The sequence below is a fragment of the Pinus tabuliformis genome, chromosome 5_1 (assembly GCF_031772625.1).
Source record: "Pinus tabuliformis cultivar Carrire ecotype Pingquan chromosome 5_1, CPIR1, whole genome shotgun sequence".
Lineage (NCBI taxonomy): Eukaryota > Viridiplantae > Streptophyta > Pinopsida > Pinales > Pinaceae > Pinus > Pinus tabuliformis.
This window is the reverse complement of record NC_142305.1, coordinates 701999864-702071952: the sequence shown is the minus strand read 5'-3', so window position 1 is coordinate 702071952 and position 72089 is coordinate 701999864. Positions and strand designations below refer to the sequence as shown.

General features: G+C 37.7%; 1 pseudogene; it reads left to right on the top strand.

The window, feature by feature from the left end:
* The first annotated feature begins 40270 nt into the window (after window positions 1-40270).
* On the top strand, window positions 40271-69794 carry LOC149166870 (monodehydroascorbate reductase-like; annotated as a pseudogene).
* The last annotated feature ends 2295 nt before the right edge of the window (window positions 69795-72089 follow it).

Below are 72089 nucleotides of genomic sequence, written 5' to 3'. Positions count from 1 at the left end.
GACGATGCACATATAAATCTTGTCTCTAATGAAGATGCCTCAAGTAGATCCTCTTCATCATTTCGTCTCATTTCCTGTTGTCCTCCCATCTTCCATTATGATGAAGACATCATGGAATCCATGACCACCACTGATTATCCTTGGGATGAGATGCACCATTGTGCATACTTCCTTTCATAGCACACCGGTGATCAATATGTTGTGGAGTCCAAGGAATTCATCCATGGTGAGGTTGTCTGGTACAATAACCCCTTACCCAAAACCCATGAATTTGATGCACATCAACCTTGTGTCCATTCAATTGATGCCCGATGTTTGGGTAAGGGGTCATCTACTTTTGAGAGTCTAGGAGAAGAAATTCTCCCCAAATCTCCTAGTGCATCTGGTAGTCTTGATTCAAGTACCAGTATTATTCCCCATTCAGAAGAACCTCTAGGGTCTCATATCACTTCAGATCACTCTTTGGATGATCCACTTAAAAATTCCTCCATGTTACACCAACAACCTAGTCCCTTAGAAATTTTTGTTGTTCAACCATCGTGTCATGTATGTGAGTGCCAGTTCATTATATATGAAGCCACTATTCTGCTTAGTGAAACCATGTATGTGAACACATAAATTTAGTCCATTTGATTCATATATGTAGTACCATGTGAGATTATTAATCCACCATTTCCATTCCCCTACTGTATCCACTAGTTCTTCCCAAAAGAAGATATCCATAACATAAACAAATGGAAAACCACATCATAAAAATGTATTTAGAGTCCATTATTCTTAATACATTTCATATGCACATAACATGCTACATCTATCCATATAAAACTAGGGGGCACATATGCCCCTACATATCCTCATCACCCTATAGAGAATCCTATGCCCATAGGACCGAATGCTCAAATCCCTTATTTGATCATTTGGAACACAATGGTGCTCCATAAACTCATCCAGATGGAGGCATCATTCCCACCTTTTTCATACCCAATCCATTCCCTTGCACCACATATGCTGACAGGAAATATCTCATGCTTGGGGGCATGATGGCACCCCTGGTCACCTTCTCATTTGGTCAACATAAATCTTGGCCTAGACCCCAATGATCTAGGTATGGTTAATTATCCTCTCATTCCTTGGATATATTTTCCTACTAGCCTCTTCGACGAACCATGTGCACATCTCATATCGTATATGCTTGATACCATATCTTCAACTATTTTACTCTATGTGATACCACACTTACCACCTAGTCCCCATGTTTGACTTGGTGGGCGGGAGTGATCCTATACCCTCTCTAGTAATTTATTGATGAATTCCTTTCTTACCTTGGTTCTTCACCAGGAACCATTCTTCTAAGAAATATTAAGAAAATCTTGAGACAAGTAAGGCCACCTACCTAAAAGTCGCAGATCTGAATTCCTGTGGCCATTTTGTCTGCTATGATCTCCAAAATATTTAGGGCCTTCCCCTCCTCTCCAAATTCTCCAACAACTCACTATGAAAATGCGTTGGATTTGGTGGTAAGAAGCCCTTTTATAGGAAAAACCCTATTTGTTTTGTCGCCCTTTTCGACCAAACAATAGCTTGGTTTGTAAAAATTTCAAGACCATTGGAAAGATATCATCGAGTTATATAATGGGTCTCCCTTTGTGTTTGGTAATTTGACACTTCACCACGAAGACATTTTTTCCACGAGATCTCACTTTGCCACCTATTCAAATAAAATTTCTTCATTTGAGCCACATGTACTCTGGTACCACTTTACCTATGCACTGGTTGATTCATGTGTCAATTTTCATCATGAGTAACCTTTATCTTCTCATGTTTTTATGGTCCCCTTTGGGTCTCCCCCATGTGGTATCATCAATGAGTCACGCTTGTTCAAAGCATCCAAGATGAGTCACTCTTGCATATATGGAGTTTGTTCCTAGTCCCCTTGAGTCTTTTTATTGTATATCATCCATTTTTATGTCTTATTCATCCAATCGTGCTCATATTTGGCCTCTAGCTACACTGGTCCATCTTTGAAAAGCCCCCATATGAGTACTTGATCATCCCATCTAGAATCAAGCTTCTATCTCAACCATGCATATCATGATCTGACAAGGGAATTCGTGAGTCTGCCTCTCATGTTTCTCTCTTTCCATAATCATCACTCGTGTCAGTCCATCAATCACTTTACTATGATCCCTCATTCCTTTGTTGACGATTCCTCATTTCCACATTTTTTATGGGCCCTATTTTGTTGACATCAACACATTTATTCTAGGAGAGTGGTTTAGAGGGTTTTGTACCTTGGTTCGAACCTTCATTATTGTTCAGTGCCTCTGATCAAGAAAAGGGAATCATAATTTCCCTTTGACTTGGTTGTTTCTCACATGCTTGATGTCAACTCATTATCACATGATCGATAATCGTACACTCAATAGTCCAGCGATCCAGCAGATTGTACCAGTGATTCCTGGGTGTGTGTTAGATGTTCCAAACCTCCACATGCCCAGATGTTCGTGGATGTTGATTCAACCTCATCTACGGTTTAAAAAATTTGATGGGCTCGGTTTCAACCACTTGCAGCATTCACAACATGCATGTCTCCTTCAGATGATCCATCATATCTTCAGAGCCATTTCATGTTCATCAAGGTTTCTTTGGTGGTGATCCCCCCTCACCATGTCAGCTTCAGGGGAATTATGTCTCATCTACTCAGATGTTATTGTATATAGTCATGACCTCTGTTTCTCCAGGCACATTATGTATATGGGATTCATTGTATCTCAATCCCACATTGTTGGGCTCACCATTATTTTTTGTACTCAATTATCTAAGTGAGTATGGGTATTTCTCCCCTGCCTCATTTGAGATCATCTACTCCAAAGTAAGAGGATACTTATATCAATTTAATAGGTCTCACCCCCTCCATTCCTCCATACTTCCTTGCATTTCTTCATTTCTCTCTCTCTCTCTCTCTCTCTCTCTCTCTCTCTCTCTCTCTCTCTCTCTGTGACTCCCCTTTGGTGTAATGTGGAACTGTAACCTATAACGTATTTCAATCATATGATTTTCTCCTAACACTCATACGTTGGGGGCAATCTGTAATCACTAAAAAATGATTACATAGCCATTTCTAACTAGGTGGATCGAAATACACCATTTGGGATTAATTTTACCATAGTAAAATCACTTTCACCATAGGAAATATTTTAATATAGGAAATAGCTTAGTAAACCATTTTTATTAAATTATTTCTGATTAAAATTAAAAATCCCAATGAGAATAATTGAATAAATCATTATTTATTTAATTTTCTCTAGGAATACTATTAAATCATTATTTGATAATTATTCCTTGACACATTTAACTAAATCACCTAGGAATAATTAAATAAATCACTATTTATTTATTATTCCTTATTTTTATTTTTACAATAATTGTTAAATAACTATTTAATAATTATTTGAAATTCTCACCTTTCTTAATCCTCACGAAGTGATTACTAAATTATTTTGTTTATTAATTATTTCTAAATAAAGATATTTAACCATTTTGAATATCTTTTCCCTCTCCAAAAAATATAATAAAGTATTCTTAATAGTTGTTAGCCCCCTAATTTGCTCTCTTTTGGTCATTTTTCCCTTCCTAAATTATAACCATTTACCATTGTTTTACCTCTCTTACACACCCTCATCTTGCACTAGTCCAGGAATGATGAAATATTTTGTATGAACTTTATATTTCATATTTTTAACTTAAATTAGCATTAATTGATTATTTATTACATGATTTCTTGCTTATGATAACTCTTGTAACTTATCGATATCTCCAATGTCTATTTGGTAGTCAAGTGCTTACCGTGACCACTGATCCTAGTGTAGGATCAGATCTTGCACTGGTGCCAGCACAGTGAATCCTTGCAATAGATCCGAACCTCCTTGATCACCACCTCGTTTTGCGCAGCTTCAGCCACGACAGCAAAATAGATCTTAAGGCAGTCGAGCTTCAGTGACGACAACAAGGTCGATCAAAGGTAGCTGAGATCGGATTTATGAAGAACGAACAGATGGAGATTGGCTACGGCCAGTTTTGTTAAACTACCTAATTTTGAAGGCCGAAAGCTAAATTCTGCATATAAATTATCTAATTGGTTAAATGATCCTTTTGGCCTTCGACCAACGATCTATATAACGAGGAATGTAAATATGACAAGATAGTTTTTTATAGAGTTTGTATAGAACAAAGATATAACTAGGGAGGCGGTAGTAGGCTTGTATTTTTTTATCGCCCGAATCTGGGCTGGACTATTTTCTGTAATCTTTCCTTTAAAGAAAGTAGGGATTGACATTAGAAATAGTCATACCATCTCTAACATTGTTGTATCACCCACAAGAAAATGGCTAGTTGGAATCCACAAACAAAGTGATCGAGTCCATTTTGACAAAGACAATAAATATGCATCGGAAGGACTAGGCTGAACGATTACCAGAGGCTTTGTGGGCATACAAAACCACTTGGAGAAATAGCATGGGACATACACCATATGAGTTGGTATATGGAAAATAGGTTCTGTTACCAATTGAATTCCAGATCAAAACATTTAGAACTATAGTTCAATTAGGATTAGATCTCTCTGAGGCACAACAACGACGTCTTCTCCAATTAAATGAGTTAGATGAATTTTGTAGGGATGTTGTTCAACAGAACATACTAATTCAGCAGCAACGTAAAAGGTGGCATGACAAGTCTATTCATATAAAGCGATTCCAACCAAGTGATTGGGTGCTCCTTTATGATTCTAGATTTAAAATCTTTGAAGGGAAATTCCATACACATTGGATGGGACCTTATGAAGTGACCCGAGTATTTGAGAATGGAGCAGTAGAAGTTAAAACTATTTATGGACAAAATTCAGTATTCTTGGTAAATGGACATAGGTTAAAGAAGTATTTTCAGCCACCTACCAGGAAAGATTTTACACAACAAGTCCAACAACAATTTGGGATGGTAGTGGTGAATGGTAATACCAACCTTTTGAAAACATGAATTCTCTTTCTTCTTAAAATAAAAAATAAAAAATAAGAAAAAGTAAAGAAAAAATATTTTCCTGTAATTATGAAAATTAGTTCGCTGACATGATTGCAGAAGGATCAACCTGAAAACCAACTTGCTGGCAGGAAGATCAAAAATTTCTAATAAAAAGAAAATGTTGCTTGATCTTTAGATATGCTAGTTACCACCAAGTAAAAGCAAGTTCAGCAGAACCAACCTTTATACAGTTGGGGTAATTAGCATGGATATTTTCATTCAAGTAACAATTAATTTTCACTGTAGTTATTTTTTCTTGCACCAGTGCAGGCAGACCTTCGAGAACATTTTTTGCCTTTGTTCATATTCCACTTTCGTAACATTCCCTTAGTTTTCTTCTTCAATCCCAGAATAATTAATCTTCCCACATTCTTCTAAATTTACCCTCTCCGAGTCGAAAAAAATCCCACTTTACCCTTGAAATTTTTTCCCTATCCCACTTCTGTTTATCCCCTCTTTTGGTACTATTCCTGGAATCCCCGTAATAGAATTCCTTCCCATTCTGAAAATTCTCTTTTCCCACTTCTTTATTCCCTCATGAATTTATTGCAGGATCTCGCACACAAAGAGGAAGAGAATATGCTCTAAAGCATCAAAAAAGGGCAAAGAAAATTTTCAGTATAAGTTGAGAAAGCCATGTGGAAATCCAGCCTATATTATTTAGATTCTCTACTTTTAGATATTATTCTTGCACTAGTGCAAGCATGTTGTCCTATATGATAAAGCAAGCAGAATGATACTAGCAGAATAGTATAATTTAAGCGGTGCAAGTAGATCAGTGCAAGTATGCACCCCATCAACAACATAGTACAAGTTATTATTTTCATAGCATACGGCATAGGAAAATGGTTATCATGAAAATTTATATGAAGTCCTTTCACTTAACTGATGAGTACTTATGCTATCATACTAGCTAGGAGAAAATTATTTAAAGTACAAGGTGTTTTTTAAGTTAGAAATCATGATCCTTTTTTCTAATGAATGCTAAGTTCTTTTTTTAAATTATGAAGGAATGCGGAAATGTTTTAACCATTGCTTGGACATAATTACCCCTCTCTGCCATAATCCTAGATGTCCTTCACTCATAATAATTACCTCACCTAGCCGTTAAAATGCCACGGCAAGTATCAATTTGGCCTACCCTCAAAGATGTCATGCATCTATGGCAAATGAACTAGTGATACGATGGAAAGGATGGTGGAAAGTTCGATCTCTATTTATAAGAACCGATTTCCCTGGTAGTGCATGTAAAATTTCAGAACTCGACTGTTCATAGCTGTTAAGCAGTGATACCGCCTGTTCGGAATGAACCCTTGTCTCTCAGTAGGATAGGACAGACTGCCGAGTATCGCAATAGTCTTGCACTATTGCGAGATTCGATTTTTCTTCAATTTTTGCAGAATTTTGACAGGCATGATAAAGAAGTGGCTTTACAGTTTTCCATGAGTCTCAGGAACAGTCAAGTGAAGATTGGGCCTCTCAAATTTAAAGTCATAGAGGAATTTATAGTAGTAGCGACAGGCTTGGAGAAAACTGGTGAATAGTGGTTTAAAAATCAGAAGCTAGAAAGGAAGTGATGGCACCATTTCGTCGTTGATAAAAAGATAGAGGTAGAGGAAGGTAGGAGTTCTGCACAGTGCCCTGCTGGGTCAGTGGAAAGACCTCATTTTCATCCTACAGAAGTTTGTGACCTGCGAGGGAAGATATACCCGCACCTTCGTATATAATTTTAGAATGCTACAACATTTTGAAGCCAGCTGGCATATCCGGTGGAGGATGAATTTCCCCTATTTTCTGCTTAAGAGCTTGGATAAGATGGTTAAAAGTGTGCAGGATGGACGGGTAGACTAGGACAACACAAGGTTATATCACCACTGCTTGATAGAAATTTTGATCCTGAAATAGCTAGAAGTCAAAGGTATGACATGGGAGATGCTATTAAAACAATTGCACAAAGGCACAACCAATGTAAAGGAGATAGAGGACCCTGCCAACACAAGCAAGGGCCCAAGCAAAAATGAAAAGGGAAGTCCTTCTTGCACCAGTACAAAAAGGAAACAATCTAAAAAAGTAGAAAAGGCCTCATCTTCAAATAAGAAGACAATTAGCGTACTAGTTGAAGAGACCCCTTCCACTCCATAGACCCCTAAAAATGACAACTTGTCAGTCCTTAAGGATGTAGCAAAGTTTGCAGAGGTCAAAGACGAAGCTCGGTTGGCCAATTTCATCAAAAAGCCTTGGAAAAAGAGTAAAGTATGTGATGCAGGCAAAGAAACATAGTCCCCATAGGGTGCGGAATCCCCTCCTGCACCAATATAGGAAGAAGCACAAGTGTGAGAAGAAGAACCAGAAAAATAAGCAGAAACGAGGAAGCAAAAGAAGAAGAGACAGGAGGAGAAGGACCAGATGACGAAGAATCTGAAGAAGAAGAGGAAAAATCGAAAGAAGAAGAGGCAGAACCCATAGAAGAAGAAGTAGAAGAAGAAAAAGAAGTAGGAGGAGGAGGACCCATAGAAAAAGAATCAGAAGAAGAAGAGACAGTAGGAGAACCAGACGAAGAAGAAGCAGAAGAAGGAGAGGTAGCAGAAGAAGAACTAGAGGAGGAAAAACCAAAAGAATAAGAACCAGAGGAGGAAGATCTAGAAGAAGAGGGACCAGAGGAAGAAGAGTTTCTTGATGTAACCATGTCAGATATTGAGGTCCCTGAGGAAGACACAACCCCTGCCGAAACAGAAAAGGAAAAATATTTGGTAACTCCTGCTGCTTGGGTAGTTGAACTAGAGCTTCATGTGCAAAACTTAGAGTAGCTTGTAGCCAATGCACAAGAGGATAAAGAGTAGAGTAGAGAAGAATTGACGGTGGAGATCCAGAAAAAGAAAAGAGAAGTTAAAGTCTAGATGTACCGAGTTGCGCAATGTTTCAGGTGACTTAAGAAGGTGACAAAGAAATTAAAGAACATCATAAAGAAGAAGTCTGAAACATTGCAGGCTGATGACAGTATGCCAGAGCAAGATTGAGCTGGAATGCTCAAATTTTTGAAGTTTTCTACAAAGGTAAAGAGTTGTGTGAGGACACACAACAACTTAGGGATGGGAGGATGTTAGCCCCCTAATTGTCTCTCTTTTCGCCATTTTTTCCTTCCTAAATTATAACCATTTACCATTGTTTTACCTCTCTTATACACCATCATCTTGCACTGGTCCAAGAACGATGACATATTTCGTATGAACTTTATATTTCATATTTTTAACTTAACTTAGCATTAATTAATTATTCATTAGATGATTACTTGCTTATAATCACTCTTGTAACTTATTGACATCTCCAATATTTATTTGGTAGTCAAGTGCTTATTGTGACCGCTAATCCTAGTCTAGGATTGAATCTTGCACCAGTGCCAGCACAGCGAATCCTTGCAGCAGATCTAGACATCCTTGATCACCACCTTGTTTTGCGCAGCTTCAGCCATGACAGCAAGATAGATCTGAAAGTAGCCGAGCTTCAGCCATAACAACAAGGTCGATCAAAGGTAGCTGAGATCGGATTTATGAAGAACGAATAGCTGGAGATTGGCTACGACCAGTTTTGTTAAACTGCCTAATTTCGAAGGCCGAAAGATAAATTCTTCATATTGGTTATGTAATTGGTTAAACAATCCTTTTGACCTTTGGCAAAGGATCTATATAACGAGGAATGTAAATAGGACGAGATAGTTTTTGATAGAGTTTGTATAGAATAGAGATATAACCATGGAGGCAGTAATAGGCTTGTATTTTGTTATCGCCCGAATCTGGGTTGGAGTATGTATTCATGCATGTATTTGCCTCAGTGAATCAATAAGAAAGGGAGCTCCACCTCATGTTTCATAAATCATATTTCTATGTTTGAAAGCTAATGAATTGACAAAGTACTGAGCAACATTTCTATTTGAAAGGGAAACGCGCTGGTTGGCTAGGGCCCAGCCAACCCAGCACATTTACCCTGTTTTTTGTTCTTGTAATTTATGCTGATATTGTCAGGTGTGATTTAATTTACAACACATGTATTGCTGTTTGAGTGAAAGTGGATCCGTTGTGTGAAGTAGTTAAATTTCCTTTTTATGCACCCAATTTTGGATTGGTTTTCCCACCTGGTACAAGCAGGAGAAATAAACTTGCACCAGTTCACGTTGGTGTGCTATTCATTTTCCTGCACTTGATTTCAGATTGGTTTTTCCCCCCCCTGGTCCAAGCAAGAGAAATAAACCTACACCAGTGCACATTGATGTGCTATTCATTTTTTGCAGTTCTGTTTGATTTGGTTTTCCCTGCTTGGTCCAAGAAGGAGAAATGAAACTGCACCAGTGCACGTTGGTGTGATGCAGCAAGCATTTTTAGTTTACTTCCAACAATTTTCTTACTTTCATTAAATACTTCATGACAGGATAAATTATATGGATTGTTTCTCTATTTCTGCACTCTGTTAAAATCAGAAACATTCATTTTTATGTGTGCAATTTGATTTCACAGTATAATAACACTTGCAGTAACTAAGCACTTATTTCAAGAATTAAATGCTAAGTGTAAGAAGCTCTGATCTGGTGCAAGAATTAGTTTCTTGCCATGGGATCTAACTGCTCTGAACCTAAGAAAGTTCAAGCCCTTGTACGAAGTAAAACGCTTTTAGTACAGACACCATTTATACCCTTTGCATAAATCTTTGTTCCTGCACTAGTGCAAGCAGACTGCGATAGTGCAGGACAAATTAGTGCAAGAAGGAAATCTCTACATAAGCAGGTTTGAAGGGCCCATCTGATGAAATTGCTAAAGTGTCTCTGCTAAAGAAAAACACACACTCAGTAGTTAATCAATAGTTAGCTATAGTGATTACCCCTTTATTTCTAAATCTCTTTTGCAAATGCATTCTTCCTTGTTCCAGTCTTAGATTATTTTGATAATTCAAGTTGCCTTTTTTCTCTTTTTAGTTTGATTTTGCAATCTTTCCTTTAAAGAAAGTAGGGATTGACATTAGAAATAGTCATACCATCTTTGGCATTGCATGTGCTTCGTCTCTAAGTTTACGAATCCCCCGGGTTGACAATTTAAGTGTTGAGGAGTTTGTCTAAATGTAATTCCTGCACCCAACAACAGTTAGATCTTTATTTGATAAATAATATTTTATTATTTTCCATTTTCAAGATCAACCCAATGCTTTGTTATAAATAAGAGGGTTTTTCATTCATTATTCACAAAGATCATTATCATCGTCACCATTATCTTCTTCTCAAATTTGAACTGCCTCTTGAGTTCCATTATTTGTTCTGGGTTTTCTCATATATTGAGAGAGAGAATAGATCGTTGAAGCACAAGGACGTCAAAGGACCGATCCCAAAGAGGGGGACTTGTAGACCATTTTTTTAGATCTCCTTCACTAGGTGTTATCATGAATAGTTTACATTTTGAAGGTATTTTCATATTGGGTTATTACATTCAATAGCTATTGTTGTTTACTTTTATGGATCGCATGCATCTTTTTACTATATGGTTTTATCATTTAATTTTTGTAGATCTAAATAATAAGAAACAACATATTATTATTAGGGTCACTTGTCACCAGATAATTAAGTGAATTATTTTTGGTACAATTGGTAAGAATTTTCATACTAACAATAATCCTCCCTCTTTCCTGTGACTAGATTGTACAGTTGATTAAGGATGTTAGTGTCCTTTACGTCTTCAACAAGCTCTATATATATGGGATCCTAATAAGGATTTAAAAGCTCCATAACTTGAAGACCATATACCTCGAAATTCATAGCTTCTCTCCTTAAATCAATGATGCCAGAGTTCTCAAAATCCCAGTCAATTTCTACTAGGGCTTGGTATGGATCTTTATCTCCAATAATATCAACAACTTTTAAATCTATATAAATTTTTACACTAGCAACACCAATGTCTACATCTTCTAAATGTCCATTTTGAAAGATGCAATATCGGTTCGCCATCCTTATCTGAATTGGAGAGAACACTAATTTAGGCCTTCCCAATGCTTCCCAGGTATTCTTAGGTACAATATTAAAATCAAAGGATAAATCTAGAATCTCTTGATTTGATACCCAACAACTTCAGTGTCAATTCATAAATCTCCCCCAATTCTCCTTTTGTTGTGTCATACTCTCACGTTATCTCACTCTTGTAAATTTGTAGAGATAGGCCATTTTGATAACTCTATAGCTTTAACAAATCCCTTCTTCGTTTTTCACAACTGATGAAATATTTGCTCATGATTCATAATATCGAGAAATAACTAGAACCAATTGTAATATTTTGCAGATTCTGCAGAAAATCGAGGACTAACTAATGATCTCATTTTAGGGAGTGAAAGTTGGGTCTTTCCTAATCCTATAGCTTTTCAACTACAAGAGGAAGAAGCTATCTCTCTAAAGATATTAACAACATATTTTTAATATCCCTTCTAATGGACATGATTCTATTTAGTGAGTGAAGACTCAACTTTTCTAATCATAGATTGCTTAGGAGACTCTCTTTTAACACTATTCCATGTGCACCCTTGTGTGTGAATATTAATATTTGGCTACTAGATTGATTCTAGGCTTCGAGGCTCATAACTGATTAGTTTATCACCTCTTTCTCGAATACGTTACTCCCACCGAGAAATTAGCTCTTGATAGTCTATAGTGACATGTGAACACCAAGATCTTTCTTAAAATGGACAATTTATAGTGCCATGTCCCTACTCATCACAGTTATAGCACATAACTAGCCCTTTACCGCTAGTTCTCCCCCCTCTATAGCATGCACCTCCTCTTCTAAGAGTGTGTTCATTCACGTGAAAATAAAAGTGATCCAATCGGTTAACCAAAGTACCCAAGGCTCTGCCTTGGTCTATCTTATGTATCTGAGATCCATAAAACCCATAGAAAATGGTGTTAGGAACATTGGCATATTCTTTAGTATAAGACACAATTGAGTTGAATGAACATAAGAAAGACATATCTCACAATACTCATTAGAGGATGTACCTTGTTGGTTCAAAGATGCATGAAACTGGGTATGTCCCTCAAAAGGAACACTTGTAGATAATTGTGCAACTCCTCCTTAAGGTCTTGCTTGTGGATGAAGGGGTCCTAGTAGAACACCAAAGGGTCCCACACCTCGTAATATAACATGATGTTCTTATGTGTCGAAACAAGTACACCAAATCTGAGGACACCAATTTTACAATATTCACCTCTTTCAATCTTCTAGTTAGAACAACAATTTAATTGTGTAGATCATTCAAAGTAGAATTAGTGGAAGTAGAACTTGCTTTAAAGTGACCAAGATATCATGGAATAACTTCAATATTCATTACTTTTTATAAATATTCTTATAAGGAATTGATCTTTTGTTTTGTCAAAGGTATCCTTGTTAAAGGAAATAAGGCTTGAATAAACCATTCTTTCTAATATCCTAGATGAATGGTATGAGTCAATTTCCCTAGAGTATATTTGTATCTCTGCATACACTCACATGCAATCTCTCCTTCTCTCTACATAATATTTCGTAACTCAGTTACACCCTTCTTCTCTGTTTGAGGCAAATTAAACTCCTTGATAAATTCCTCCCTTAATGTATCCATAGTTAAATTTTGAATATTCAGTGTGCCTTTTGTATATCATTTAATGGCTCCTCTCGTTAACAAAGTTTAAAACTCAACCAACTTAGTCGCATATAGAGTACCTCTAGACCTATAGATTCCATCACACAAATACCAATGTTTTTATACATCCTCATCACCCTGACAATGAAACTTAGGGTAATGGGTGAAGGAACTCGCTACATTGTCAACCATTGTAATAAAGGTAGAAGAAACTAAAACAAATCCCAGTGGATTAGTTTGAGCAGTATTTCCCAAATTATATTGACAACTACTAGATGAACTTATACGTGTACCTACCTTGCAAAACTTCAAATCCTTAGTGACCTTGGGAAGAAACATTACTAGATTATGATAGAGCACCATGGGAAGGGATGGAGGAGAACTAGCCATGTTGCTACGTTGCAGAGCATTGAGTTCCGGGGAGAGATAATCTTCATGGAATAACATGCACATCATGAAATTCATGTCTTCATATGGAGGGGTATTGGGATCAATCAATGAAATCATTAGGTCCGGTGTCTGGGATTCTTATGATTCTTGGTAAACAACACTATCTCAACTTTTCTCTCCTTCACCTCCTCTAGCTTCCCTTCCTCTACTAGATCTCTCATTTTTCTTTATTATTCAACTCTCTTCATCTCCTTCAAATCTCTCACATATTTATTTCTCTCCACTCGTCAAAAATACATATATTTTTCACTACCCTAAAATATCTCACATTCCACCTCTCTTCCCCATCAATCACAACTTTTTCTCAATTTCCACAACTGGCCATCTTCTCCCCCAAGACAACTCCTTGGTGTGAGGGTTTTAATTTTTCATATGATACAGAAATCTAATGGTAGAAGTTATGTTTAATTTAGGGTTTTTTTCCCTAGAAGGCAGTCCCTCATTATATATGTGGGAATTGTATTGCAGCTATGTAGATTTGTATTCTGAATGAGAAAGAGAGAGGATATTGTGTGAGAGTGAAGAGAGATTTACAGTGGATCTGTTGTAGGTTGTATTTCTTCATTTTGTTGGATAATATAAAAGGAAGTAATGGTTGTTTCTAGATGGATGTAGCCCTAATTGGGTGAACCACGTATATCTATGTCTCTCTTTCTTTATGTGTTTTCTTTGTTTATATTTCTACAATATATTTTATGTGTTCCATTACTCTATAGTATATAATTTTCTAACAAGAATGGCGTAGAAGGATTAGCATATGTAAATCTCCTGAATTTGAAGACCATGTCTATATGGATTGGTTCCATAAATCACTTTTGACCCCCATTGGTAAAAATGTTACTTCTCACTCCCCCAAGTCTGATGAAGATGTGCTCCAAGTAGATTTGAAATATTACTTGATCTATGCCCAATCAGGATATGTTTATACTATCATTCTTAGTCTACCTCAGCCAAGTGCTGCTAATGCACTAGGGGCATCTGATGTTGTTGATAGATTCATTGGAGCCATTTCACACCCTCAACCTAATCCATATTCTCCACCTCCAATGAGTTATGGTCAACCACAGGGGGGAATAGTTCCTCATACACCTCTCCCACTCCCAATCATTCTCATGGAAATTCTTATACAGGTCCCAGCACATCACACGCATATCCACATCTACATCAGTGATGCTAGGGCCATCTATTGCTCCAACTATTTATTCCAAAGTTTACCCGTCTACTTACTACCGATATGCATCACCTAGTGCTAAAGCTTCTCCGGCACCAGTACCCCGATGCCCCATGCCTCCTTCACCTCTACCTCAACAATAAACTCCTCCTCAAGGTCAAGTGTATGCTAAACATAGCACAACCAATCACACCAAACCAAAGAAACAAAATAAGGGGACAGGTAATTGGAATCAACAATCTCAAGGTAATCAGGGTAACTAGGGTCCATAACCTAATGCACCTTAGGGAAACCAACCTAGTCCCACAACCTAGGAATAGGGTGGCCAAACCAATGAAACTAAGGCTCTTCGTATGAGAAAACCTTGTGCCTATCGTGGCATATATGGAAATCAAGCCCATGAGTATCCCCTTTTACCTGAGATGCACCAAGAATGGGCAAACAGCTACTTCTAGACAACCTCAACCATGGCTCCACCTCCTCCTCCTTGTGTTTCATCTCAACCAGTTGCTCTTACCAATCGTTTTCCTCATCAAGGATATATTGCTATTCAACTTACAAAAGGTCATGCAGCTCCTCCACCTTCAAAATCTAGCACCAATGATTACCAGATCCTTATGATGAATTCTAATGAAGTCAATACTGAACAAGTCAACCTTCTGACTCAATTACGCCAATATGACAAGTCACCTTCTATGTCATTAACTAAGTCCCAACCTCAAGTTTCCATCGAGCCTTTATCATCATCAAATAACACCTTTTAGATCCCTCTTCCTAAGGTAGAAGTTATCCCCGAGATCTGCAAAGGTCCATTAGTTGAAATGTTTCTTCTGCTAAAGCCTTCCATACCTATAGCATAGTAGATGACTTGGTGTAGTCTCATGTTTCCATGTCAATGCTAGAAGTCCTCCAGACATGCCCATCCCAATAGAAATCTCTACTCTCTTCTTTGGATGTTTTGGATCCTTATGATGATCATATGATTATATTTGACATAGATAAAGCAGAACATCTCCCACTTCCTTCATCTGTTTGCTTTCAAATACCAGTATTCAAAAGAAACGTCATTGTTCAGCGATGTATCATAAACGAAGGAACCTCCACCTATGTGATGGTTGCTATTGTTTAGAAGCAACATTTTTCAACTGACCTGTCCCCATCTAGCATCACTCTCTATGTTTGGGACGGTCATCCATCACAGCCCCTCAGTTTATATTGCAACTATCCAATTACTATTGTTAACAAGACAATTTCCATTTGGATTGAAGTCATCGATGCCCACTTGGATTATAACATCCTCATGGGTCTTAGTTACAAATATGCCATGTTCATTTTTGCATCTGTGGTTTTTCATAACATGTGCTTTCCTCATAGTGGAAAGATATTTACTATTGATCAATTAACTCACTATGATCCTAAGTCTCATACTTCCCCCCAATCTACTATCTCATCGATGACTAGAAATAAGATTGTCTCACCCCTCACCAATGTATCACTTGGGGTCTACAGATATTCCACGCTGCTTGGTGCTTATTATGGTCGACCACCTACTCCTTCAGAGCCTAGCTCTTCCAGTGTTTGCATGCTTCAAGTGTCATGGGTTTCCCATAAGTGGTCAGGTACACCGTCACAGCGACCAACACCTCCACAACCTATTTTTCCCAACTCAACCCAACCTTCATGTATTACTCCTCAAGGTCCATTTCCTTTTGTTGGTATCTCTCCTAACCCTTTCTAGCCCTCAACCATTCTGTAATGTCGTAACCATGTAGAAGAAGTCCCCCTAGGTCATTACCCTTCTTGTCATATACTGTCTTTATTCCCCAAGTGGATTTTATTCTACACCTGTCATGGCTACGTTGAGTTTACTTAACATTACCTTAGGGATCCCAATCTAGTACATTGATCCTCAAACAAACACTTCAACCTGATCAACTCAAACCTTAAACTACTTTGATCCCAACTCAACCTATTGTTCCTACCCTTTCCTTTGCTTCAATTCCTCAACAACCTCAATAGGAACTTAATCTTGTTACAAAAGCATATAGAGAGGGTGGTAAATCCTAGAAAATGGGAACCAAAGGAAAGGTGAAACTGACTCTAGCTCCTCCTGAGGTACCAAAGCCTACTCCTCCATGCGCTTTGTGTGATATTTTTGGTCATGCCACTAATAATTGTCATGAGTTCCCTCATATCAAGAATGTGGTCTATGTTACCTTTCCTGAATCCAACATTCTTGAGGTCCATGTCACCTTACCTAAGTCACCTAAGAAGGATAAATCGTTACTCAAGAATCACCCTTGTGCTTTGTGTGATAACTATGGCCATTATTCTCATCACTATCCCTATGTCGAAGAACTTTGTGATACACTTTAAGTGCTTCACGAGTTAGATGTCAGTCATAGTGATTCCACCTCTCCTCTACCTGTGGGTTTTGGTCCCACTCTTATGCTAGAAGAGGAGGTCTCTCAACCATCCATCATGGTCCCTCCTCCTGATGTCAAGATGAAGGATAATACCACCCATATTATCTACCTGTCATCATTTCGGGGGTTAATCCATTGGGACTCTCTTGGCATTTCCTATTGTTATTTAGTCGAATGTTCTTTGACGAACACTTTGGTCTCAACATCGATGGATGTCACATCTACCAATAATTTGTCTGCCCTCATTGATGATGTACATATGAACCTTATATCTAATGTAGATGCCTCAGGTAGATCCTCTTCATCATGTAGTCTCGCTTTCTCTTATCCTCCCATCCTCCATTATGATGAAGAAATCATGGAATCCATGACCACCACAGATTATCATTGGGATGATATGTACCATCGTGCGTACTTCCTTTCACAACACATTGGTGATCAATATTTTGTGGAGTCCAAAGACTTCATCCATGGTGAGGTCGATTGGTTCAATAACTGCTTACTTCAAACCCATGAATTCGATCCACATCAACCTTGTGCCCATTAAATTGCTGCCTAGTGTTTGGGTAAGTGGGCATCTACTTTTGAGAGTCCATTATTCTTAAAACTTTTGGCATGTACATAACATGCTACATCTCTCCATATAAAACTGGGTGGCACATATGCCCCTACATCTCCTCATCACCCTCTCTAGAATCTTGTTCTCGTAGGACCGAATGATAAAATCCCTTATTTGATCAGTTGGAACACAATGGTGCTCCACAAACTCATTGAGATAGGGGCACCATTCCCACCTTTTTCATACCCAATCAGGTCACTTCCACCACATATGCTGACAGGCAATATCTCATTCTTGGCGGCATGATGGCACCCCTAGTCACCTTCTCAATTGGTCAACATAAGTCTCAGCCTAGACCTTAATGATCTAGTTATGGTCAATTATCCTTTCATTCCTGGGATATTTTGTCCTACTGGTCTCTTTGACGAACCATGTACACATCTCATATCATATATGCTTGATACCCTATCTTCAACTATTCTACTCTATGTGATACCACGCTTACCACCTAGTCCCCATGTTTGACATGGTGAGCGAGGGTGATCCTATACCTTCTATAGTAATGTATTCATGTATTCCTTTCTTACCTTGATTCTTCACCATGAACCATTCTTCCAAGAAACATTAAGGAAATATTTAGATAGGTAAGGCTACCTACCTATTGAAGCCCCAAAAATCAGGTCTACAACAAGGGGGATACCCACCCGGTCCGGACCTTGGTTAGCAGCTACTTTTCTGTTTGGTATAGTGGGTCCGACTGGGGATATGGGACCAGTTTCCCAATTTATGTGTGTGTGTGTGTGAAGGACTGATATTTCTCTTTCTAACAGTTTCTAAATGAAATACTTTTACTCTAACTCTAATCTAATAATATAGAAATTGTATTCTAATAAGCAGAAATATCTAAGTCTACACTAACCCGGGGTGTAATCTTTCCGTTATACGATCTAAAATGATTTCAAATAACAACTGGTAATAAAGATCATTCAATTGTTATGAGAAAATAATTCAATAAGGATGCACCACTACATATAAAATGTTAGACGAAACAGTTGTGAAAAATGTATTGCATAATAAGCTACTCATACATTAAGCATAAATGAATAGATATCATCGTACAAAAGTGCCAAATGATAACTCAAGCATTCACGCATCAATATATAAACAACTAAACATGAATATCACTTTAACACAAAGGCATAAATAGTTAAGAGATAGAAGTACCATTTATAACTAGTCCTGCTCATGAGCTTCAAGCGATAATGATTTATCTCTTCTTGATCTAACATCCACTAAGAGTAAAAAAGTGCAACATCAATAGCAGATATCAAATGCAAATATCAATAAATCTTGTTCCATTCATTCATCAAAACCTCCTCACAGAGTACAAAAGTGCATGTTCTGGGGATAAGTTTTTGACAAATTTCAGGACCCTTCTCTAAATGCATGAGAAGGGTTTAAATAATACTAACTAAATATAAAAATAACTTATTAAAAAAATGTAGGATGTGGTTTAAATGACCATCCTCATTTCAGGCAAAATAAAACAAAATTAAAAATAAAATTGAATCTAAAATTAAAAGTACTTCTGTATCTACTCCTTGAAATCACACGCATTTAGCATCTATTTGAGAAGAGTCAGCTGGCTGACTTCCGACTTTAGCTGAGATGAGAAAATAGAATCGGCGAGAGTTGGTGCCATCTTCTCGACAGAATTGATGATACACTTAAGAGTCATCCACTGGCTGTGCGGTTTTACCAAGTGTGCCTAGTAATAATCCCAATTCAACTTGGTTAACCCTTGGATTGATTCTGCCTTTTCTTGAGCTTTTTTTTCCAATCTGTTTGTAGTTGTTGTATTTTAGGTAAATACCCCGGAGTGGTTTCTGTGATCAAATTTTCCATGTACAAATTTTCATTTACATAGTAAATAATGCTATTTGCTACCGTAGCTGCTCCTTCTGTTGCTTGCTCTGCTTCCCTGATTTGTTCGTCCCATTTGTTAAAGAGCATTTCTTTGTGATTTTCATTGATTATTGGTGTGCCTACTCTTTTTACATCCTCTGTTTCTTGCCAAGCCAAATATTTAGTAACTCATTTATCAATTAAATCATAATCACTTCGTAAATCTACAACTTGAATAGTGATTTTATCACTTATTTCACAATACGAGTTACACTCTGATATTTTTTGGCACAATGCTTCCTGTTGTTGCAGTAATTGTTCGTTCAAGGAAATTGACTCTGTGATGAATTTTGTAAGTTTAGGGTTATCCTTGTGCATCTCCTGTACATCTTGTAACTTCTTTTCTTTCTCAGCCAAACTGTTCTGGTAGCCTATCTACATTTGTTGGAAGTCCTCTTGTGCTTCATTGTTAGCGTTGGCTTGTTGCAACTGTTGTTGCAAAACTTGTACTTGGTCTTCCTTTTCTTTTAGTAGTTGTTGTACCTCAGATGCTTTATCAATAGTTGCAGAGGCATACGCTCCTACGATATGAGATAGTTTGGTGAGATTCTTAGTGGGATTGGTAGTGAGATCTTGCCATAGGACGTCTAATTTTTCTGCGTCATGAGAGAGCACGTTTTCCAATTTCCTTTTCTTCCTTTGTCTTCTCACTACTGCTTTGTGCTGTGGGCTATGAAATATATCAAGAGGAGGGATTTCTTCTATCTTGAGCATAAGCTCAGAGGATGGGGTAATCGGAATATGTTCCATATCTAAAACATTACTAATTGTTCTTGTGACTACTTCTTTTGTTGCCTGTGCATTTCTCACAGGTGTCTTTATGGTTTGTCCTTCAAGATTGATAAAGTCATTGAAGGTTTCCCATTATTTATCTAGTTTGGTTCTGACTGATGATGGCTGAATGATGAGAGGGGGAGCATCTATTTGCAGGGAGGTAAAAATCTTTTGCTGTAGAAGTTCCTTTAACTAGGCAGTATCCTTCACTGACCCTTCGCTCTTGTCGTGTTCGATTTTGGATCTTTTAGAATGCTCAGATGTTTCTTTCCCAGACTTGGATTTAGATCCGTTTGTGCCTGAAATTCCACTAAGACTAAAACTTGGAGTTGGTTCCCTTATAGGTTCTAGGCGTAGTTTTTCCAAAGGAATACTGGCTAACCTTCTTTCCCTGTATATTTTGAACTGTTGAAATTCTTCTGGAGAGAATTGCATTTGGGCCGCATGCAGAATTTCTTCAAGTGTGCTTTTCTGTTGGAATATGTCATCGAACAGATCATCTTCTCCAGAAAACACCTTTATCTTCACTACAGTAGTGAAATTCTTAGCAATATCATGAGGGTCGAACGGTCTACCTGAAAATTTGAATAATTGTAAACATGTTATGTTTTTTACTTCTGTGAATGCATGGCCTACATCAAATAGTGGAAAGGCCCCACAAGCTACAGGAAATTGTGGCCAGATAGCCTTCGTTTTGTCTTTCAAATCTTTAGTCAAACCTCCTTCCCCACAGGTTTGATATGCAATTTCTCATGCCATGAGTTTATCAGGGACATACAAAGGTAGGATGTGAGGGGAAGCAAAACTTCCAAATACCCTGACATATGTAAATAATTCCTCCCCAAACCATCTCACGACAGGGAGTATGTCTACTTTTGCTTCAGGAAAGCATCTTGGAGCATCTTTATCTAACAACATTCTGTATAGGGGCAGCATGATTCCATGACAAATCTGGTAGAAGTGCGGAGCGAACTTAGAGTCCCACAATTCTTTATGATAGATATGAATGGGTAAGGGATCTTGAGTTGTCCATTTCCAACCCATCACAGGAAACTTAGACACATAACATATCACATCCATCACATACGCAAATAGGTAAAACGGGGGGTAAATTCTCTGAGAAACAGTTCTTTTAGACCAATAATTTACAATGGCTATGACTAGGTTATCAGACAATATTTTAGCCCAATCTACAATAATGGCATTCGTGGCGGCATCCAATAATGGTAGCCATTCAGATGAAAATTTATTAATGTCTGGCATTCCAAAAAGTCTATAGAGCATGGCAGCAACAAAGCAATATGGGGAGGTGAGAAAACTAGTACTATACATACCATGTTTATCATTCTTCAGCAGTTTGTCCCTCCTCGACCAGTCTTTAGTGGTTTCTGCCAGGTCTTGATTTTCTTTTACAAATTTCTCCATGAACTATTTGTTATAAGTTGCCTGTGGCTCTGCTAAATGATACATGAGCTTCAAATCCTATGCAGCTAATGAGCCAATAAGTCCTTGACCCTGAGTCTTAAACTGTCTATTTCTGATATTGACACTGTCCAGTATCTATTTAACCATGTCTGTGTATGGGAGAATTTTGGGCCTTGCTGCTATCCAGTGTAAGAATGAACAAGCTAGTTCTATGATAGATGCCTTAGAAGAACTATGTGAGCCCGCAGTAGCAGTAACTTCCATTACTCTAGGATTCTCCTCCTCAAGTAGATTATACATGCCTTCCCACGTAGCAATACCTGCGTCTCTGTTACAGGCTGTGTCTGTATACAATGGCGCTATTTCCTTCTCTTCAGAACTCAGAGCTTTGCTTTTCTTCCCCATAATATCTTGTGTACTGCTTTGTATCGTTCTCTGTTCTTCGTTCCTGCAATTTACAGGTGAAGTGAGAATAATGATAAGGAAAGTGATGGGAAAGTTTTAAATGCCGAAGACGTATAAAATATATCACCTTACGTGAAATGAATTTTCAATAAGCACGAAACCATATTCCATTAATAACTGGCAACTAACACATTAATTAGCATTAAAGTGCATACCCAGGTGTCAGTTTATGGAAAATACCTTTTTCAACCATGAGCCCGAAAGATCTGCAATGAAGTGATTTTGCGAATTGTTTCGCAATATCGCAGATCGCAACATCACAGGATCACGACATTGCTTGCTTGCTATATTGCAAAATTTCAATATCACATTATCGCATAATCGTGGTATCGCATTGCCGCTTTATCACAAAACTACAATATCGCAATATCGCAATATCGCATTATCGCAGGAACATAATATATAGCAATCTTCGTTAACTTGTTTTCTGTGAAATGTGATTTGCGATATGCGTCATTGCATATCGGAAAATTAAAGTATTTCAACGTAAGTTGTCTTTGATGTATGTGATGCGATATTTGTTTATTATCACGTATCTCGATCTCGCAATGTTATAATTCGGCTTGTAAGGAGATATCCTATTATCCTTTTGCGATGCGATATTTCCTAAAGAAATATTTTTTCTTACCTTATCATAGAACTTAGATTTTTTAGATTTTCCAAGGGGATTTCCTAAGCTTATGATGGTAAGTTTTATTCAAAAAGGAAATTCAAGCCCTAATTGATTTTCGAATTTTTAACTAAGGGTCCCCACTTATTTAGTATTAGGAATAACACTAAATAAGAAGGGGGGTTGTTGCTGGCCACAACACTACCTGAAAGTCACAGATCCAAATTCCCATGCCCATTTTGTCTACTATAATCTCCAAAATATTGAGCACCTTCTCCTCCTCTCCAAATTTTTTGACAAGTCACTATGCAAATGAATTGTTGTTATCATGAAAAAAATGATCATCTAGCCTAATTTACTAGATGGATTGAAGTACACAATGTAAAGCCAATTTTACCATAGTAAAATTGCTTTCATTGTGAGAAATTACTTAATAAGCCACCTTTTTTAAGTAACTTATAGTTAAACCCATGAAGAATAATTAAATAAGTCACTATCTATTTGATTTTATTCTAGGACTATCTAATTTAACCATTGTTTTATTATTATTCCTTGTCATATTTGACCCGATCATGAAAGAAAAACAGATAAATCATTAACTATCTTTTTTTTCTCCAAGAATAATTAATTATTATTCTTTGTCAAATTTGACTAAATCCCTTAGGAATAATTAAATAAATACTTATTTGTTTATTATTTCTTAACTAATTCATTGATATTATAAATAAATCATTTATTTACTTATTATTTCTAAATAAGAGTCTAAATACATTTTCCCTCTCAACCAAATATAATAAAATATTCCAAGTGGTTATTCCAAGAATGAGATCAATAATATTTTATTATTGTTCATTATTTGAGGATAACTCAATATTTTGTTATAAATAGAAGGGTTTTCCATTCATTATTCACTATTTGATTATTTTCATTGTCACACACCATATTTTTGTTGGGTTTACACATTATAGAGGAGAGAGACTCTACACAAGCTGAAGATGTTTGAGGATAGCCAAGAACCCATCCCATAGAGGAGGATTTGTAACATTTATTTGTTCCCTTCACAGGCGTTATAATAAAATTATTCTTTACATATTTGGTTTCCACTGGATGATTGGAGTTATTACTCTTTCTTTTTGTTGTTTAACTATGATTGTGGCATAGATCCAGGCTTTGGTAGGTTTTCTTTCTATCAGTTGCTACAGAAATACAATGTTTATAATCCATTTATATTTTTGATTGTGTTTGTCATCCACAATCTTAAGTGGGTTCTTTTCGTACATCTTTGAGAAGAAAACACTACAACAAAATTGCTGACTGCATAGGGTTTTATATTCCAGATCTAGAAACCTGCATGACCTTCAGTTTTCAGCTTAGGGTTTCTTATCTTTTCAATTCTATTAATGTTTCCTAGTTTTTTAACCCTACATCTAATAAATTCCTGACTTCCGCAAGCTTTCTGGTCTAGGAACCAGCCGCAACAAAGGCGACACTTTTTTATGAGATTTGTTTACCAAGATCCGCAAAGTAGATATCACACTTTTTGGCCCAAAAAGTGTGATCTAGATGCAAAAATGCACTAAACAACCCAAAAAGTGTGATCTGTGTGTGATCGCTACAGAGAAATAGGCCAGTACCTATGATTTCTAGGTTTTAGGGTTTTTCCCAGATCTGTTTCTTCGTTTTGCAGAGAGTCGTCTGTTGGGTTGTTTGAACTTTGTCTCATCCCACTTAGGCCTTGATCCACACTGATTTACTCATCAAATTCAAATTTAGCTTCCCCTAGGACTTCTAGTACGCTTCCACCTTTCTAGGAGTAGTTTATCTAATTGAGCAGTCAGAGTTTCTACAGCGCTTTCAACCAAATTTTCCAGATCTGTACCTTTCTATTTTAGATTTGTTAAGATAGGTTTTTTCCATCCATAGTTTCACATTTAAAATTGTTTGGTCATTTACCTTAGGGTCCCATCGGTTGCCCTAGGTGTTTCACCCATCTCCCTATCTTTTTGCAGTGATCTTCCCCTCTGGCTTTTTGTTGTTGCTACACCACGGGGGCTTCTCTAGGGGAGAAATACCATATCATGTGGGTTCATATTGGGGGATATTTATTGAGAAAAAAATGACAAAATATATTGGGGGATATATAGGAGGTTGAGGGTTTTTATATTGGTAGGTATAAAAAATGGATCCCAAAGTTAATGAAAAAATGGTATAAAAAATGTTAATGAAAAAATGGATACCTACAATATGTAGTGAAAGTAGGGTTTTTAAATTGGGAAGGTGTATTGGGTTCATATTGGTAGGGGGTTAAATAATGTGATTTTTAGAGATAGTTTCCAATATTTAGTCAAATTAAGGGTATTGTTTAATATGCCACGAACGCACGTGATATGTCAACGGTTCATTGAGTGAAACCCCGGTGTGCTGCACAACTTTTGAGCAGTTGAGTGTCACTTGATCCCAGTCACACTGACATTTAGATCTCTTGACCGTTTCAGTGTATTTTCCATTAGTTTAGCCACCAAGAAGTACAATGTTTGCAAACCCAGTTTGGGTGGGGTTTAGTTAATTGTTTTGTTGTTTATTTTTTGTTATTTATTTCAATTTATTTTCAGCAAGATTTTTTCTTTTTTTTACAAGCATGATCTGGGCTTAATCAATTAATACACATGCACACACAAGCACACCTTAAACGAAGGGCACTTGGTTTACACAACCAAGCCAAAACTTAACATAATAAATTTATCTCCCAGCATTGAGACAAAGATATGTTGTTGATCTCCCTTCACCATTTCCATGTCATGTATTTCCTATCACCATTGCGCCACCAAGGCATTTTTTGCGAAGACTATTAGGGCTTCACCCCTAGTTTCACTTAGGCATATTACCCCTCCCCGTCAGGTTCGAGTTCATAGCCCTCCGAGTCCCGACACTGACTCTTTTCCTGGTTCATCTGATTTTGAGCCTCCTTCACCACATATCGTCATCATGTCTAGACCCACAACTGGTGGAGGAACCCAACTTGGTGTTGGCTCATGTTCTATCCTGGTCCTCACATCAAGCAGAATAGTCTCATGAACCATTCTGGAAGCCCTAATGCTCCCCTTTATGGCTGGGTTAAGTATACCAGATTTTAACCAGTTGATAAATGACTCCATACACCATGATGCTAGTTGGCCCTCTATGCCGACTAAGCTCCCCTCAGACATCTCAAAGTTTTAGGGTAATGCTAGAGAGGATCCTACCAACCATGTTTGATCCTTCGACATGTGGTGTTTGTCCAACTCCATAACCAATGACTCCATTCGTCTTCGAATCTTCCAATGCACGCTCACTGGAGACGTTGGAAAATGGTATGTACACCGGCCCTCCACATCTCATTTTGTTTTCGTGATGCTTTCTAAAGCGTTCATTTCATATTTCCTATTACCTCTCTGATACGACACTGGTACGAAGCTATTGACCACATTTCATGAGTCCTCTGCCACTCACCTTTTTTATCATGTTCAAGAGTGGCGTCGAAGGAGGAGCACATGTCGTGCCTCCCCTTTCGAAGACCCTGTCTATCTAGATTGGCTTCTTAGGAGCCTTTTATCTCCTATTGGAAAAGATGTCGTGTCCCATTTTCCTCAGACAAAGGAAGAAGCTTTCCAAACCGCTCTGAGATATGATCTAATTTATGCACAATCAAGTTATGTTTACATTGTCATTTGAGACCTCGCTCATCCTGGAAGTGCCAATGCACCGGGGCATCTCACACCATCAACGGTATCATTGGATCCCTTTCACACTCTTCGCCATATACTCAACAAAGTTATGGCTACCCACAGGGGGGGCACCAGTTCCTCCAACACTTATGCCCCTCCTACTAGCAACATGTTTCCAGGGCCCCAACCCGTCTACCAAATTGTTTCTACTCCTTATGCATAGCCTGGCGCTCTAGCCCCTCAATAATTAGCACCACAACCTCCTATGCCTCCTTAGCCCAGTAGCCACTGCCCCCTGATGGTCACGTGTTTGCATAAAAAAGTGCTACCAATCCCCCAAATTCAAAGAAAAATAATAAGGGTAAGGGTAACAAGGGTAACCAAGGTAACCAACCTAGTGAACCCCAGGGAAACCAACTTAACACCAACAACCAACAATAGGGTGGGTAACCCAAGCAAAACAAGGCAATTCATACAAACAAGCCTTTTGCATGTTCTGGTTTATATGGCCATTATACAAATGAGTGTCCTCTTTTACCCTAGATGCACCAAATGTGGGAAGCTCAAGCAGCTTCTAGAGGTCAACAATCACCTCAGAATCTTGCGCCACCTCAACCAGTAGTGCTCAAAAATCCTTTCCCTCAGAAAGGATTTGTTGTTTCTCAACCTCAGCCACATCAAGCAGCCTAGCTCCCCCAACCTTCTGGTCCTAGTGGCTACCAAATCCTTATGATGAACTCTAATGAGGTTAACCCCTCCAATATCAACCTACAAACTCGATCGCGTCAATATGACAAGCCATTGACTTCATTTACTATCGAGTACAAAACCAAAGTATTTGCTGAGCCTCCTACGGCACCAAATGGTCCTTTACAGATGCCTTAACCTAAAGTTGAGGCCATTCCTAATATCCAAAAAGGACCATTATCTCGGAATGTGGCTTCTAACAAATCTTCCCATACATACAGTATAGTAGATGACTTGGCACAATCACTTCATACCATGTCGACGCTGGAAGTCCTCTAGTCACGCCCATCCCAAAAGAAATCTCTACTAACTGCCTTGGGTGCAGTGGATCCTTCTTAAGATCATTTGATTGTCTTTCGAGTTGATACATAATAGCATTCCCCATTGCCTTCACCTATTGCTTTCCAAATACTAGCTAGAGTCCATAATGCCATCATCTCTAGATGCATTATTGACAAAGGCATATCCATGTGTGTGATGTCCACTACTCTTTGGAAACAGCTTAAGTTAAATGGGTTTTCCCCCTCCACCATCAATTTGTGTGCTTATGATGGACAGTCCTCCCAGCACCTTGCCATCTACCGCAACTGTCCAGTGACCCTTGCGGGCAAGACTGTCCATGCTGACATTGACGTCATTGATTCCCCTTTGGATGACAACATTCTCTTATTTCATAGTTACACATATGCCATGTCAGTCATCGTATCTATGGTTTTACGCAATATGTGCTTCCCCCATGAAGGGAAGATCGAAACCATCGATCAGTTGACTTACTATGAGTCAGAATCCGTGACCTCCCTCGAGTCCATTATCTCATCAATGTCCCACAAATAGTATTCAACTCCTTCCACAAGTATTTCACTGGAGCCTATAAAGATTCCTCATTGTTGGATGTTTTCCCTAGTCCTCCCCCTACCATCTCAGAGCCTAACTCTATGAGTGTTTGCATGTTACAAGCATCACGGGCTGCCCTTAAGCAGTCTGGTACACCTGATCAATAGCTAGCTCCTCAGCACCCTATTTTTGCTCTTCCAACTGAACCCTCTCAACCCACCCCCCTAAGACCTCCTCTGTTTGTGGGTGCCTCTCCTATGTTTCCACTAGGAACTATTCCTCCAGGTCTCAACCATCTAGGAGCTATTCCTCTGGGAAATTATCACATCAGACAAATACCTTTCTTATTTCCCCCTTTAGGAATTTTTTCTGTACCTGTCATGGCTTCTCTAGTCCTTCCTAACATGACTTTGGGGATCATAATATGGTACATCAATCCCCCTACAAACATTTTGCCTTCTCATCCAACACCATATCATGCTTTGGCCCCAGTTCAACCAGTGGAGATGACCCTTTCTGTTGCTTCAATTCCATCACAACCTCAATAGGAACCAGCTCCTGTTGTGAAGGAATCTAGCTAGGGGGGCAAAGCTAAAAGGAAAGATTCGAAAGACAAGGCTCCCCAAGCTTCTCCATCCTCCAAAGCCCCAAAACCATCACATCTATGCGCTTTGTGTTAAGTTGTTGGGCATGCCTCCAACAATTTTCCCAAGCTTCCTCAACTTAAACCTTTGATTCATGAAGCATTCCCAGAATCAAATATCCTGGAAGTCCATATTAACTTATCGGTCCCACCTAAGAAACTCAAAACGTTGTGCACAAACCACCCTTATGCCTTGTGTGATCTTCATGGTCACTATTCCCATTCTTTCACTTGCCTCGATGAATTTCGTGATTGCCTTGGGGTGATTCGCGAATACGAGGCCACTCGTAGTGGATCATCTACTCCTCTACCCATGGACTCTGCTACCACTAGTCAACCAGAATAGGGAGACTCTGGCCCCACTATTGTGATCCCTCCCCCCGATGTCAAGATGATAGACACCATAGGCCCCATCCTTTACCTATCATCATCTTTCACTTCCTCACAGTCAAACCTTTGGAGGTTTCTTCATGCGCTTCTATTGAACCTCTTTCGATGACATCCCAAGTCTCAAGATCTATAGATCTACCATCTACCATCCCGTCGCTTACCATTCCAGATGATGTGTATGTGAACCTTCTCTCTCAGGTTGACACACTAGGTAAAGCAACTGCATCATCTAACAAGTCTTCCTCCTGTCGACCCATCTCTCATCCTGATGAGGACACCATGGAAGCTATGTCTACCCCTAATTACCCCTACCCTTAATCAAGGGGGCATTTCTTCAGAGGATTTTGAAGGCCATTTCCTTCCTAATTCTCCTAGTGCGCTCTACCTCAAGAGATTTTGCTCATACCACATCCCTTTGATTTGTGTGTCTTTATTTATGTCACGGAGTTAGGTAGATTACATCATCTCATCAGTTTTCCTTTGCACCTTTCAGATGGAATGATCATCCAAACCATATATCGGTTATGCCAATGGTGCCAGTCTCTCCTCCCAAAATCTAGCCTCGGTAGCCTAGGCCATTTTTACCCCCTTGCACATGTTAGTCCTTTCAAATGGCATGCACATTAGATCTACCACCAATAATCAGGTCGAATATGATGCAATGATAGGTTTTTTAGGTGATGCCCTCGCTCATTGCATCCTTCATATTCATGTTCGTTTAGATTCCTTGCCACTTGTCATGCAATTGAATGGTGTGTATCATGTGCATAACCAAGTCCTATTTAGAAAATATCTACGAGTGAATATATTGGTACGTGAATTTGAAACCATTACATTTAGTCATGTTCCTAGAGCCCAAAATCACTATGTAGATACCATCACAAACAACATTCTAGATTGGCATTTATCACATGTATACCACAGAAGATAACAAAACAAATGGTGAACCATGATCGTCATATAAAAGGCATAATCATATTATGTATCATATAAGTGTTTGGTGATTGTATCTCTAAATACATCTGGTATGCCCATAGCATACTATGGGGTCACATAGGCCCCTACATCTCCTTGGGAGGATCTCATGCCAAGTTGGGTCGAGATGCTTGAATCCCTTTTTCGAGTACTCAGAACATAGTGGTGCTCCACAAACGCCTCCTTCTAGTGGCATCATTGCCACCTTTGCATACCAAATTAGTCCCATCCATCAAATATTCTTGCAGGCAGTATCCCATTCTTAGGGTATGATGGTTTTCCCCTGCCCATCTTCTCAATTGATTCTTGGCCTATATCCCACAAAATCTAGGTATGGTCGATTATCCTCCCATCCTTGGATAGTTTGTCCTAATGGCCTCTCCGACGAGTCAGATGCACATCGCATATCATAGATGTTTGATACCATATCTTCAAATATTCTACTCTATGTCCACACAGTCCCCATGTTTGACTTAGTGGGCGAGGATGATTTTAGACCTCCTCTAGTAGTTCATTCTCGTTTTCTTCTTCCCTTAATTCTTCCCTAGGAACCATCATTCCAAGAAACATCAAGGCCATATTTAGATAAGTAAGGCCACTTGCTTGAAAGTCTCAGATCCTAATTCTGATGGTCAATTTGTCTGCTACAATATCCACAAGATTTAGGGCCTTTTCCTCCTCTCCAATTCACCACAACTTACTTCACAAATGAATCCAAATTGGAGGGAAAATTCCCTTTCATAGAAAATTCCCTATCTTTTCTATCGCCCATTATGACTAGACCATAGTTCAGTTTGATGAACCATTAGCACTGTTGAAAATCTCTCACCGAGCTCTATAATGGGTCTTCCTCATTTTTTGATGATTTAACACTTCACCATGAAGCCATTTTCTCCAAGAAGGATCATTTCGTCGCCTTTCAAAATTGAATTTCTTCATAAAGTGACACTTGTACTTTGAGGGCCTCATCCTATTAACACTTTCCGTACCATATTTCAAATTTCATCATGAGTAACCATCATTTACTCATGTTTTCATGGTCCCCACCGTGCCTAGTCTGTGTCGCAACGTCATTGAGTCACCCTTGTTCAGAGCATCCACGATGAGCCACCCTTGCATTCTTGGAGTTTATTTCATATCCCATTATACCATGTAAGAGTATTCCATCCATATTTTCATATTGTTCATCCTGTATTGCTCATTTTGGCCTCTAGTCATATTGTCCCCATCCCCTCACAAGTTGAGTTAGTTGCTGCCAAGTCAACCATCCACTTTATGCTCTGACAAGGGTAGTCATTTGTTTGTCCCTTAGTCCCACTTTTTCCCCATTATCCCTAGTGTCATTCCATCAGTCACATTACTATTTTCCTCTATGCTTTAGTTGAGGATCCTCATGGCATCATCTATCGTGGGCCCTATTCTGTCGACATCAGCTCATTTATTCCAAAAGAATGGACCAGAGGGTGGTGTATCTTGGTTCTAGCTTCCATTGTTGTTAAGCACCTTGGATCGATTAGAGGGTCTCATTATTTCCCTTTGACTTGGTTGTTTCATGTTCATGATCCATACACTTGATGGTCCAGTGATGTAGTAGATTGTACCAGTGATTCCCGGGTGTGTGCGAGACTTTTCAAACCTCATGAGCGGGTGGCCCTTTAGGTAGCCCCCCACATGATCGGATGCATACCTACTATGCTACAACCTCAAATGCAGTTCCACATATTTGATGGGTTTGGTTCCTATTGATCGTAGTGTTCATAGCATGCACGTCCCCTCTAGATCATCCATTCAGTTTTGCAGAGACCTTACTTGTTCAACAGGGCTTCTCCAATTGTTTTATCCTCCCTTCGACCCATTTTTTGAGGGAAGGGTATTTGTATCTCATGTACTTAGATATTATTGTATTCAACCCTATCTCATGCTTTTCCAGGTGCATTATGTAAATGGGACACATTGCATTATTTTTTTGGCTCTGTTATGCCAGCATTTCATGTACCATTCAACATGTACTTCATTGCTCAGTTTTATATTTCTGGGTGAACCATTATTTCTGTACTAAGTTATCTCGACACATATGGTTATCCCTCCCCTGCCTCAGCAAGGTCTGGTACAACAAAATAAAAGAAGACTTGCATTAGTCTCGCCCCCTCTATCCATATCCTCTTTCAATTTAGCTTTATTGGTCTCTCTCTCTCTTTGACTCCCCTGTGTTGTCTAGCGATTGTGTCTTTACAACATAATTCGGTCATACGTTTTGCTCCTAACACTCGTACATTGGGGGGAAATCTGTTATCACCAAAAAATTGATCATGTAGCCTAATTTACTAGATGGATTGAATTACACCATGTGAAGCCAATTTTACCATAGTAAAATTGCTTTCACTGTGAGAAATTAGTTAATAAACCACCTTTGTTAAGTAATTTATAGTTAAACCCATGAATAATAATTAAATAAATCACTATTTATTTGATTTTCTTCTAGGAATAATTAATTTAACCATTGTTTTATTATTATTCCTTGTCATATTTGATGCAATCATGAAAAATAAATAGATAAATCATTAATTATCTTATTTTTCTCCAAGAATAATTAATTAATCATTAATTAATTATTATTATTTGTCAAATTTGACTAAATCCCTTAGGAATAATTAAATAAATCCTTATTTGTTTATTATTCCTTAACTAATTCCTTGAGATGATAAATAAATCATTTATTTATTTATTATTTCTAAATCAAATTTTAAATACTTTTTCCCTCCTAACCAAATATAATAAAATATTCTAAGTGGTTATTCCAAGAATGGGATCAATAATATTTTATTATTGCTCATTATTCGAGGATAACTCAATATTTTGGTATAAATAGAAGGGTTTTCCATTTATTATTCACTTTTGATTATTTTCATTGTTGCACTCACTCTTGTAACTCGTACTATTTTCATTGTCGCACGCCATATTTTTGTTGGGTTTACACATTATAGAGAAGAGAGACTCTACACAAGTTGAAGACATTTGAGGATAGCCAAGAACCCATCCCATAGAGGGGGACTGGTAACATTTATTTGTTCCCTTCACAGGTGTTATAATAAAACTATTCTTTACATATATGGTTTCCAATGGATGATTGGAGTTATTTCTCTTTCTATTTATGGTTTAACTATGATTTTGGCATAGATACACACTTTGGTAGGTTTTTCTTCTATCATTTACTACAGATCTACAATGTTCACCAGCCATTTATATTGTTGATATTGTTTGTCATCCACAATATTAAATGGGTTCTTTTCATACATGTTTGAGAAGAAAACACTGCAACCATTGGATTTGGGGGCAAGAAGCCCTTTTATAGGAAAGACCCTAGTTTTTCTTTCATCCCTTCTGACCAAACCATAGCTCAGTTTGACAAATTGTTAGCACCATTAGAAAGATATCACCAAGTTCTATAATGTATGTCCATTTGTGTTTAGTAATTTGACACTTCACTAGGAAGACATTTTTTCCACTAGATCTAACTTTGTCGCCTATTAAAATAAAATTTCTTCATTTGAGCCAAATGTACTCTAGTACCACTTTACCTATGCACTGGTTGACTCACGTGTCGATTTTCATCCTATGTAACCTTTATCTACTCATGTTTTTATGGTCCCCTCCAAGCATCCCCCATGTGGCAGCATCATCGAGTCACCCTTATTCAAATATTCTGATATGATTCACTCTTGCATCTATGGAGTCTTTTCCTAGTCCCCTTGAGTCTTGTTACAATATATAATCCATTTTTATGTCGCATTCAACCCATCGTGCTCATATTTGGCCACCAGCTACAATGGTCCATCTTTGAAAATCCCCCGTATGAGTACTTGATTGTCCCCTCTTGAATCGAGTTTGTCACTTCCAACTCAACCATGCATATCATGCTCTAACAATGGAAGTCATGACTCTTCATCTCATGTTTGTCTCTTTCCATCATCATCCCTCATGCCTCTGTTAAGGATTTGTCATTACCTCACTTATCCCGGGCCCTCTTTTGTCGACATCAACACATTTATTCCAAGAGCATGGTTTATAGGGTTGTGTACCTTGGTTCCAACCTTCATTATTGTTTGGTGCCTCGGATAAAGTAAAGGGAATCATCATTTCCCTTTGACTTGGTTGCTTCTCACATGCTTGATGTCAGCCTATTATCACACGATCGAGAATCATACACTTGATAACCCTCTGATCGAGTAGATTGTCCTAGTGATTCTTAGGTGTGTGTGAGATGCTCCAAACCTCATGAGAGGGTGGCCCTTAAGGTATCCCCCCACATACCTAGATGTCTATAGATCCTTACCCAGACTCAGTTTCAGTTTAGCAAATTTGATCAGTTCGGTTCCAACCGCTTGCAGTGCACACATCATGCAAGTCTCCTTTAGATGATCCATCATATCTTCAGATCCCTTTCATGTTCATCAAGGTTTCTTTGGTGGTGATACCCCCTCACCACGTCATCTTGAAGGGAATGATGTCTCATGTACTCAGATTTTATTGTATACGATCATGGTCTCTATTTTTTCCAGGAACATTATGTATATGGGATTCATTGTATTATTTTTTGTCCCATTGATGCCAACATACCATGTATCATGTAATTTGTATCACAATCCCACATTGTTGGGCTCACCATTACTTTTTGTACTCATTTATCTCGGCGGGAATGGATATGTCACCCCAACCTCATTTGAGATCATGTACTCCAAAATAAAAGGAGACTTATATCAATTTAATAGGTCTCACCCCCTCCATTCCTCCATACTTTCTTGCATTTCTTCAGTTTTATCTCTCTCTCTCTCTCTCTCTCTCTCTCTCTCTCTCTCTCTCTCTCTCTCTGATTCTGCTTTGGTGTCTCATGGAAGTGTAACCTATAATGTATTTCAATCATATGATTTTCTCCTAACACTCATACATTGGGGATAGTCTGATATCACTAAAAAATGATCACCTAGCTATTTCTAACTAAGTGAATCAAAATACACCATGTGGGATTAGTTTTACCATAGTAATATTACCTTCACCATAGGAAATAATTTAATATAGGAAATAATTTAGTAAACCATTTTTATTAAATTATTTCTCATTAAAATTAAAAATCCCCATGAGAATAATTGAATAAATCATTATTTAATCAATTTTATCTAGGAATAATATTAAATAATTATTTGATAATTATTCCTTGACACATTTGACTAAATCACCTAGGAATAATTAAATAAATCACTATTTATTTATTATTCCTTAATTTTATTTTTAGAATAATTGTTAAATCACTATTTTATAATTATTTGAAATTCACACCTTTCTTAATCCTCACGAAGTGATTAATGAATTATTTTATTTATTAATTATTTCTAAATAAAGATATTTGGCCATTTTGAATATCTTTTCCCTCTCCAAGAATATAATAAAGTATTCCCAAGGGTTAGATCTTGATTTGGTAAATAATATTTTATTATTTTTCATTTTCGAGATCAACCCAATGCTTTGTTATAAATAAGAGGGCTTTACATTCATTATTCACCACAGTCATTGTCATCGTCACCATTATCATCTTCTCAAATTTGAACTACCACTTGAGTTCCATTATTTGTTCTGGTTTTTTCATATATTGAGAGAGAAAATAGATCATTGAAGCACAAGGACGTCAAAGGACCCATCCCAAAGAGGTGGATTTGCAGACCCTTTTTGTAGATCTCCTTCACTAGGTGTTATCATAAATAATATACATTTTGAAGGTCTTTCCATATTGGGTTATTAACTTATTACATTGAATAGCTATTGTTGTTTACTTTTTTGGTTTGCATGCATATTTTTACTATATGGTTTTCGCATTTAATTATTACAGATCTAAAGCATAAGCAACCACATAATATTATTAGGGTAACTTGTCAACACAAAATTAAGTGAAGTATTTTTGGTACACTTGATAAGAATTTTCATACTAACAAAAGTCCTCCCTCTTTCATGTGACTAGATTGTACAGTTGATTAAGGATGTTGGTGTCCTTTATGTCGTCAACAAGATCTATATATATGGGACCATAATAAGGATTTAAAGACTCCATAACTTGAAGGCCACCTACCTCAAAATTCATAGCTTCTCTCTTTAAATCAATGATGGTGTTGGGCATGGAATCCCCCAAAGGAATGTGTTGGGGCTTAAGGCCTAAATTTTGACTGAATCTTGTTGTAAAGCTTCGCGAATTGCGGCGCAGGGCGCAAAAGTATGATAGATTCATAGGGTTGTTTGCCCTAGTTTTGTAATGTAATGTCAACTGGATAGACCTACCCATGGTCCGCAGACCATGGGATTGTATAAATAGAGTGAGGCTCTAAGTGTAAAAGAGAGGAAGAAAGGAAGAATAGTCAAGGATGAAGAATTGAGTCGTATCCATAGAGTAAAGCCTAGTTTCAGGTCATAGAATAGGAGAAGGCTCTGCAACTGAGTGTGTATAGGCCTAGTAGTCCATAGCTGAGTTTGCGGACCCATGCAGCTAAGTGCGCAGGGTGGAGTCGAGTCCGTAATCGAGGAAGGAATTAATAAAGAGAAGTTTGGTTATAATTATGTGTATCTATTCTTGGGTTAATACTTGATTGATATAACTTGCAATTATACTATTTATTTACTACGCGCATCTGTATGAATGGTCTATGCTATTAAATATAACTTAAAGCACTCAACTAAATAACATTGGAAAATACAAGTAAGATCTTAGGTAATAACACAGAGTGTAGTGTTCAGCCCTTGGGTAAGGGCTATGCGAAGGCTGGATATCAAGCTGCGAGGTGACCTGCACACAGTGCCAAACCTCTGACCAGTTGACCTCATCAGACATCTCCAGGGTACGGAAACCTGATTCTAGCACCCTCCCATACTACTTCAGGTGAGACCTCAGTCCGTGCTCTGCAGATTGTTACCAAAAGGGCCAGTAGTACTGGGATTTGTTTGGCTAATTAACTCTGAACCTAGGTCAAGCGCCATCAAGCCAACAAATGGTTTTGTTGCCAAGACCAGGATCTGCATAGAAATGTCTGATGTCGTATCACTAGAATCCAACAAAGAAAGGAATTGAAGATTGGTTGGATAGAAAAATTCACGAGTTCACGGTGCAGGAAAACTGGAATCTGCGACTATGAAAATAAGACTGGTTAGATATATGAAGATCCACGAAATTTTCTTTGCATCCTTCCCAACTAAGTTGTACGAGTGGATCACAAAGCTAGCAGACAGACAAGGAAGGTGTAGACTCAACAAATCTATTGTGTGGACTCCAGAATTGGTGCGTAGACTGGAAGCATCAAAAGATAAGATCATGCGGATTGTGGATCACTTGCTTGATCGAATTATAGGAGGATTTATCACTGAGTTCGCAGTAGATACTTCAATCAGCTATAGCGAGGCAGAATGACACTTCCTCAAAGGACCGTGGTGTAAGTACGTTAAATATTTGAACACTTGGATTAAAATGCTATTGTGTGAAAAATGGGTTATGCGAATAAACTGTTGTTTGGAGCTACGCAGAGTGGGAGGATCTACAAAAATGAAGGTAGTGCAGAACTAGAATGTAGCCCCTTGATTTCATCTCTGCAAGAGACTAAGGAAGAGCTCGTGAAGGTCTCACCAAGAAGTGCGATTAGTTTGATAAAGCAGCAAATTTTGCGCATACCACTCGCACCTACACCACCGCTAGTTTCACCATCTTCAACCTTGTCTTCGGCCACACCACCTTTGCCACCACCACAGTTCAATATGGCAAGTGTGATAAAGTTGCCAGTGTTCAAGGGAGTAGGGAATGAAGACCCGGACCAGCTTTCGTTCATGGTAAAAGCTATATGGGAAGCGCAGGGAGTCACAGATGAAAATATAAAGAAAGCAACGCTAGTCAGCGCTCTACAGGATCGCTCACTGATGTGGTACATTAAGCATTCTAATGACAATCTAAACATAGGAATCATGGATATCCAAGCTGCACTGGACAAAGAATTTAGCAGGCCAAAATCAAAGACACAGTCAATCATTGGATTTAAGGAAATCGTGATGCTTCTAGGTGAGACCCCCCGGGAGACGGATCAGAGACTGAAGAGTAAAATCTATGAAGCTAATATGACCTTGATGGATGGGCAACACCACACATGGTTTGTAGCATCACTAATGCCACATCTAAGGAACGTGTTGTCACAATAAAAGCTAAACAGTTAGGCCGAGGCCTTGGAGATGGTGATGAGGTTGCATGAAACCTCGATACAAGATCCTAACCTGGGAGTTCAATAGATCCACGCGCAGTTGCAGAACTTGTGCCTTGAGATGCAGAGTTTGAAACAAGATAGGACAACTCACCCAGAAGTGCACAAGGTATGGTGTGTAAAGTGCAAAGGCCAGGGACATGACAAGGACCAATGTCCAGTGTTCACAACTTACCTAGCGGGAGGAGGACCAATGCCATTAAGACTGGAGGCACAAATAGGACCGGGCGCGGCCCCTACATTATGGTGTGCAATTTGTTAGATAGGAGGGAAGCATGCTACAGATAACTTCCATCTATTACAGAAGTATATGCAGAATTCCCAATAGTTGTTCTGTAATTTCTGTAGATCAGTAGGCCATGATGAGAACACTTGTAGAAGTTATGAACTGATGATGGATCAGACTCCTACCTACAGAGTTCAAATCAAAACGTGGGTCCCCAATCAAAATGCAGGGATGGTGTGCACTGGATTTCAGTGGTGCGAATAAGGTCGAGGTGGAATGGGACCAGGAAGATATCACAGATAGCTGATATGTTACAATTGCGGAGGGCCAGGGAACTTTGCTTGCGATTGTACAAATCCAATGAGACAATCATTCTTGTAATGTATGTAGTTTGATCATGAGATAAAGGACTGTCCCACACTGATAGCAAGGTTGCACGATAAGGAAGAACTCTAGCCTCCCCTGACTCAGAACCTGGAAATGATGAGGTCTTAGCCGCGCGAGGAAGACCCGAATGTAAATATAGTGCTCCAAAGTGGTATCACAATAAGAGATGACAAAGGTAAGTAGCCCGAAGAGAGTGCTTAGGTTCGCAAGGCTCTAACGAAGGAACTAGAATTTGATTTAGAGCACGCCAAGGAGACCTTCATGGAATCTAAGAAGAGCTTCATGGATGCCTCCACTTTAGGAACTAAAGACAGACTGGAACTAAAAATGGACCCATCAATGCTCACTACACTCTTGGAGACATGCATGAAGCTGCTTTGTGACAGCAAGGCTATAAAGGGACTGCAAGAACTCATCACTAGATGTGCTGGGACCACGCCAAGAGAACCGCTCATAGTCCGGAAGCTCGGGAAGCACACAATGCGAACAGGAAGGGAGATGAGATTGACTACACAGATCGGGGAAAATGAAATGGATCAAGTGATTCTGGATCTAGGGTCAGATGTGAACGTCCTTCCAAAGAAGACATAGGAGCATATGGGCAGGCCTGCACTGCAATGGTCACCTATCCAACTATGAATGGTGAACCAACAAAAGATCCTACCTATGGGGAGATTGCAAGGAATCACAGTAGATATCGAACGAGCAAGTGTGCTTGCAAATTTCAAAGTGATAGAGATTGTTGATGATAACAATCCCTATCTTGCACTATTGGGGATAGATTGGACCACTGACATGAATGGAGTGATAAACCTAAAGAAGCACAAGATGATTTTTGAGAAAAATTCACTATGCATAGTGGTACCTTTAGACCCTGCAGAAGGATCGCGCTACATAGAGCCAATGCGCGACTATGACAACGACGACCATCTAGACTATGTCTATAAGATAACTACGTGGGAGTAGGACTGGGTAAATCCAACAGCAGATGGAAAAATATTATCAGAGTGTGAAAGCTCCTGCACCTTAGATTCGAACGAAGAAATAGAACAATGGTAGAACCGGTTACATGAGGTAACAACGCTCCACTGTAACATGATGACGATGTCATTACGCTGCGTGACCATAGAGGTAAGAGATCTGCCCACGTATGATAGGTTGAGCGAGGTGGATGATTTCATGAACAACTTTAAAAAGGAAGTACCGGAACAACAACATTTCAATGCTCTGAAATGGGTATTGCATGCTAGCCCACAAAATGGTGGGGTATGCACCAAAGGAGTTTTGAGGACTGGCGCGAATATAGAAAGCTGATGCACATGTGGTTTGGAAGGCCCCAAATGTGAATTAAAGCTGAGTATGACGGAGGAAACAGCTCACACACCCACCTTTCTAGATGGGTACATGCATATGGTGCGCAACTTGTATGAAGACACATCGTCCTCACGATAGGAAACATGACCGATAAGTAGGAGCAGGAAAGACAAGGGTGAAAAGAACCCCTTTGTTTGGGACCAGGAAGTATGGTAAGACCAAGCGTGCATAAGCATATTCACATAGAAGTGTTTGACAAAGTACGCGGAGCACGGAGCATGGTCCACCATGTGAAACGGGCTGACTGGGAGCTGCGCGTGTCAACGATTCTCTGGGCATATAGGAGCATGTCCAAAACCATAACTACACAGGAACCTCTAAAGCTGAAGTATGAAGTGAAGGCTATCATCCCCGTGGAACGTGAAAAGCCTAGTCCGTGCATAGTAGCACCATCAGGCACAATGGTTTGCGAAGTCTGGAAAGAAAGAATCACACAGCCGCAAGAAGCAGAACACATGATACTTGAGGAATAAATCCAAAGGGGAAACCTTAGAATCCATGAACTTGAAAAAGAAAGAGTATGGTTACGTAAGAAAAGCATTCTGGCAGATGCAAAATTCAAGAAAATGGAAGACGAAATAAAATAAGATTTTCTTTGCAAAAATACCAGAATACTAAGGGAGGGTGCATATGATCATGAGGATACGGTTGAGGCCTATTTCCACAAATTTATCAGTCTGGTGCCTTGGCTTAAACCACATATTGCTAAGCATAGAGACCAGAGTAGCGCATTGCAAATAATAAAGTGCACGATGCCAACCATAACAATAAAAGGTGTGGATTCTCCAGGAAACACGATGAACGATAGGATGGAACTTTTCACGGGTGGTGCAACCACCTGACTAGCCGAAGGAAGGATAGTCTTAGCACTCCAGGTAGTTGGAAGGGAGCGTGGGACTATAAACTATTCTGCCTAGGAGCTGCGCGATAATGGAGGTGTGCGCAGAAACAAAGAGTCACAAGGTCCGCGACCATGCACGGGGAGCTGTGCTACTGCGCAGGTTGGCCAGAAAGTGACCATTGAAGTCACTATTCACGATGGGATGCTCGACTTGAGGCCAAATGGAGCGGGCAGTAGGCATTTAAGATGCAATTTAAGGATAAAATCTAGGAAAATCTGCCGCCAAGGGAGCATTAATGGACCAGATTTGGGGGGAACGATCAAATTCAAATTCCAAAGGCGCTATAAAATACAAAGGACTACCCAACAAATAACACTTGGCCTTCTACGAATTGAGCGATCGAGCAGAACCCTGATTATTGTGCGCCGAGTGTTGATTTAGCCCTAAGTTCATGAGTGCAAGATTTCCAGATGAATACAATGACAACCGCTAAGGATGTTATGGAAATAATAGAAATATCCACTGATGAGGCCATGCAGGCCCTAACTATAGGGGATGCTCTGGAAGGTGCTGGGATTATTGTAGAAATTCCAAAGTCAGCACATACGCCACAACCCAAGAAGGACATACAAGCAATGGCTCTCGTACGTTTGTCCCCGTGAAACTTGCTGCGCACCAAGTTGTCAATGAAGGAGAAGGGGAAAGCAGTCACTATAGAAATAGATGAAGAAGAGGAAGATCTATAGGATCTTATCCTTGCAGAAGAAGAGGATGAAGGCATGGAGGTGGATGCTCAGCCTATACACTCTGCAAAAAAATTGCCCGCCTATGTTCCCCCGTGAAAAGGGAAGGCTAAAGTGCCCAAGGACCTAGACAAGACCAAGAGCTCACTCCAGATCCCACTCCTCCCAGATGGCATTATGTTTGAAGGTACACACCTTGGCCACATTCTGAGCCTGAAATTCGAATATTGGGACCTCACTGAGCACGAGGAGTTCCCTCATCTTGAGACCAGAAACCTCATGAAGTAGAACACTATGGGGGGGGGGTGATAGCATTAGAGCCGCGTAAGTTGTTGCCCAGAGTGGAAAAACCTGGGCTGTTGAACCTACTCTAGGTGCCGCATTTCCACCATGCCCCAATAACCATTTTTGTCATCAAGCAGTTGCTCTGCCAAGTGCATGATGGGTGCTTATGGCTGGAGGAGCCCATCCTCATCATGGTAGACTTGATCCATCATGTCTCCTTGCTTCTGTGTAAAGGGAAGGACCCCACGACCATATCGGAAGGAAAGGGCAGTGATTTGGCCATTGCGGAGGCCATGAAGTAAAAGTACAAGTTGGAAAATAAGAAAAGGGGATATTCCATCTTCATCATCAAGGACAAAGCAGTACACATGGAAACCCAAATCCTGGCAATAAAAGTTATGCAGAAGTGCCAGGCAGACAAGGTACCTGCACGGGTGGTCACACTGGCCGAGTAGTATGTAGAGGGGGTCCAGTTTAACTGGTTCGAATTCCTCTAGTTCCACTATGAATGGTTGCTGTTGTCCATAGTGATCATAGCTGGGGAATTGTCGGAGGATAGTCAATTTGCCCATAATTGAAAAAGATTTACTGGAGGCCGCAAAGTATGCTTCACTCTGGGCCATGAAGGATGCTAAAAGGATTTGCGACTATAAGATCTTCTGGTTGTTCATGGAGATGGACCTTAGAATGTGGATCAGCAGTAAGTCGCGGTTGTCACCCATGGCTTACAACAGTCTGCAAAGCTTCGTAGAATTTAAGGCAGACATGCATAACATATACATCAGGGCACGAAAGGACGCAACGAAACAGTGGAAAAAGTTACCCTTTGTAGCCACTGATGACGCCATTTTCAATGTCTTGGAGGCATGGCCGCCGGAGTGGCGTGCCTCAGACATCGCAGAGATCAAAAAATTGGTGGCAAAAAGAAAGAAAGATGAGGCCAAGCTGCGCATCGCACAGTTGGAAAAAAAGTGAAGGAAGGACGCAACAGCAGTAGAAGTGCGGGCAGCGCGAGACGTAGCACAGAGAGTAGCCAAACAGTAGAAGGCCACAGTAGCAGCAGTAGCACAAGAGGTAGCTACGAAGGCAGGCAAGGACCAAACAACATAAGAGCAGGAAGCAGAGACCGAAGAAGGAGGCGTGGACCCACAAACCGCGCCAACACCGCTAAAGCACTAGCACCCAACCAAGCAAGCAAGGTCGCGAAAGAAGATCAAGGTTTCAAAATTGTGAATTTACCTGATCACCTTAACCAAGGGTGATCTACATGACATCGGCAAGACAGTGCACGATGTTACCTCTGAGGCTCTCCAAGATTTCATGCAGGATAACTAGATTGTGTTGGGGGGCCTCAGAGCACAACTATAGGAATTACAGGTGCACCCTCCTCAAGTTGGTACCCCCTCGACCGACCTCATAGTCAAATCAATAGCAGCAAAGAAGATGTTGCACGGACAGATGATGAACACCATAATGCTGTTGAAAGGAGCAATAGCGCCATCGAATGAGGCCGATAGATCTTCAGTTAGCACACTGAAAGGTTTCAAAATCAATCTCACTGCACTTTCGCGCGAGACCTTATATGGGCTGCAGGATGGGATAACTGCAGAGCTATGAGCTAAGGAGAGCCACATGCTCCAAGTTCTAAGTGAGCAGAAGATAAATATGGAACAACTAAGCTTGCAGCATGATGAATTGGTGTCACGGAATCAACTGTTGGTATAGCTGATAGACGATGCTTGAAAAAGCGTCCTGGAGCTAGCCATCCCAGAAGACATACCAGCGAAGGCACAGATCCACAGATTAACAACAGGGGTCCACAAGGCAAAGGAAGAAATGACAAAGGTTTAGTTGGAGTTGAACCTTTAGATCATTGAATTGTGGTTAAAGGCGCAGCCATCCACTCCCCTGAAAGTGAGAGAACATCGTGCTAGCACTATCACAATGGGATTGGAATTGGAGTGCAGTGTGAGATTGCACTGGTCCAAGTGGTTCTTGGTGGCCACCCACCAAGTCCACTTGGACCCCCACCATTGTTTCTTTTAGCTTTTTAGTTTCCTTAATTGTTGCACAGTTTACTATTTTTAGCAGCTTTTCGGGTCCTGAACTTCTGGAGCTGTTTTAAGGCCATAAACGATGTTTTTTGGGAAAATTGGGAGCAACATGGGACCATGGACCGATGTTGTTCTTCCCAAAGTAGTACTTCTTGGATAGATCTTTCTAATGAGATATTGTGCGCATCAAATGGAGATCATATGCCAATGTTACAACCCCAGGAAGTTGATGTACGAATTTACCCAAACAGGGCCCACAGTTTGGTGTTTCATCTTCTAGGGCTAGGTTTCTAGATGTTTATGGTTTTCCATTGTTTCTCAACAATAAATAGGCCTTCGAGCCTCATTGTAAGATATTTCAGAGGCATGTAGCCACCACACCTCTTCTCAGAGATAAGCTACCATCACCCTAGCCAGTTTATTTCCATTTCTGTTGTAAGAATTTTTCAGTATTTTACAGTAATGAAATGACGTATTATTTCTGCTACATCTGTATATGTATGGTTATATCTATAATTTGTTGAATTCATGTTTAAATCCAAATTAGTGGTATCAAAGCAATCTGCTCTTTCTCTGTCTTTCTTTGCATGTACCCAATGAGGTTAGGATATAAGGAGTTAGGGCTTGAACTGGTCGAACCTTTGCAAGGCCAGCCTCACAAATCCCGATGGCCTCCCATGGCGGATGAAAAGAAAGATGAGGGTGTAGGAGATCTTATCAAAATCTTTCTCAAAGAGGCCCTCGAGTGACAAAAGAACGCGATGATGGACAACTTTGCCCAAATCCTTCAGCGGCTACCTAGGGGCGACACATCTACTTCTAGCAGCTACTCTGGAAGCGCCACACCCTTTAAAGTAGAAGTTAATTTTGACGTTCCAATATTTTAGGGTCAGGCAGATGCAGATGGCGTAGATAAATGGTTAAATTTGCTAAAAAGGTATTTTTATGTTCATGATTTTTCTGGTCAAGAAAATATTACTTTCGATCTTCTCAAAGTCACCCCCCACGTCAAGGACTGGTGGGAAACCTACTATGAGCAAAAGGATGAAAGTATGGCCTCACAGTTTTCATCCACACCCACTTGGAATTCATTCTAGACTTCCATCAAGGAGCAGTACTACCCTGTCGGAAGTTATGAGGATCAATACATAAAGTGGACCATGTTGTGGAGGGGAAGGGACCAAGACGTGTTAGAGTGTACAATATTTTCCATACCCTTCACGCAAAGTTGGGTATCAAGGGTTTAGAGAAACATTTGGTACTCAAATACTGCGATTGCATGTACAAGCACATCCAGGAAGAAATAGGGTTCCTTAACATCCCCTCGCTCAGCACAGCATATCGATATGCCGTCAAGACCGAGAAAATTTTTAAATAGAAGACGCGAGACTTTGGATCTGTGAATATGAAACAAGGAAAAGGTTCCCCCAAACTACAGAACAAAGGACAAAACTAAGGCAAGGCAGCCCAAGACAACCCGACAAATCTGTAAGCAAAGAATAACACCTTGAAGCTGAAAAAGGACACGGGAAAGTGGTGTGAGTTCCATAAGAGCTTCACTCACAACACAAGTGAGTGTTAATCCAAGCAGTCACTGCTGGCCTTGTTGAAGGCTTCAGAATCAGATGCATGTTCTCATTATGAGTCAAAACCTGACAAAGGGAGGTAAATTATTGATGCTGGACACCAAACTCACTAAGTCCATAGCCTTCCATCCTCAAACTGATGGCCAGACAGTTGTTTTCAACATGATGATCGTACACATTCTGTGCATGTACAACTCAAAGAATACATGCACATGGGATGAGAGGCTCCCCTATGTTCAACACAGCTACAACCGGGCTGTCGACAGCTCAACTGGCCACAACCCTTTTTAGGTGGGCTTGGGATTCCTGCCACTATGTCCCATTGATGTGGCCATGCCGTTTGAAACTACTCCCACAAATTCGGCTCATGTCCACTCGAAAACAGATAAGGCAAACAGCTTCATTAATCACATCCAACATATTCACCAGCAGGTCCATGACATTTTGGAGAAATCAAATGCCAAGTACAAGCAGCGACATGATCAACATCTAGTGCCACACAAGTTTTAGGTGGGCAACAAAGTCTGGCTGCATTTGCAAAAGTAATTCCTTACTAGAGCCTCTTGGAAACTCAAACCACTCTGATATGGCCCTTACACCATTACGAAGGTTGTGGGAGACAATGCATTTGAGCTCAACATTCCCCCATTCCTTTCCTTGCACCTAGTGTTCAATGTGGACCGCCTTCGGCCATACTTTCTACCATTACTAGACACATCTGACATTGTAGAACAGCTCACACCCACAGAGTTAAATCCAGATTGCCTAGAACAAGCCACAACTAATCGAATCATGGACACACAAATAAAGCACACTCACTAGTAGAATATCCAACTATATCGAATTGTTAAAGCATGCCAACTCCTTCACCAGAGCAAGTGGCTCACCAGGGAAAAAGTGTAGCAGAAGTTTCCTCATCTCATGGAGGAACTCAATGCAATGGGGACCATAGCTTCCTAAGGGGGGAGGAATGATCTAGGTGGATCTTGGTGGCCACCCACCAAGCCCACTTGGACCCCCACCAATGTTCCTTTCAGCTTTTCAGTTTCCTTAATTGTTGCACAGTTTACTATTTTTAGTAGTCTTTTGGGTCTTGAACTTCTGGAGCATTTTTTGGGCCCTAAACAATGTTTTTTGGGAAAACTAGGGACAACATGGGACCAATTTTGCTCTTCCCAGAGTAGTAGTTCTCGGATAGATCTTTCTAACGAGATATTATGCACATCAAACGAAGATCGTATGCCAAATATACGACCCCGAGAAGTCGATGTACCAATTTACCCAAACGAGGCCCACAGTTTCGCGTTTCATCTTCTAGGGTTAGGTTTTTGGATGTTTAAGGTTTTCCATTGTTTCTCAACAATAAATAGGCCTTCTAGCCTCATTGTAAGATAGTTCAGAGGCATGTAGCCACCACACCTCTTCTCAGAGATAAGCTACCATCACCCTAGCTAGTTTATTTCCATTTCTGTTGTAAGGATTTTTCAGTATTTTACAGTAATGAAATGAAGTATTATTTCTGCTACATTTGTATATGTATGGTTATATCTATAATTTGTTGAATTCCTGTTTAAATCCAAATTAGTGGTATCAAAGCAATCTTCTCTTTCTATGTCTTTCTTTGCATGTACCCAATGAGGTTAGGATATAAGGAGTTATGGCTTGAACTGGTCGAACCTTTGCAAGACCAGCCTCACAGATCCCGATGGCCTACCATGGCGGATGAAAAGAAAGATGAGGGTGTAGGAGATCTTATCAAAATATTTCTCAAAGAGGCCCTCGAGCGACAAAAGAACGCGATGATGGACAACTTTTCCCAAATCCTTCAGCGGCTACCTAGGGGCGACACATCTACTTCTAGCAGCTACTCTGGAAGCACCACACCCTTTAAAGTAGAAGTTAACTTTGACATTCCCATATTTTAGGGTCAAGTAGATGCAGATGGCATATATAAATGGTTAAATTTGCTAAAAAGGTATTTTTATGTTCATGATTTTTTTGGTCAGGAAAATATTACTTTCGATCTTCTCAAAGTCACCCCCCACGTCAAGGACTGGTGGGAAACCTACTATGAGCAAAAGGATGAAAGTATGGCCTCACAGTTTTCATCCACACCCACTTGGAATTCATTCTAGACTGCCATCAAGGAGCAGTACTACCCTGTCGGAAGTTATGAGGATCAATACATAAAGTGGACCATGTTGTGGAGGGGAAGGGACCAAGACGTGTTAGAGTGTACAATATTTTCCATACCCTTCACGCAAAGTTGGGTATCAAGGATTTAGATAAACATTTGGTACTCAAATACTGCAACTGCCTGTACAAGTACATCCAGGAAGAAATAGAGTTCCTTAACATCCCCTCGCTCAGCACAGCATATCGATATGCCGTCAAGACCGAGAAAAATTTTAAATAGAAGACGCGAGACTTTGGATCTGTGAATATGAAACAAGGAAAAGGTTCCCCCAAACTGTAGAACAAAGGACAAAACTAAGGCAAGGCAGCCCAAGACAACCCGACAAATCTGTAAGCAAAGAATAGCACCTTGAAGCTGAAAAAGGACACGGGAAAGTGGTGTGAGTTCCATAAGAGCTTCACTCACAACAAAAGTGAGTGTTAATCCAAGCAGTCACTGCTGGCCTTGTTGAAGGTTTCAGAATCAGATGCATGTTCTCATTATGAGTCAAAACCTGACAAAGGGAATGACAAAGGGAGGTAAATTATTGATGCTAGACACCAAACTCACTAAGTCCATAGCCTTCCATCCTCAAACTGATGGCTAGACAGTTGTTTTCGACATGATGATCATACACATTCTGTGCATGTACAACTCAAAGAATACATGCACATGGGATGAGAGCCTCCCCTATGTTCAACACAGCTACAACCGGGCTCTCGACAGCTCAACTGGCCACAACCCTTTTCAGGTGGGCTTGGGATTCCTGCCACTATGTCCCATTGATGTGGCCATGCCATTTGAAACTACTCACACAAATTCGGCTCATGTCCAGTCCAAAACAGATAAGGCAAACAGCTTCATTAATCACATCCAACATATTCACTAGCAGGTCCATGACATTTTGGAGAAATCAAATGCCAAGTACAAGCAGCGACATGATCAACATCTAGTGCCACACAAGTTTTAGGTGGGCAACAAAGTCTGGCTGCATTGGCAAAAGGAATGCCTTACTAGAGCCTATTGGAAACTCAAACCATTCTGATATGACCCTTACACCATTACCAAGGTTGTGGGAGACAATGCATTTGAGCTCAACATTCCCCCATTCCTTGGCCTGCACCTAGTGTTCAATGTGGACCGCCTTCGGCCATACTTTCTACCATTACTAGACACATCTGACATTGCAGAACCGCTCACACCCATAGAGTTAAATCCAGATTGCCTAGAACAAGCCACAACTAATCGGATCATGGACACCCAAATAAAGCACTCTCACTAGTAGAATATCCAACTATATCGATTGTTAAAGCAAGCCAACTCCTTCACCAGAGCAAGTGGCTCACTAGGGACAAAGTGTAGCAGAAGTTTCCTCATCTCATGGAGGAACTCAATGCAATGGGGACCATAGCTCCCTAAGGGGGGAGGAATGATCTAGGTGGATCTTGGTGGCCACCACCAAGTCCACTTGGATCCCCACCAATGTTCCTTTCAGCTTTTCAGTTTCCTTAATTGTTGCACAGTTTACTATTTTTAGTAGTTTTTTGGGTCCTGAACTTCTGGAGCCATTTTGAGGCCCTAAACAATGTTTTTTGGGAAAACTAGGGACAACATGGGACCAATTTTTCTCTTCCCAAAGTAGTAGTTCTCGGATAGATCTTTCTAACGAGATATTATGCGCATCAAACGAAGATCGTATGCCAAAGTTACGACCCTGAGAAGTCGATGTACCAATTTACCCAAACGAGGCCCACAGTTTCGCGTTTCATCTTCTAGGGTTAGGTTTTTGGATGTTTAAGGTTTTCCATTGTTTCTCAACAATAAATAGGCCCTCAAGTGTCATTGTAAGATAGTTCAGAGGCATGTAGGTGCCACATCTCTTCTTAGAGATAAGCTACCATCACCCTAGCTAGTTTATTTCCATTTCTGTTGTAAGCATTTTTCATTATTTTACATTAATGAAATGAAGTATTATTTCTACTGCATCTCTATATGTATGGTTATATCTGTAATTTGACGCATTGCTGTTTAAATCCAGATTATGCACCAGCATGTTGGAAGAATCACTTGAGGTTTTCATGACTCTACAGGAGGATCCCAACATCTAGCACTTAGAGACAGAGGCACGTAAAATCCAACAACAGTATGACAACGTCTGAGGAACTGCACAGATGGTGGTCCTCACTCAGAGGCTTGCGAAGATGTAGGAGGCCAAGGCACTGAAAGAACAGGTGGATGTGACACGACATAAGGAAGCAGTCTTGAAAGAATGCGTTCAAACTTGGATCGAGGAGGCCTTCACTATCACAGCAGGAATCGAAGGTAAGCTTGCCCACAAGAAGGGGATGCACACATTGATGCAGAGAAGCACCTCCGATATATAGGTCTTGGAATAGCGCATGCAACAGATACAACAAGTAGCAACTCAGTGCTCTACTGACCTCTGCGCAGTTCGAGAACAGTTGGTGGGACTCCGCACAAAGATCGTCACACCAACATAGTGACTCAAGGGTGAGTCATGATGTTTGTAACGGGGGCCTATTGGGCATGGAATCCCCCAAGGCATGTGTTGGAGTTTAAGGCCTAAATTTTGACCGAATCTTATTGTAAAGCTCCACGAATTGCGGGCGCGGGGCGTGAAAATATGATAGAGTCATAGGGTTGTTAGCCCTAGCTTTGTAATGTAATGTCAGCTCGATAGACCTACCCATGGTCCACGAACCATGGAATTGTATAAATAGAGTAAGGCTCTAAGTGTAGAAGAGAGGAAAAAAAGAAGAATAGTCAAGGATGAAGAATTGAGTCGTATCCATAGAGTAAAGTCTAGTTCCGGGTTGTAGGATAGGAGAAGGATTTGCAGTTGAGTGTGTGAACCCCTGCAGCTAAGTGCACAGGGCGGAGTTGAGTCTGTAACCAAGGAAGGAATTAATAAAGAGAAGTTTGGTTATAATTCTGTCTATCTATTCTTGGGTTAATACTTGATTGATATAACTTGCAATTATACTATTTATTTATTGCATGCATCTGTATGAATGGTTTATGCTATTAAATATAACATAAAGCACTCAACTAACTAACATTGGAAAATACAAGTAAGATCTTGGGTAATAACACAGAGCGCGACGTTCAGCCCCTGGGTAAGGGGTGCGCGAAGGCCGGATATCAATCTGTGAGGTACGAGAAAGTGTGCGAGACGACCTAAACGCAAGGCCAAGCGTCAGACCATTTAACTTCATCAGACATCTCCAGGGTGAGGAAACCTGGTTCTAGCACCCTCCCATACTACTTCTAGTGAGACCTGAATCCGCGCTCCGCGGATTGTTGCCGAAAGGGCTAGTAGTACCGGGATTTGTTTGGCTAGTTAAATTTGAACCTGGGTCAAGCCCTAATAAGCCAACAGATGGTATAGTTCTCAAAAGCCCGCTCAGTTTCTACTAGGGCTTGGTATGGATCTTTATCTCCAATAATATCAACAACTTTTAAATCTATATAAATTTTTACAATAGCAACACCAACGTCTACATCTTCTAAATGATCATTTGGAAAGATACAATATCGGTTAGCCATCCTTATCCAAATTGGAGAGAACACTAATTTAGGCCTTCCCAATGCTTCCCAAGTATTCTTAGGTAGAATATTAACATCAAAGGATAAATCTAGAATCTCTTGATCTGGTACCCAAGAACTTGAGCATTGCTCTAGAACTCTCCCCCAATTGTCATTTTTTTGTGTTATACTCTCATGTTATGTCACTCTGGTAAATTTGTAGAGATAGGCCATTCTAATAACTCTAAGCCTTTAAAAAATCCCCTTATCTTTTTTCACAACTGATGAAAAATTTGTTCATGATTCAGAATATCAAGAGATAACTAGAACCATTTATAATATGTTGCATAGTTTGCAGAAAATTAAGGACTAACTGATGATCTCTTTTCAGGGAGTGAAATTTGGGCCTTTCCTGAACCTATAACTTTTGAACTACAAGAGGAAGAAAATATCTCTCTAAAGATATTAACAACACATTTTAGTATCCATTCTAATGGGCATGATTATATTTAGTGAGTGAAGGCTCAACTTTTCTTATCATAGGTTGTTTACGAGACTCTCTTTAACACTATTCCTTGTGCTCTCTTGGGTGACAATATTAATATTTTTCTATTAGATTGATTCTAGGCTTCGTGGCTCAAAAGTGGTTAGTTTATCACCTCTTTTTCAAATACATTACTCCCACTAAGAAATTAGCTATTGATAGTATCTAGTGGCATGAGTATTAGCATGACAATGTGAGTGCCAACGTCTTTTTCAAAATGGGCAGTTTATAGTGCCATGTCCCTGCTCATCATAGTTATAGCACCTAACTAGCCCTCTACCGCTAGTTCTCCCCCATCTATAGCATGCACCTCCCTTTTGAGAGTGGGTTCATTCACGTGAAAATAAAAGTGATCCAATTGGTCAACTAGGGCATCCAAGGCTCTGCGTTGTTCTACCTTATGTATCGGAGATCCATAAAACTAATAGAAAATAGTGTTAGGAACATTGGTGTATTTCTTCAGTATAAGACACAATTGATTTGAATGAACATAAGAAAGAAATATCTCACAACACTTATTAGAGGATGCACATTTTTAGTTCATAAATGCATGAAACTGGGTATGTCCCTAGAAAGGAACACTTGTCGATAATTGTGCAACTCCTCCTCAAGGTCCCGCTTGTGAATGAGGGGGTCCTAGTAGAATACCAGAGGGTCCCACATCTCATAACCATTTGAATTATATAACACGATGTTCTTATGTGTAGAAACTAGTACACCAAACCTGAGGACACACCAATTTTGCAATATTCACCTCTTTCAATCTTCTAGTTAGAACAACAATTTAATTTTGTATATCATTCAAAGTATGATTAGTGGAAGTAGAAATTGCTTTAAAGTGACCAAGATATCATGCCATAACTTCAAGATTAATTACTTTTTCTAAATATTATTAGAAGGAATTGATATTTTTTTGCGTCGAGGGTATCCTTGTTAAAGGAAATAAGGCTTGAATAAACCATTCTTTCTAATATCCTAGATGAATAGTATGAGTGAATTTCCCTACACTATATTTATATCTCTACATACAATCACATGAAATCTCTCCTTCTCTGTGCTTAATATATCAAAACTCAGTTACACCCTTCTTCTTTGTTTGAGGTAGATTAAACTCCTTGATAAATTCCTCCGTTAGTGTATCCATAGTTAAATTTTGAATATTGAGTGTGCCTTTTGTATACCCTTTAAGAGCTCCTCTCATTAATTTAGTTTAAAACTCAACCAACTTAGTCGCATCTAGAGTACCTCTATACCTATAGATGCGATCATGCAAATACCAATGTTTCTCTACATCCTCATCACCCTAACCATGAAACTTAGGGTAATGGGTGAAGGAACTCGCTACATTGTCAACCATTGGAATAAATCTAGAAGAAACTAAAACAAATGCTTGTGGACTAGTTTGAGAAGTATTTCCCAAATTCTGTTGACCACTACTAGAAGAACGTATACCTTGCAAAACTTCAAATCCTTAGTGACCTTGGGAAGAAACCTTACTAGATTGTGATAGAGAACCATGGGAAGGGATGGAGGAAAACTAGCCATGTTTCTACATTGCAAAGCATCAAGCTCAGGGGAGAGATCATCTTCATGGAATAACATGCACATCATGAAATTCATGTCTTCATCTGGAGGGGTACTAGGATCAATCAATGAAATAATTGGGTTTGGTGTCTGGGATTCTTCTGATTCATGGTAAACATCACCATCTCAACTTTTCTCTCCTTCTTCACCTCCTCCAGCTTCCCTTCATTTGCTATATCTCTCATTCTTCTATATTATTCAACTCTCTTCATCTCCTTCGAATCTCTCGCATCTTTCTTTCTCTATACTCATAAAAAGTACACATATTTCTCACTACCCTAATATCTCTCACATTCCACCTCTCTTCCCCGTCAATCACAACTTTTTCTCAATTTACACAACTGGCCATCTTCTCCCCCAAAACAACTCCCCGGTGTGAGGGTTTTAAGTTTCCATATTATGTGGAGGAAACAGTAATAATATTCCTTCTACTAGTAATAAATTAATCCACAAAAGGATTTATTTTATTAGTTTCCCTCTTAACCCAAATTTGAATACCTCTTATTATTTTGAAAAGGACTAGAGGTTCTCTACAACAAAGTAAATAATATATCCCTCCAAGGTATCTTGCAACAAAAAATTGATGGATCTAATAATATGATGGTCCAAACAATGTAAAGCAACTAGATTTGTGGTGGCCTAGATTCTATAAATCCAACCAGTGCTTTGATCTCATAGGGAATTACGTAACCTTACTAACAATTGATACAAATTATTAGGGAACTCTCCGCAAAATATATCATATTGGTCACAAGCAGGTTTAGCAAAAAGCATCTTGTCATGGACCCACTTTAGATTCTTTTTCCTTAATTTTTCTTATGTGAAAAGTGAAAGAATCACACTTTTCTTCCCACTAGTCTTAAACACTCCTATTCAAAATTCTACTGACCATTATAAAATCCCCAATTAGTTCTCAGGTTTCAGTAATTGAACCAATTATTAACAACAAAAAAAATTGGAGAGATTAGGGTTCTACTTCTAGGGCAAGAAAGTTTTTCGTAACAGTCTAGCTTAGCATTGGAATTTGTTATCTTCCATAAGGAAGAAAGTATCACTTGAAACGTTGTCAACATGATGTGATGGTCCAGGTTTAGAGGTTGAGCAGATATATTGTACTCACTGAATATACACCAACAACCATCACTAGTAGAAAATGGAGAAATTATTGACTAGGTGACTAAAAATGTTAGTCACCACAACTTTTCCAAGTGAAATACTACCAAAAATGAACAATCTTAAGTGACCCAACTAAAAAAAACCAACATAAATGACTAATTTAGTCTCAGGTTAAAATATATGACTAGTTGAAAAGTAATACAACTAAAAATGACTAATGTGAATCACCATTTTAGTATAGGAACAAAAATATGACTACCTAACAAGTACAACAATAAAATGAATTAGTAGTTTATGTTAGTCATTATAATTTTGTCACTTCAAGAATCTAAATTTACAAGTGGCAAGGGATTCAAAGGATGTTATAGATTGGTTGAAAGGTTATACTTCTTTAAACACTTATTTTTTGGATCAATGGATGATTAGAGTGATGGATCTAATTAGTATCTTCAAAGTTATATCCTTTAATCACATTGACAGGGAATTAAACTCAAAGGTTGACAAGTTATTCAAAATGAGATGGGAAAACACCTCCTTTTGCAACATGAAATAACCAACTATATGTGTTGCAACAACCTTGCCAACTTCTTTAGTGGGTTTCACATCTATTTCACATTTCTTCTTTGTCTTACAAAATTGTAGTGCTTATAGGGAGAGGGTATCAACCTCAATCAAGGAATCTTCACTTAGTACCACTACCAAGTTTCCTTCATGAAGCTTGCCAAATGTCTTATGTTTGCTTCACAATTTCTCATGGTGCTTAACTTAGTTGTCTACACCTCCATGTGAGACTACAACCCCCAAACCTCTCTAATTATTCGACCTCTTTAGCCCTTGTTAGAGTCTTCTTAGGTGTGCACTCATGCCTCAAGCAAGACATAACCCTACCATCCCAAATTTTCATACTCATTCCCTCTTTTAATGCCTCGTTCAAACCACATTATCACACTACTTAAAATGAAATGCTCACATCTCAAGGCAAAACACCTACTTTTCTTATGAAAACCTAAAATATGCGAGTGACTAGGAGAGGACTCCATTTTTTCAAGATGAAAACATAGGGTCTTAGAAACTCATTCGTGCAAAAATTTGAATATATTTAACCTAAAAATTGATACATACCTTACTCCTTCAAAATTTAACGTATGAATTTTAAGAAAATAACAATTGTTTCTAACTATTAAATCCACTTACTATATACTCTGTTTTGCTTGCACCGACCTAATATGCAAAAATACCTAAATGTTTTCAATACAACCAAGCTAAGAGCACATGTTTCCTTTAGACATCTCATATTTTGCCTCCATAAACTTTAATAATAAAATCACTACATAAAAACTGTAACTTCTTATTATTATGATAAATACCACCTAATATGTAATACATGTTTTAAACACAACCAAAAACCAACAAGAATGCTTTAGTTTCTCAAAAACAACTAAAATGTGATGTAAGTGAAAATAAAATATTGTATTTTCACAAAGGAAAATTTAGCATATATGAAAAAGTTAAGCTTTAATTTTAGTTTACAAAATCCCTCCCAATCAAAACTTTGTATCTTCTCGCTTTTCATAGGGCATGCGCAAAAATTAGTGTCAGAGAGTTGTGAATTAGGGTTTTAACAATAGTAGACTCGATATCAAATGTCGTCTTTAGATCTTTAGTCCATTGACGACGCAAATGTATGTGTTATTTTTAACTTCAATTCATTTCCACCCCACATTGAATCTTCCACGCACAGAGGAGTATGTGTACCTCAGGTCTCTAGTTCAAAATCCACTATTTTTTTATAGCCACAATTGTATGCTTAAGATTTAATCTTGGTGTTTCATTCTGTTACTATTTTTAGGGATGGAATTATAATTTGATGAGTTCTAGACACCATTTATCATAATAAAGAAGTAGTAGTAGATTTGAATAAAAGGCTTAGATGCTCAGAAGGCCAATATTGTAGCTACCAGATCCATTGTGAGAATCCTCCACACCTCACTTGGTCCCAAGGGAGTGGACAAGATGCTCTAGAGCTTTGACCATAGCAAAACAAATGTTAAAAATTCAAGAGGAAATATGGATGTATGTTAAACTTTTGAAAAATTGGAAGGTTATCAATTGGAGGAAAAGCTAAGGCACAAGTGTAAGGAACTTTTATGTGAAAAAATAAATATCCTATGGTTTCTAGAGAATTTAGCATTTTGGCCATTAAATATTTCTACTAAAACATGCTTTGACAAATTATGTACAATTATAATTTTTGCATCCTTTTAAATGAGGCAGAATTGAGGGATTCTAGTTCATCGTAAGTGCGAATTTATAAATTCTACCACACTTCCTCATATTCAAGAAGTTAAATATCAAAGAGTTTCTTCAATGCCTACTACTTTCAACACCATTAATACTGCCACAAGTCCTAACAATCCCAACAAATCCTTCGAGGTATGCCTTTTTTTGTTGGTATCGTCCTCCTATAAATATGGAATATATCACATCCTCCAAAAATATGGCTATTGTACCATTCTATGGTTTTGAACCTATTATTAACTATCCCTATTACATTAAAAGTCTGCACCATGTTTCAGTGCAATTGACATAGGCTTGCTTTGCTTTCTCAATGTCAATTGGTCCATGAGGCTAAATAATTTACATAAGAAGACTTCAATGAATATCACAATTTGGTTGGTTGTAAGTCCTTCAAGGATGTTTGTTGAGAGACAATTTACCAACATTCTAAATAGTATATAAATTTTCAATTATTTTTTGGTAGGTATTTGGAAAAAATTCACCTTTATGCCCCCATCTGGTCGTTTTATATATATAGAGAGAGAGTTTTACAAATGAGGAAGGGGGATTTATTTCTGCCTTGAGTAGAACATTGTCACTCCTTAGATAGAGATGATAGTATAGCACAACAATTGGTTGCATTAACATGGTTTTTTACAATAATTGAACTTAGGTAGAATCAAGTGCACTTCAATTACCATTTCATGAAAAACCACAACATGAAGGTGGGCTTGAAGTTTTAATATAAACACGTGGCCCTAATATCCAAGTGCCATGATTTTGATCATGACCTCAAAGTTACCTAAGGCTACCCTAAAATGTTGGGTAAAGCCCTCGACAATGGAATCTAGGTCGATGGTGTTAAGCTACCACGCCAAAGGCCTTAAGGGGAACATTGAGGTGGAATTGGGTATGTAATATGAAAGATGTGCCCTAATTTTAACTCTTACCTCCATGTGCCCTCATGATTGTTTAGTAAAGCATTAGAGAATGGAACCTTGGGTAATGGTGTTGAGATCTTTGTTTCCCAATATTCAAGGAGAAGTTAGAATTAAAGAGTTGTCTTGGTATTGTAATAAGAAATGGCAAAAAATGGCAAAATTCTACAAAAAATAAGAAATGTTGTTTTTCTAAATCACCAATTTTGATAACACTAGTTATTATCAAGACTTACATTTTATTGTTTAGGGTAAAAATCATTTTACATTTTCAAAATTTCATGTTTGTGCTAAAAGTTTCTTTGTGTGAGAGAAAATTAAATTTTCTCCCCTTAGTAAGAGTGGAGGATGATGTCTTCACCATCAAAATATGCATTCTTTTGTTTGGTTAATGTGTCTGATGAAGCAATGTTTGGAGCAAGCAAGTTGTTTGTGATCCAAGCAAGTTGTTTGGAAAACTGCCTTTACTTGAGGCTACTTGGAGTTCCAGTTGTCATAGCCTTGGATAGTTTTTAAGAAGTTGAATTCCATGACCTTATTTTAGTACATTTTCTTATTATATAGTCCAAACATCAATCTTAGGGAGAAGGGTTAATAGATATAGTTGTCTCCTTTCACTTTGTTGCATTAAACAACAATTTTCTGATGTTGTGTTTGATTTCCTCGTATCTAAGTTATGAACCCCAAGTTTTGGAATGAAACAAAAAAATTATGATATTGTGCTTAGTTTCCTGGCATCTAAAGCATGGATACAAGTGTTTACATAGATTACCTTTTGTTTTTGGATACTTCTTAACTCAACTTTCAATTTCTTCCTCAAGTCATGGTTATGGGTTAACTTGCACAAATGTTATTTTCTTCAGTCTCTTAGTAGATCTTGATAAGAAATTTGTCCAATCACTTCGACTATAAAAATTAAAAGGTTACTAGATTCTATTATGGGTTTCGATAGTTCAACCTCTATAAAGGAATTAAGTGGAAACCAACTTTTTTATGGGAAAATCATGTGCCACAAAATGGAAAATTTTGCTATGTTAAAAATTGGGTAAACTTTCTTCCCATATGGTTAAGTCTATTCTTGAACCTAAAATCTAAACATAAACATGGGAAGAGTCTCCATTGAAGGCCAACCAAAGTAAAAGAAATCAACTTTTGACAACATATTCCAGAATAAATCACGACATTTGGACTAAAGTAATAATTATTGTTCCACACGTGTGAAATGAATTTCCTTGTGTTTTTTAGTGCATTGTTTTACTTGTATTCTATGTTTTTTCAAATAGAATTCTTTCTTTAACTATTAATATGAACAATAAATGTGCATTGGGCACTATTTATAATAAAATGAAGCTACTAATGTAGCCACCAATATCACTAGAAAAATCTAACATCAGATAGGGTTGGAATCCAGTAATCTATTAACTTAACCAATGTATGTTTGGATTTTAAATTTTACATCCATCTTTACTTGAAATGTGTAAATAAGTTTGACACGTTATGGATGGTTGTAGTAGCTTGGAGGTTTCCCACGAAGCACATATTGGAGAACCGATTGATATTGTTGGATAAGGCATATGGGAGAAGTTAGGACATATCCATGTTATGGAATAAATCATGCAAACATTCTAACATTTAAGAAACCTTATATCTAATCAATCTAGATACAGTTTCTAGCCACTATTCATAATATGAAACTGTTTAAGGATTTTTAATTGTGAAAAATATCTAGAGGAAGAATTTGAAGAAAGATGGAAATTATATTATTGTCTCTTTGATCTGGAATGGGTTTGAACACAAGACAATGATTGTAAGTCTTAGTACCTAATTTTTTCTTTGTGAATGGATGCTATTTGTTGGGAAAATTGAATCAATTATGGAATTATAGTGATAGATCGTAAATTGTAGGACCTCAATAGAGCACAAGCAACCAAAGGATTTTTATTTTTAGTTTTAAGGGATGGTAGAAAAGAGTAATAAAATTATGTGATAGTGGATATTCATTTGAATGGTTAGTTTATACAATGAGAATGAACTCTTGTGTCCCATATATCCTCTCTTTACTATAGCCCCAATTGTTGGGAACAAATTGTGCATATTACTTTCCCCAGTTGTTAGGGAATAAAAGTGCATAATGGTTGTCTCTAACATTACACCAAATTTTGGGTATTTTTTTTAATACTTACCAGAACCGGACCGAAACTAGTAGAACTGACCGATCAGTTCGTTTTTAGCCCAAAACCGGTCTACACTGGAATAGGCTAGTTTGGTACAGAATGGATCGGTTCACAACTAGTTTTGTGCATTTTTCTTCCTTTCCAAGTTAGCGTAAAAAAATGCCTTTTATATTGTTATTTTTTTCATTTAGTTGGCCCACTTCTAATTCTCCCCTAGGCCAACCTAATGTTCAAGCCTATGGTCCTCAGCCTAATATTGAAGCCTATGGTCCTATTATTGCTATTCATTTCATGGTGATGTTAAAAATTTAAGTAAAAGGATGGAAATTAAAGATTAAGGAGAATGTCACTTTTACTTTCATGGTAAAATTGGCATTCTCCTTAATCTTTCATTTCCATCCTTTTACTTAAATTTCTAACATTACCATGAAATTACTCAGGATGTGTGAGAGTGGTTCCAACCTCATTGGATTTGATATGGAGAAAGTAGAATTTTAGGTTTCACTCAAAATCCAGTAGACTTAACAATTTTTCACGATATCAGAATTGCAAGTATTGCAACATTTCCATTGGATTTTGTCATGTATGACGACAAGGAACTAGTATTTAATAAAGAGAACCAATCCCTCTATGTACTTTGATGTTAGTGGCAATGGTTTTCGAACTTCTCTACCATGTGTCTACTAAAAATGTACCCATAACTCAAAAAAAAATTGAATTGACATGCTATGCTTTTTCTATCTTATTTTAATTCTTAGAGGGTTATACTGATGATGAATATCTTAATATAGGTAATGATTGCAGACTTGGATGCTACTCATTCTTATAATGAAGATGAGGAACATGATTAGTATGATGACTCTGATGATGAAATTGACACTTAGCACTTGTAGGTTGTAGTTGTAGTATTTTTGACTGTAGTATCATACTATCATGTTATTTTGGACTATAAAGGCCTTTTAGAGCCTGCTTCTTAATTCTTTTGTTTCAGTGATGTTTTGCACTAAATGCTATTTTGGTTATATCCACTATTGCTTGCTATATAAATAATAACTATTGCATATTTGTGTATAAATGGTTTTGGTTCATATGGATGCACATTAATATATATGTTTTTCTTTAAAATATGAATATTTTATGTGTTTTTGGTAGACTAGTTTTTTTCTAGTTTTTTACTTGTTCTAGTCTGGGTCCGACCGGTTCGTGATCCACAAGGCTTTTCAATTCGATCACCGGTTTGGTTTTGATAACATTGTACCAAAGAAATTGAAACTAGGCCGGAACCATACTTGCATGACATAGGGGTGATTCTAACTGCTACCATTTTAACCCCTAGGTCTAATTTCCTTGCCTTTGTAAATGACACATAGGTCAGTTAATCCAAGGGATTGAACATGAGTTTTTCATCACTTACCTTCACATAACATTTTCTTTCCAACTAATATACCCCTGAGGGGTCCCAAATAGTGGTTAATTAATAGTGTGTACTAGTTTCTAATCAAAATTGTCAATGTGTTGAGTGTTATATAGGTAGGGGTTTCTTACTTTTGAGAACATGCATAGGTGGATTAGTGATTTTTTACTATTTGAACCCTTCTAAGAACCTTTGTTGGATCCTTTGGAATGTGTGAATTGAATATCCTAGTATATCAATGGGAACTCCTCTTGGGAAAGCCCATATGGATAGGCTCTGATGATGAATAATTTATAAGTAGTTACTGAGTTTAATCATTGACAACAAACTATGTTGCCACATGCATTACTTATTTACTATAACTATTCATGGAATAAATAGTGTAATCTAGTTTCTAATCAAGATTGCTTGTGTGCCAACTGACATTCCATAAGGGTTTCCCTCCTCCGAGAATGTGCATAAGCAAACTCATGGGATTTTAATATTCCTCACACTCTAGAGTCTTCATGGGATACTTATGGAAATAAGAAAGATGGGATAGTATAATTTTATTAATATTCAATATATTACCATAAATATGTCAATGGGACTTAAAGATACAACGAGTATCAATACAATTTAGGAGTGTAAACACAACTATTAGAAAATGGTAGAGCTAAATCTATGATACAATGAAGTAAAGGGATATAATAATTGGACAACCTCATAAACATGTATATAGCCAAGTAATGTAGAAGAGTGATTTGAATAGTGAACTAAGTTATTGGGACTTTTCTAAGAGAAAACATAAATGGATAAACTAGGATGATTCAAAATTTGTAACTGCTTTGGGAAAATATCCTAAGCCACATTTATATAGTGGGGGTATAATTATTATGGAGTTATATGTACTCTTGAGCTTTATTACTTCAATCAATTCATAAAAATTCCACACTTATTAGTCTTTTGAGTGCATGATTTTGGTTTTGTGGATACAAAATAAGATTGCAAATGCTAAAAATGATTGCAAGATATCCCCAAATAGGAGATAAATGAAAGTGTATCTGATCAATTCAATCACTTAAAATATCTTTCCCATTTCAGGTCCTAAATTCCTTAACTACTACTAGGCAACATTTCACAAAAATATTAGTTTCCAGCCATTCAGTATTAATCCATGGCCCATTATACTTGTCCTTGTCATTTTTTATTTGTAGAGTTTGTATATATGCATTTTTTGATTAATTGTCTGCATATTATTCAACTATATGCAATGTGCAACTTACAAGGGAATAATATGAAAGTAAAATGCTAGCAAATTAGATCAGGGTTGAAGATTAGAATATTATAGGACATATATAAGGATGAACACACAGAGATGCATATGTCAATGAAGTGAGGAATGTGTCTTTCTTGTTCACATCTATTGATGAAAAAAAGGAATATTAGCCCTCACGTTACTGCTCCTTAATTGAAAATAGACATGAGTCGAATCTTGCAAAGCAATCTGCATGTCCTGTTTGACTGTAATTTTTGTTTTTTTTCCAACTCCACATAATCTATGTCAATCTATGTCATTTGAGATTCCTGCTGTGTAAAACAATTTCTATACTGATTTTCATTTGTGAAATATATAACTTTAATATTTAATTCCACATGTGGTCACTATTAAGAAAATACATGCGTCATACCAAAGGAAGTGGCAATGTTTCTCAACTATGCACATTTATTTAATGCTTGAAGTTACATGCAATGTTTCTTTCAAAATCCAAGGCTATGATGAAGTAAAAGTTAAATAAACTATAAAGGGAAGAAACTGATATTCATTCTTCATCTATATTATGCATTGGTCAAGTCAAACATTTTTTCTTTCACTTATCCCAAATACAATGCTTTTGGTTAGCTAAACTTTTGGATACTGAAGGAGCTTGGTTTGAATAGTCTACTTTGACTATATTTGATATCTTCATACAAGTTTAATTAAACTCAGATATTAATCAATTTATATGATTTATTTTTAGGGATATGTAGTGAGAAAATTTGTCAAGTTGGGTCTCAAATATGGAGAGCTTGCAATTATATCGAAAGAGGTTGTATGTTCTAATTTCTATTTATGTTAGTTTTTGTATATGTCAATAAAAATTCATGGATCTATTTATATTTCTAATCACTCTAAATATCCAAGCAACTATAGGGTCTCTGGGTTTGCATATGGAAGTCAGACTCCAAAGGCCCCCAAATAAATGATATTTTTTCTTTTCTCCAAACTGTGCTTGCTGCAGGATTGACTCTCGTGTGGTGTTGAACTCTTCTTCCTTGAAATAAGTAATGCATTATAAGCTCCACTCTTCACATTAGGGTGCTTACAAGGGTGATGCGAGTATCTCTAGTTCTAAATTATAACACATCTCTCAATAGAAACTTGCCTGCCTTATATAAAAAATAATGTCATTTTTTTTCAGGATCATTCTCATTTCTATTTGATATTTATTCATGACTTATATCACTTTATTAAGGCATTGTATATACTCAACCAAGCATTTACATCAACATAAAGTATCCAAAAAAATCATACTTGCAATTAAATCTTGGACTATAATGATTCTTTTCATTGACATTTTGGTTCTTTGATTTTTTAGATTATTTGCATTTGATGGTGTGTTACACATTCTCTATGAATTTAATGACATTGTTTTCATACCTTTTTCATGGTTAAATACTAGAGAAGAGGTTCAAACCATGTATTACATTATTAAATAAGTATTTATAACCTTGTTACACCACCACATGGATAATGGATGCATATTTTATTTGATGAGAAAGTAATATTACTATATTAGCAAACAATTTATCTTGTTCTATGTGCATGATGGATTAGATTTATGATGACAACCCATATCGCTTTTATAGGTAGCTCCATATGAAATACCTGCACTTAGCAAGTTTTATCTCTTTCTTGAAGGTATGATATTTCATTTGAATTCAGGCAATGTAGATGAAATTCATTTTTGCTGCATATATGCATGGAGTTAGTAGTAATTAAGTTATGTTGTATTTGAAGTAGCTTAATATTTTTCTCTAATCATAAAAATAAAGAATAGTTCTATTCATTTATTTTAAAGTTAATGTTGTGGTCTCGATGATTTGGATCCTTTGGTCAAATTAAAGGATATATAATTGATCCCAAAAGAAGCAACTAGGATTGCTCCCAACAAGATTTCTCAGCTTGTATTGTTCTTTATGAAATTACTCTTTTTCATCATGATCATTGTATATATCTAATTCTAGGCATTTCTACTTATTATTATTATTATTATTTTCTTCAGTACTACATTTTCTGTTTCCAATCCTTGTCTTCTTCCATGGAGAACTCATTTATTTTCTATCCACTAAATCGAGGGACTATGGTCAGTGAGGTTCTCACGATTGATGGATGTTAATTGACCATATAAAATATTTCATATAAAAAAAATATTTCAATATCTATATTTTGTTGTTATCTTAATGTGATAATGGTTTGTTGTACTAAGAAGATCTATCTAGTTTGTCACTACTATGAAAAGTCACAGATAGACTCTAATGTCTCAAGGGTTATAGTCATTGTTGAATTTTACTTAGTAGCTAGTGCCTATGATTAATAGTGCTCCGAGCATACCCTTTTTTAAGATTCTACTATATCATATATCCATTATCTTCCTTTCTGTAAATTATATTTATCCCTTATGGACTCATAAGTTTTGCATCTTATCAGTATGAGTGTCTCTTATATATGTAAAATATATGAGGAATTCCTCATTCTCCAATCTCTTATCGATTGTTCCTTTGATATAAAGAAACATTGATCCCATGTGATCAACAAATTTCCTCTCCATGAAAGTGTTATTATTGGATGTATGGTGCATTCATGCATGCTATATATGATTTCTTGGATGAGAGAGAGAAATGTGAACATTGGTATTTGTTGCTTTTGAGAGCTACAAGACTACCATGATTCCATGTCTGTGTTGGGAGTGGAGGAGAGAGGTAGCTACCAAAGTGATATTATGAGAAAGGTATGCACCTGCATCTTTTTTCTTCAGTTTTGTATGAGTTTCTAGGTTATGTTTACCTTCTAGAAATGGAAAAGATTGGACTTTTTATTTGCATTTTAATTTAATGTCTTTAAACATTTTAGGCATTATTGTAGTTGGTCTATCTTTCTAATTAATAAATTATTAACTCCATAATTTTCCTATGATTTTTAATATTACAGGTATAGAGCTGATTCTTAGCAATGAATTGGTGAAAGCTGCAATTACCACCAAAACTATCACTAAAAGGGAGAACATTCAAATAGGACACTTTGATCATTGCAACTAGTTCCACTACAAGTACCTAAGATGGCATCATTGTTTTGAACATTTTAAAATCCAATAAGGGCATGAGCTATGTAAATTTCGATGTATAATATCAATAATTATCTTTAATTGGACATACATGTATTGACTATTAACTTCACATTGAACTAAGTATGATTAGGTTTGTAATGAATCCTTGACTCAACCTTAAATATAAATAGGCATATAAATCTATGAATTAGTTTACAATTGATGTAAAGTTTCACCACCCGAGTGTGTAGGATGTGTAGATCTACCAAAATATTTCTAGGATCTCCCATGGAGGTGGATCCCTTGGAGATTTTTGACCATTGATCTCCAAAACCATCATTTGTTAATAAAAATTTTCCAAAGGCCTAAACTCTTGAAATCTAAAAGCCTTAGATCACATTCCTGGTCAATGTCTATTCTATCCTTACATCAAGACCTGCTTTTTAAGTCTGATCCATCCAGCTCATCTATTGGTCTTGATGTATAATTATGTTCAAGTTCTTCCAGCGTCTGGTTTATCCTTATGTGCTATGTTGTTGCTAATTTTTCCCACACTATTATTTAGTGTTTCCATAGACTTAAAGAAAACCACTTTATTTACTATTAATATATACATGTGGATATGGCTCACAAAAATGCTCTTATGGCCCTAGTTCATTCTCGTCGAGAAATGGTCATTAAAATTATAAATGACATTTATAAGTTAAAACTTAGCACATGGATGGTTAATAGTAATTTTCATGACGACACATTTTTTTTGGTTTATAAGTTATAGTTCTACTCTTGAGGTTCCTGAATGGTTTTGATTCAAGGTGTCATAGTTGTTCGATTGTTTATAGGTATAATCATGAGAAAAACGAAAAATATAAACCTGACAAACCCTGACCAATTACTTTATTGTATCCATGAAGGGCTAATTCATTCAAATTTGAATCTGCTCATCAACAGGAAGAGAGTTTATGTATTTCCTACAAATTGGATAACAAAATCTGATCTATATCTTTCCTACAAATGAGATGGCCAAATTTGATGCAATTCAACATAATTTTAAATTATTTTGAAACCTTTAATGCTTTTTTTCGAAGTTCCTTGTAATTTTTGTAAGTGGTGGATCCAAACTTATTCCCAGCCCTGTATGCCCCTTATCCATAACTCAGATTACTCACTTTACAGAGCTTGGTTACCTTAATCCGTTATTTGGAACCCTTTAGAAAATTCAAGAGGATGTGTGGCATAACAAACTCTGAGTTGTTGGATAACCTTTGTAACACATACAAAATGGATATTGAGTGGGATCCACAAAGATCTTGTTCTGAGATATAACATTGTCATGCATCTGACGCTACACATGATAATTTCATACAAAAATATAGCATGGACTGCTTGGCTGGAATCCTTTTCGTAAGCCTTACTGCACATCATGCTCTACAATCTCATAACCATCTCAGTTTGGAGGCCATCTGTAATAGACCTTCATGCATGACAAAATTAGAATTCTTTGGTATTAATGTTCCGATTATTGTACTACTTAGCAGCGTTACAAACAATTTGGCTTTGATACAACTCAGCAAAATCGCTAGAGACTTGACACAACAACCACTCATAATTCTGCATAGCCTCCTTTCCTTGTAATGGAGCTTGTTTTCAAATCCCAAGGTGGTAAAGCCATTCCTTGAGAACCTAGCAAAATCCATATCCGGATATCATTGGTGTGGATAGTTCTGTTTGTAGGGTGAAATGCATTGGAGTTAGATGTTCTAAGAAATCTGGTCAATCCTGATATACATAGTGAAACTTCCATTATTTGCAATGACTTATAATATTTCATATCTGGGCCCAGGGGTTCATATAGGAGCAAAACTCTCGTCGGTAAAACATAGGCTACGAATTCTGCAGAACATCAGTTAGCCAATAAGTTGTAAAATATATGCCTATACTCATTCTTGTTTTTTCACCACAATTTTGGGACTAAGCAGTCACATGTACCTTCAACGGGTAAACCTTGGGGGATAACTTCCAATAACAGTAGTCTGATGATAAATCATATACTAGAGTTGTTGTTCCGTCTTGTCTTCTCCACGCACATCCTTTTGCTAAGACCCTAATTTCTGAAAATACCATCAAACCTGAAATTGAACCTAACAACACAAAACGACACTATTGCATCAAAATCTCCAAATCCGCTTCCCTTATTAATATTTTAAATAATCATCAGAGGATGCATTTTCGTTGACTATTTAGTCAGCCTTTTCAAAATAACTATATGCTTGAGATTTGATTTTATTAATATCCAGTATGATTAAACTCAAATTCCTTGTTGAGATGCCTATAGGAGTAGCTTGAACTAGATGTGTAATTTTAACCATCTTTGTAATTGTTGTCTTCTCAATAATAAAATAATTTATGGAAATTTATTATTACATATATCAATATCTATTTTGTAACAATCCCTATCATCCAAAGTTTAAAATCCCAACTAGGTCATACATTTAAAGGATTCACTGGCATCTACTGTCTAATCTCTTTTTTAGTAGTCCAATAATTCTTTAATGGCTGACCAATCTCTAGATTCTGAATCACTTAAGTCAGTTTTCCTAGATGAGTGAGTGCCAACAAAAATATATATGAACACCAAATATTTGAGCTCAGAAAAGAAAATTGTCTTTTATGTGCAAAATCATAAATGCTAATAAAAACATGTATTAGTGGTGCAGTTGGACATTATCAATATTTCTTATAGCTACATGTTATGAATTAGCTTGGTTGCACTATCTTCACTCGTATGATTTTTACTGCAAATATTTCGGTCTCACTTTTTTTCCATTTTCCTAACAGATCATCAAGTTATCTGACTTTAGTGTGCAAGGAGTTGATGCCAAAGGAATATTTTATCTGAGAGATATTGGCCAAGTTGATGTCTTGGTATCAGTAATAAATTCAAAACCAATAGGCAGAGTTGTGATTATTCGTGGAGGATATGTTGTTCTTGAACTGGCTGTGATCTTAAACATCAACAAGTATAAAATTAAAATGGTTTACCCTGAGCCATGGAGCATTAACTTTCCTTCAAACCTATTTTTCTAGGGTTTGGTGAGATGATTGTGTCAAATTCAGACTCTAATATAATATTATTTATGTTATTTTGTTGATTTTTGGCTTTTTCATCAGCTGCTTTCCTAAGACACAGCTGGCTACATATATATTCTTCTTATGGGTCCTCAGTAGACAACAATTTTCTAGTATGCTATGTTGGAATCTTTGATTCTTTCTCGTACAATATATACGATTTATTTTATAAATAAAAGTTTAATCTTTGTATCCTTGTCTTATGGTTATCTATCTCAGTTTTTTTTACATAACTTATATTATAACCCCGCATTTTATTTGTTTGCACTGAAATAATTACTGTATTTACAGAATCATTGGGTTCGCAATTATGTTTAAAGTTTTCCCAATTATCAAACTTTGGTTTGTTTCTGTGCAGTTCCTTGTCTTTTCACTGCAGATATAGCTTCTTTCTATGAGGGCTACTATAAAGGAAAGAGTGTCAAAATAATTAAAGGAACAATGGCCACAGGATTTGGCACTAATGAGAACGGAAATGTAAGTGGTTCCTTTTATTTATTAAATTGTTTTGTGTCATTTATAGCTTCTTTATTTTTCCAAGTGTATAAGCAATGATAACAAGTATTAATTCTCTAACTTTAAAGGGCTAGTCAGTAGTTTGGCAATGGAAATTTTAATTAATCTTTCTATATGTCTGGTAAGTACTAACAACAATGTTGTGGAGTTTGTAGACTATTAATTTTCAATGGTAATATAACTTGTCATTTGAAGTCCTCTTATAGAAAAAATAGCTATAATATAAACATTCTTTCCATAAGTTAAGATAGTAAAGTTGAAGGATGGCACGGAACTAGAGGTACAAGTTGTTGCAGTTGGTGTTGGAGAAATACCTTTCACATACATTTTCAAAGGACAACTTGGGGAGGAAAAGGGTGGCATTAAGATTTTACCTAGTTTCCATTATTTTTTGCACAATCATTGAATTTCATAGCTTAATAGTTTTAATTTTATCGTTGCTTTCTTTGGTTGGTAAATATATGTATTTACTATACAAAGAAATACATTGATATAAAAATATATTAGCCTTGGACTATCTAACATTTTCTCGGGGTTGCATAGGTTGTTCAAAAAATGAATATTAATGTTTCCTCCATGGCATTTGACATAGAAATTGAGAGAAAAGTTCAAATATTATACTAATGGTTTCCTATAGAAAGGATTAATTGAAAACAACATTGATGGTTTACTATTGTTCATGAAATAACTCATTTTTTCAAAATTGAGAATTAGATTAATCATCAACATATGATATGCTAACATCTTGAAAGCTTGATAAAGGTAGCAGAATTTGGTTGTAACCCTTTCCTTGTCAATTATACAACCTTTCCTTCTCATCATGGATTTTATGAGGGTGGTGCACCATGATGGTTTGATTGGAGATGATACCCCTCCCAACCATTTCCTCCATTTTCCTAGATCAAACATGGTTGTTGAGAAACCTTATGTCATCTCAATCCATGGTGACGACTATCCGGGTTAGTTCTATATCGCTAATATATAGTTGTTTTGGGGTGGTTTATTGAAATAAATGTGTGTCCATGGTCCCTAATCCCACTGGGATTAGTTTTCCATTCAAATTCTCCATATTGATAGCAGATTTGCTCGTTGCTAGTCATATTTAGCTCAAACATTGGCTAACCTATCAACCACATTATTTCTAGATGTTGTAATAGGATTGGAATCCACACAATGGAAGGATTTAGGGATCCCAAAGGTCTCTGTTGCCATCCTATGAATATGTTCGTTAGGGGATTATCCCAACTCTCATCACTAAATTGTAGTTAGCAAGGTTTTAAGCTCATAGATGATCAAATATGAATCTCCTTAAATCAACAAAATTCGTTGTGTTATTATTGCCTTTACCAAATTGTTGGTTGATTCACCTATATTCTGGTAAATGTGAATAGGTTGTACAAACGATGCTCTTATATTCCCCTCAATACCTACACATCTTGGATTTACCCTCAATGCACCATCAAAGTTACACGTAATGAAAAGGGTTCAGGAGGTCTCCACATACTGTTTTTCTTTTCCTTCTTTTTCAGTTCAATTAATTGTGTTCCTAATTTCTGAATAGGGAACCTACGTTACCATATTTTCCCTGTTCCCTGCCTGAACTTGTACATCTATCTCGTTCATTGTTTTCTTTTGTTGTTTCACAAATGTTACTTGAGATATTTCTTCTAGTTTGATCCAAGCATTGTTCTTATTATGGAATATTCAAGCATTATGCATGTAGTATATTTTAGAAGATACCTTCCCAACAAGTATTACTTTCCCAACAAGTATTGGCTCATTGCGTGGAGAGGCACTCTATAAAAGGTGTTGTAATGTTTTTTCATGTCCTATTATGTTAGGAAAAATAATAATAATAATAATAATTAAAAAAACCATACATTGAAATACAAATAAGGTATTGACCCCAATATTAACACATTGTCTTGGTCCACTGTATTCATATGGGGAAAGACTCTTTTAAAGGGGAAACAACAAACCTAGATCCATCTTAATTTCAGATCTACCAAGTGCCAACTAGGATTAAATCTCTTTTCATTCTAAAAGAGGTTCGCACCTCAAAAAATTTGATCCCTCTTGATGCTTGGTACATATGGAGTTAAAATGGATCTAGGCTAGCTATTCTATATTGTAGGAATGTGTAATTAATACTTTGATATGATTCCTCTTATGGCACACATTTTTTTTTTTATATATCATCTTTTTGAGAGTTATTCCCCTATTACAAAGTTGTTGTGTGCCACCATATAGAGAAAAGTTGATATTTTGGGCAATAAGTTTGACTTCTATAGTTTTGCTCATACTTTCTCCTTGTCCATTCCAACCTTGATATTTTATTCTTAAGTGGGCCAATTGGATCGAATTCTTCCATTGATATATGTGATGGCTATAAGTTATCCACATTTTAATTTTATTACTTCTTTGGTTGAGTAGTGTCAACGAAAAATTCTCTCATAATTTCATTAATAGAAATACTAGAAGTACATAACTCTCACTATGAAACATGAGAATTATAAATAAAAGCTTGCAACATTTAACATCTAACTAGGATTTCTAAATATAATAAAAAATGACGCATTAGGTGATTTTTACAAACACACGAAAAATAATGAGAGCACAAAGAAAAACAAATCAATTTATGTAGAAATATGTGTTTGTTTGTAAGTGTTTTCCTTTTCAACTCTTTTCTCTCTTTATGTTT